General features: G+C 41.3%; 3 protein-coding genes across 5 annotated transcripts in view; all 3 read left to right on the plus strand.

Moving 5' to 3' along the window:
- LOC108231729 (terminal nucleotidyltransferase 5A) overlaps positions 1-4,009 on the plus strand; it is a 4,766-nt gene extending 757 nt beyond the window's left edge. The window contains exons 1-2 of the mRNA XM_017408991.3: positions 1-254; positions 1,129-4,009. The exon at positions 1-254 is cut by the window's left edge and continues 757 nt beyond it. Of these exons, the coding sequence (XP_017264480.1) occupies positions 1-254; positions 1,129-1,944 (1,070 nt within the window). The 3' untranslated portion in view covers positions 1,945-4,009. The remainder of the gene's footprint in view (positions 255-1,128) is intronic.
- Positions 4,010-33,671: 29,662 nt separating this feature from the next.
- LOC108231727 (elongation of very long chain fatty acids protein 4) lies at positions 33,672-41,126 on the plus strand. Its single transcript, XM_017408988.3, has 7 exons — positions 33,672-33,975; positions 36,419-36,510; positions 36,996-37,183; positions 37,625-37,705; positions 38,741-38,912; positions 39,033-39,160; positions 40,047-41,126. Exons 2-7 carry the CDS (start codon positions 36,444-36,446, stop codon positions 40,323-40,325), a joined length of 915 nt encoding a protein of 304 aa, XP_017264477.1. The 5' UTR covers positions 33,672-33,975; positions 36,419-36,443; the 3' UTR covers positions 40,326-41,126.
- Positions 41,127-44,157: 3,031 nt separating this feature from the next.
- On the plus strand, positions 44,158-58,598 carry LOC108231841 (protein SOGA3). Of its 3 annotated transcripts, XM_025004349.2 has the most exons (13): positions 44,181-44,629; positions 45,546-45,770; positions 46,413-46,571; positions 46,886-46,954; positions 47,525-47,794; positions 47,871-48,251; positions 49,355-50,017; positions 52,387-52,426; positions 54,578-54,804; positions 55,529-55,843; positions 56,197-56,276; positions 56,888-57,785; positions 57,872-58,598. In XM_025004349.2, exons 1-13 carry the CDS (start codon positions 44,492-44,494, stop codon positions 58,106-58,108), a joined length of 3,702 nt encoding a protein of 1,233 aa, XP_024860117.1. In that variant the 5' UTR covers positions 44,181-44,491; the 3' UTR covers positions 58,109-58,598. The 3 variants fall into 3 exon arrangements, 2 of the variants coding, with proteins under 2 accessions (XP_017264683.1, XP_024860117.1); XR_003038855.2 differs by lacking the exons at positions 55,529-55,843; positions 56,197-56,276; positions 56,888-57,785; positions 57,872-58,598 and adding exons at positions 50,142-50,463; positions 52,247-52,282 and having other exon boundaries at positions 44,158-44,629; positions 54,578-54,621; XM_017409194.3 differs by lacking the exons at positions 52,387-52,426; positions 54,578-54,804; positions 55,529-55,843; ... (1 more) ...; positions 56,888-57,785; positions 57,872-58,598 and adding an exon at positions 50,142-51,789 and having other exon boundaries at positions 44,158-44,629.
- The last annotated feature ends 5,572 nt before the right edge of the window (positions 58,599-64,170 follow it).

The raw sequence follows: 64,170 nt of genomic DNA on the forward strand, positions 1-64,170 counted from the left end.
TCGTCAAGGTGGTGCGGAGCCGCATGGCGGAGAAGCGGATCCACGTCCGGGAGGTGCGACTGAACGGCTCCGCGGCCAGCTACGTCCTGCACGAGGACAGTGGTCTGGGATGGAAAGATCTGGACTTGATTTTCTGCGCCGAGCTGAAGGGAGAGCAGGAGTTTCAGACTGTGAAGGAGCTGGTGCTGGACTCTCTTCTAGACTTCCTGCCCGAGGGAGTGAATAAAGAGAAGATCACACCACTGACCCTGAAGGTAACACTCACAGACTGTTCAGGCTTTTAAACCCAGTCAGGAATATGCTAAATATCAAATCAGAATATTTCTAAAGTGCATTGAGACGATCCTTAGAAAGTAGGAATGAGTTCTGCCCAGAACATGTGCAACCTGAACAGAGATACAAGCCTGCAAACAGTAAAAATAAATAAATAAATAAAATAAAATAAATGTTGGTTTGCAGCTCAAAGAGGATTCTGTTTAATCTAATTTGATTCAGATCCACATTAATCATTCAGACCCCAGTTACCTGGAAACCAAGGACTTCCCAGGCGACTAAAGGCCCACGGACAGATGCGACCTGCAAAACACTATGAATGACTAAGATTTTTATCTGCGCAAATAGAATTATTGTCAAGTCAATGATGTTTATTAAAACCAGGTCTGACTTTTTATGTCTTTATTCCAGTTTGTTCTATTTCTTATAGTTAAGCCATTGCTCAATTATAATCATGAACACTCAGACATTATGACTAAACAACAACTCAAGTATCTTCTGTTAGAGAAAGAAAATGTGTTTACTGTGGCGGATGAAAGGGGGAACAAGAGACAATATATTGAGCTGCAGCACCTTTGCTAGCACTAAAAATTAAAAACACATTAAGGTTTTGTCTGTATGTCTAAGTGGTAAAATTTTGGTGATTTTTATTTATATAGAGCAATGCAAATTTGTTGAGGAGGTAACCATTACTTTTGATTCTCTCTTTAGCTTGCCTTTCTTTCCTTTTCTTATTTTGTTAACCCGGAAGAACTCAATGACCTGCTTGAAATCCACAAAAAACCACACAGATCAATATTTTGAGTCTGTGTCAACAGCTAATTCCCAGCTCTTCCCATTCTCCTTTGTTTCTAGGAAGCCTATGTGCAGAAGATGGTGAAGGTGTGCAACGATTCGGATCGCTGGAGTCTCATCTCGCTCTCCAACAACTGCGGCAAGAACGTGGAGCTCAAGTTCGTGGACTCTCTTCGGCGGCAGTTCGAGTTCAGCGTGGACTCTTTCCAGATCCGTCTGGACTCCCTCCTCCTCTTCTACGAGTGCTCGGAGCACCCCATGGCTGCCACGTTCCACCCCACCATCCTCGGGGAGAGCGTCTACGGCGACTTCCCCACCGCCCTCGACCACCTGCGCAAGCGCCTCATCTGCACCCGGAGCCCCGAGGAGATCCGAGGTGGCGGCCTGCTGAAGTACTGCCACCTGCTGGTTAGGGGTTTCCGGGCGGCGTCAGACTCGGAGATGAAGCTGCTGCAGCGCTACATGTGCTCACGCTTCTTCATCGATTTCCCTGACGTGAGCGAGCAGCACAGGAAGCTGGAGTCCTATCTGCAGAACCACTTTGAGGACCTCGAAGACAGAAAGTACGACTATCTGGCCACACTGTACGACGTGGTTCAGGAAAGCACCGTCTGCCTGATGGGACATGAGAGGCGCCAGACGCTCAGCCTCATCTCGTCGCTGGCGCTTAGGGTCCTGGCCGAGCAGAACGCCATCCCCAACGCTGCCAACGTCACCTGCTTTTACCAGCCGGCCCCTTACGTCTCAGACGGCAACTTCAGCAACTATTACGTCGCGCAGGTTCAGCCCGTCTACTCTTGCCCACCCTCGCCTCCTCAGCAGTACCTTCCTCCTGTGCAACATCCCATGTATGCCACCTGGCTGCCCTGTAACTGAACTCAGCGTACGCCCATTTTATTTTGTGTCAACAGTGGAACTCATTCCCGGAAGAAAAGGATGAATGTTGATCTTTTCTTCTTATCTTTGAGAAGGAAAGGGGAGAATAAAAGCAAGGGTCAGAAATTAAACAGGAAGGAAACTGAGTGGAAGGTGCCTGGATGGAGGCGGTAGGCCTACGTTCTGGTTCTGGCTGCAGCAGCTGCAGGAGAAGTAGACTGCACAGGAAGAGGAGCGACTGAGAAAAGTTCTACTTAATAGTTTGTGGGTTTAGTAGCTCAAACCACAGTTGAGCCACAAAGTCATCGGTGTTGCAGATAAGGTTATTTCTTTCTGCTTTGTGAGTTTTGACTCATGGGAACGTACTTTTGACATAATGAACTTGTGTAAAAGGCACATCTTTTACGAATCAAAACAGACTCATTGTGCTATAAAGAGTAGCAGAGGACACTCAATGTACTGAAGATATGCATTCATTAAGGCTTGTGCTCTATGTGTGTGTGTGTGTGTGCGTGAGTGTGTGTGTGTGTGTGTGGGAGGCTTTTTACAGACAATGCAAAAAGAGGAACTGGGTACTGTTTACAACTCCAAAGATCTGCTTTTGTACTCAAGTTTTTTTGTTGTTGTTGTTTTGTTTTGGTTTCCTTTTTGAGTACAAATGAATCAACAGAACAATGCATGCTTTATTTCTGTACAGGAATAATTTTAAGTGCCTCGATAAAGTCAAAAGAGGAAAAAAAAAAAATCTATTTTTGAAATTCTTTATTATAGAAGAATATTGTTGTTCTTTTTTTTTGACATATTTTTGAATGTACGTAGGGTCTTTAACAAAACTTCCCAATGCCGAGTTAGGTCTTTTACACTGAGGGAAGTACTGGACCAGCTGGTGTTTAGTTGCAGATTCTGTTTTTATCAACAGTTCTGCTGCGCAAGGATACATCGTGATTACTAAAGAGGAAGTAAAATCATGATCTTGTCTTTAGAATGGGGGAGGGGGTTGTGAAAACAGTTTTATCAGTGCACTTCTTTGTGTTTCTGCAGACTCCAATTTGAATAATTATTTTTGAAATGTCCCACATGAACTGACTTCAAGAAAGCTCATGGGGTTTTCTCGTGAACTGAAAATAAAAATAATGGTAACAAAAACATAGTGTTTACAGCTAGAGTTAGTAAGATACATCATTACCTGTCAAATAAACTGCAAATGCAACCGCCAAAAGCTCAAAGTTAAATAAAAACGAACAAGGCCCATTAGTTTGGATTTAAAAAAAATAGACACTGGAAAGTTGTAAGAATAATGCAATCATTTTAGATCTTTTGAATACTTATACATCATGTTTAACATCTGGTGTTTGAAAAAGAAATTTACCAGTATTTATGCACTGTAAAGGTACATGGTTTCTGTGTGTGAGATAAAGACCTGGAGGAGGCCGGATTCAAGCTGAAAGAGGGACGTAGAGGAGTGAGTGTGTGTGAAGGGATGCTGCAGCAGGGTACAGCAGTTCTGCACTGAGGAATACTTCCTGTGTGAAACCACAGGAGATTCAGAAAGTCTTTCCCTGATGCTCTTCTTCGTCTAACAGTCACTCAGTAAAATGCCAGTAATGAATTCATGTCAAAATGCAGAGTGCACAATGATAAGCCCACTCACATGGACTCCTTCAGTTCTCAATAGTTTTTTTGTGTGAGAATATACTTTTAAACAAATACAGCACACCCTCTGAAACATGTCAAATCTCCCCTTTTTTGGAAATTTCTTTTCAATTTCTATTTTGTACAGCTTGTGTCGGACGGACGTAGTGGGCAGATTCAACGTTGTGTGGGTTGTTTTCTGTGTGAATCCATGTTTTATTTTGGCTGATGAAGAGCAGCACATGGATGGAGTAGCTTTAACATGTTCACTGTGAGTCTGTGTGAGGGTGGGTGTGCTCTGAGCTGTTTCGTGAGGATTTCTGTTGCTCCGAAGAGATTGAGTCTCGGTCATCTTAGCAACTCGTTTGAAAATAATGATCCGATGACTGTTGTGTCAAGTTGACTGACTTCATTAAAAGCAAAAAAGCAAAAATGTTTGTTTCACGCAAAGTGTTTTGTGTACTTTCAGCCATGTGGACAGTTTCCACAATGCTTCAAAATCATTTAATCCTGTTGAACTTTAGATTCGCTACCCTTGCTCTGACATCTAGCAGAAACGTCTACATTGGGTCAACGCTCTAAGGTGCTCCCGCAAAATCCCGCTGTGCACAACTTTCACTGCCAGCGAGTGGCAGCTGATCATGAAGGATTTTCCCTCCACAAGACGTCACGGACGAGCGTCATAGTTCTGTTTGCCAACCTCATTAGCGTTGAGTGAATCTAAAACAGCAGGTATCTGCGAAGACCGTACTACCATCAGAGCCTTGGGCTCCAGGAACACATGGCAACGTGCTGAGTGGATCGGCTCCAGGTCTGCACCATTTAATGCCTGCAAGCCTCGGCCTCCAGATGTCACTTACTTAGCCTTAGTCTCCCTTCTCTGGTCCTCATTCATCTTTTCTTCCCCCTCACATTTCTGTCTGTGTTAATGCACATTATTACTCCCTCTTTAGGTTTTACATTCAACCTAATCTTAGCACTTTTAATAAGCCTCTCCTATGTGTAAATCTGTAAGCTTTTTAGAGAGTTTAGTCAGTCATTTAGACGCTTTAGACCAAGTTGTTGCCTGTCTTCGTTTCCCTTCACTTCAGCCTTTGTGGACTTCTTGATGAATTCAAGCAGAGAAAGATGAGCTACAAAGTGATGAACACGACCAGAGTTATCCCCTGTTAAGAGGGAGAGAGTGACACTAAATATAGCCCCCTCCTTTCAGCCTCTGTAAGGACATTAGCCCATCTGCCAAAAGCTGATTAGCTTTCTTCCACAAGCATGTACTCAGAGCTCTAGTGTTGTTGCTGTTGGCAGATTTACTGGCTATTGTTCTGTAACACATACCTGTCCCACCTCCTGATGTTTTTGTGTGTGTGTGTGTGTGTGTGTGTGTGTGTGTGTGTGTGTGTGTGTTTGTCACTGTCAATGAGCCAAAACAAAACAGTGTCCACTTCCTTATCAGAGGCTTAAGAGGAACTGATAAAAATAAATAAATAAAAACTGAGGCCTTCATTGTGTTGCACAACAATGAAAACTCATTAACACGATTAACTTGGAACACAGGACCTTACAGTGTAACTGTGGTGATTAGGCCCAGTTTACATGTGAAAGATCCCCTGGATTTTCCTATGTTAATTGGGGAAAGGTTGCACGTTTACACTGCAATCCTGCACCCGTTGAATCCACTGTAGTTTCCATGCCAAGTCACAAACTGGCACTGTATTTCAACGACACGCGCATGTGCGTAGACACTTCGTCTCTCCAGCATGAAGACAGCTGCATCCAAAATGGTGAATCCAGGTACGTTGCTCTGCTATCCGCCACTGTTACTGTTCTTGATCTGATCGCGCAAGAGCAGACAAAATGGTGACTGCCGCCATTCGCAGTGCACATGTGCGATTTCACACCGCTGCCGGGCGTCTCCAAAGACCTCACCTCTTGAGACTTGGATTCAAAAACTTAATCCTGTTGCTGTTGTCGTGTAGATAAACGGCCGAATCACAACAGAAATGTTCCGGTTTCACTTAAAAACAGCATTGTGTAAACAGGACCTTAAGGTTGTATTTAACTTGGCAGCAACTGGACTTAAATAAGTGACTAGAAATTGCTACCTATAGTGACTTAGACATTATAGATTACATTATAAACAAGAAAAGCGCCTATACTTGCAAAGCCTACAAGTTACTAGAAGCAGTAAATCATATTGTGAATGGGAGAAAAGTGCTCGGATGTAGTAACGCTGTGCAGGAACCATGCAGTGTCTTTATGTGACGTTGTACAAGCAGGGGGTACTTGGATGCCCCAAGCTGTCTGCCAAATTAAGACAGTTAAACATCTATTGTGGGATGTTTTTTGAGGTGGATAAAAGTTTTCAAAGAAGTGATTGTCAGAATCCTTGTCAATAAAGAAAACAGTTGTGTCAGGATTTTAGTTTGTTGATTCACAGATTAACAAAGGGGTGAGATCTCTCTGATCTGACTGTTTATGGACCTGATTATACCTGTTGTGGTCATGTTGTGGCAAAATGCTCTATTTCTATAATCACAAGAGTTTGAGCTTTCCAGCATTAGGTTTGCATTTGCATCAACATGAACACAGCACTGGTGTTTGCAGGGAGGTTGTCCAGTGGATTTAAATGTTGACAGAGAATCTTGCACCATCCTCTGTCACCATTGGAGTGTGTGGCAAAGGACCCTATGAAATGACAACATTTCACACTGATAACAGACATATCACAGCCTTATTGACATGGTGTGAACTCTCCCTACCACAGAGAGCCACAAACAGTGCTTTGTTAACTGTTCAGCAGATTAAACTTGTCGCATTCTTTCCCATAAAGCTCTTTATAACTTTGTTAAGCAAACTGCCATACAAATAAATACTGTACTGTGAAACACTCTGAGCGTAATTTAGTTTAAAAACATGTTTCCACTAAACATTAATATATTGACTGAACCATAAATTAGCACCTAAACGATAACCTTGTCTGTCTCCTGCACAAAAGGGGGACACAAAAATATGTTGATGCTACAGCTGTCTGGCTGTTCTGTACAATACCTTTCGATTAAACTGCAAACTGCATTTTTCTAAAATCATCCCGTGTTTTTAGGGTCACACATCACTTGACATGTAAAGCCTCTGCTCACCTGTACAACCAGGGTGAGGTTTTCCATCTTACCACAGTTTTTGTACTCTAATAGTATGTTCCTCAGCCTCTTCCTATTGCCCAGGGCTATTCAAAGCAGTTAATCATGCATTTGCCTGTGTTCATTTGTCTGTTAGCAAAATATCTGGTGAACCACTGGATGGATTTTAAAACAAGAAAATCATTGGATGTATCTAGAACTGCTTAACGTCTGGAGTCAACTTGAATGTAGATGACTCCTGCAGCAAATTAACCTTATCAAACACAAAAATGGCTAAAATTTGGTCATTTTATGGAAACTGAGTTATAATTTGATGTGGAGTCAAGTAAAGTTGTCCTCAACATGTACCCAGAGCACTAACAGATCGCACAAGATCTTTGTTTAAAAGTTTGGCATGCGACGTAGCAGCAATATTCATTCCTTCCAGGAATACTAGTTTTATTGGATTAAGTTTCCAGTTATTTTGTCTTCTAGATATAAAATAGGAAATAATGAGTCTGACTTCTGAAATGTTTTGGGAATTTAAAAAAAGCAGCTTGAGTTGTCGAGATGGGCCAAAAGGGGCACTCGGTCAAATTTCATTCAAACTGAAAAGTAGTCATTCACTTCGCCATGTAAATTAGCCAGTTAAAACAATATAAATGCAGTGTTTATGTTGTATCTTTGGTAACAAAATGCATTATATTTAGATCTTTTTTATTTGTGCCACCATCTTGACGCAGGACACCCAGGAATAAAATATGTTGCATCTCAAAAGGAACTAACGGCTTCATTAAAGCCAAAACACACACACACATACGGGGAAAAAAACTATCCTGGGTTTGCAAAATCAGGAAACAGATAACATCATAAGGTCAACTAAAAGCCTGCAAATCAGGAGAATTGTGAGCGTAGTAAGAATTTTGCTGGAAGGAAGTACATGACAACACTCGTAACAAACGACCATGTGTGACTGGGTAACACATGTGCAGACTGGAGTCCAACAGAGTTATGCTGGAGATGGACCAGTTGGAGCAGCAGCAGGGCCAAGAGTCCATCCAGCTCAGCCAAGTCAGGGTCAGAGGTCACAGAGCAAGTCAAACAACAGCAAGACGAGACTGAGAAACAACGGTGTGTGGGCCTGTGAGGGAAAGAGTGCAAGAGAGATTAAAAGAAGAAAAAAAAAGTGGCATGCAAGTGTGTATTTGTGTTAGAAGAAAACTTCAGTTTTCAGTGTCAGGCATTTAGAGTAGCAGCCAAAAAAAAACAAAACTTAATCCTCTTGAATTTTAGACAACACAATAATAATATTATTTCACACTTTCGGAACAAAGCAACCACTGAGAGATTTTTCCCATGACACCAAATGCCAAATAACTGACTGGCTAAAGCAATAAAACTAATTCATCCCCAATCTTAAGTCTTTGTGCCTGGTTGTGTAAACCGTTTGGCCAGTTGAACCCTGAAACATCGACAGGCCTGTGCAGAAATCAGCCAAGAACAAAGAGCAAGACATCAGAAATTCCCAAACAGGAACAGAAGTCATGAACTCATAGATAGTTCAGAAAAGTCTATCATGTTTCAAGTTCAGTCCAGTTCAGTTCAGACCAGTTAAAAAAAAAAACAACTAATAAAGTAAAATACGCACACTGACTGAAAAAAGGTCGACAATGGTGAGGTCCATGGAAGAACCTTTTAAGAAGGGTTCTTAAAGAATTTTCCTTTAAGAATTTAGCAACATGCTAACATCTCATCACCAAGATGATGAAATTCCACCAAGGTGAAAAGTGAAGAATAAAACAAATAAGTCCACAGTGTAAAAGTTCAAAGGCTGACCAATAATATTCTCTACAGAAAATCTGTTCAGTCAAGAATAAAACATAGCTATTATCATTATCACTGAATGTGTGATTAGAAAAACATTTTTCTGCACTAATCGCAGTCTCTAATCTCTTTTCTCTTGGTCCAAAACTCTTGGCACTTTAAAACATCACTTTAGAGCAAAATGTTTTTCTTAGAGCAGTTCTTAAATCCATGTGTGTGTGTCAGTGTGTGCATGACAAATGTGCTTTAGTTATACAAAAAAAAGACTTTTGCTTAGCCACACTTTTTAAAGACTTTACAATTACGATTGAGCATTTCTGCAAAATAGGAAAAAGGGTCAATTGGTTATATTTAACACAGCCTGTGAAGTCATAACAAGAGCCACAAAGTTTGTTTTTGTGTGCACGTGCAAACACATCTGCTGTTCCCGTTTACAACACACCAGGAGACGACGGATTCACCCCAGATGGTAGTGCAGCAGAAAATAAAAGCAGGGCTATCTATTTGTTTTTTTGTTTTTTAAACTCCACTTACCTGGATCTGTGTGTGTGTGTGTGTGTGTGTACACCTGGCTTTGCTACCTTTTAAAGACCTTTTATGGTATATTTATCTACCTTGTCAGTACCTGCACTCTTTATGAGGACCAAAGCCTGGTTCTAATGTAATGAATGCAGTGGAACACCATTTTGTGAAAGGTGTTTGTTTAATTGCATCGTAAATAGGTGCAAAGCTTTAACGTTTTATTCATACTGTGTGCTGGAACAGTGGTAATCTGTAATCTGCATTTATTTTCAGCACAGATACCATCTAAAGGCTGTTTTTGGCACTAAATATAAATATGTGAGTTATTATTCTGTGTGGGGTTCTATTTATGTAACTATTATTTGTGCTTTGACCGTGTGCCTGCATAAATGTGCACTCTAATTTTATGTGTTTTTAAGGAGCAGAGTTGTTCTCGCACATCCTGCTAAGACTTATTGCCTCTTTGCTCTTGTCTCCACTCGGGCCTCCTGTACGCCCATTTTACCTGCCCTGTAATGACAGTCATTATCAACATTACACAGCAAACACACCTGCCAGCTTGGTACTCAGGAAAAGGACAAACCTGTATGCAGTTAAGTATGGCCCTGTCTCTATTTAGGGAAACAGAAAGTTAAAACTGGCCTCAGGAAATGACTACATAATATATGTGGACATATTTAGTACTCACTTTTAAAGTGTTATATATCATCTGCTGCATGACACTGGTTTATTCACTCTCACCTTCTGAGTGCTGTGTGATTTAACTGGTGTTATGACTAGATAATTTATAACTGAATATCATAATTATATATCAACATATACAGGATTTGTACGTTTTTGTTTCAGCTTTGGCGCAGCAGATGTCAGGTTTCTTAAATCAAGTGTTAGCATGCAGTTTAGCACACAACATCAAGGCTTAAATTTCTTGTTTTACTTAAATGCACAACTATAATAACACACATAAAACTGCTGAAACATAAACTCATTGCATCCAGATAACAGCTAGTGATATTATCACACCTTGACATGCATTTATGTTAAGTTAAAGACATTTTTGCATAATTTGTGCAGGTTTATCAGATCAGAGCTGTTGGCTTTGACTCAGCTTCCTTCACAGCTTGGATCAAGCTGTGGGAAATACTTTTCTTGGAGGGTTTGTGTTAAAACTATATCAACAAACTGGTGAGGGGAAGTATAATTCTCTGCATTTTAGCCTATAATGTCACCACTTCTGAAGTGCTGTTAAATGTTTGCATTCAGTAAAGAATGTCAAAAAACAAAAGTGACATCATTTTCGAGCCTCCCAGTGCTCATTGATCATCAGAAAAACATGCATTTTGTAACCTTCCACCCATATGGTGATGGTTTGGTTTAACAACCAACTCCTTTTGTTTTTTGTAATCTTCCACTCATATGGTTTTGGTTTGGTTTGGTTTGGCAATGCACCATTCTTGGCTTAATATTTGGTAAAGAACTGTGGTCCCTGTAATCATCCTTGAATGCTTTATTCACAGTGATGTCTGGAGATGTATTGAAGGGGAATCCTAGTGGCTGTGAGTGGAATTGCAGCTAAGGCACCACAGCGTCAGCTACATAGCCGATGGCAGACAAACCCATTCTTTCTAGTGTTTAAAGCAACATAAGATTGAGATGATTTATTTAACTAAATATATCAACTGCTTATTGGATTGCTAGCTAAATTAATGACAATAAGAACTATTTCTAAAAGACTGTATGCAGAATAAAATAAGACTTTGCTTTTAGTTTACAAAATCTGATTAATCTCAAAAGATGCACAAAGGCTAGAATATGAACTATGTTGCAACACTGACTAAAGCAACATGGTACAAATATCCTGTTGTTGTTGTTTTACATGATAAATTAGAAATTTGTTTTTTGCTGGCTTGATTTTGGACAGCAGTAAGCTTGGTTTTCCCACAACAAATCCTCCATCATTCTATAGACAGAAAGTGCTATGACTGCTGTCTATTACAAGTAGGATGCTGACTTTTTATAACTGTCTCAAAAAGAGAAGTTGAATAATTATTTCAATCAAACTGCACAGGTGAGAAAGAGAAGAGTGTTCCTTCACCAAACTGAGGTAAATGCATTTTCCATTTCCTGGTCTTTGGCCAACCTCAGCATTCACATGGAGCATGCAGCATGCATGAGCAATAGGTGTATGTGAACGTGTTCCTGCTGCATCAACACTGTGATGTTTGCCCAGCAAACAAAGTGAGGATTTTAAGTTGTGGCGCTCTTATTCATAAATCAAAAGAACCAGTTTAGTCCAGCTTCACTCCCAGGAGTGTAAATACAGAACCTGGATATTCAGTGTGGCTGTACTTAAAAGTAATGGTTACATATCTGTGCAACAGTCATGCATAAAATATAACAGTTAAGAACTAGTTTCATGATACAAAGCATTTTTTTTTCCATTTCAGAAAAAAATAACCCAGTATGTTTTTCTTTAAATGAGCTGTTAGCAAAAGAAGAAGTAATGCAATCTGTGTTTCAGTCAGAGCTATCAGATAAACTAGTGGTTCAAGTCCAACCATTACCAAATGCAAAATAGTTACTTTATTTTTCGATTTCCTGCTCAAATGTCATTGCTATTCCTGGCCTGATTTGGAAACCAGATGTAGCTTGTTTTCGAACCACTCACAAAAGCCAGGATTTCAACACAGAATGACTTCTTAATGTGTATTTTATTTGAAGGCAAGTAAACCATACCTTTGGTTTAACCGCACTGGTCAGGCAATATTCAGTCAACCTTGGCACTTTAACTGAGTTCACCAACTTGTTTGCATTTCAGTGATGGAAAGGAAAAGTTACACAGAGTGTAAAAACTCCTCCTAGTTCTTTTTTTCCTCACACATCTTCTCTAAATTATTTTCTTTCATCTTTTGTTTTATTGTTTCACCATCTTTTCTCACTTTGTCTTCAGCATTCCAAGATCAGCTATGGTTAATCAGTTGTGGTTTAAGGATTTAAAGAAGATATTTTTCCGTTCGGTTTTGGCATGTTTTTACACACATATAGCATGTAAATGCACCAAAAACAAAGATCTGTGTTGTGTTGTGTTCTTCAAGTGTTCCCTACTTAAAGCTGGCTTACTTCATGAGGAGAGGAAAATAGATCTTCTGGTTCATTTTTGTTTAAGGTAAAATGTTAGCAGCAGTTAAACTTTTAAAAGGACAAAGTTTACACAGAAACACAAGTAATATGTTAGTCTGTTCAAAATGCAATGATGCACAGGAAAGAAAACATTTAGGACAAGTTTGCCTATGTTCTCTTATGCCACAGCTAAAAGTGGTTCTTCTACATATCCTCTTCATATATGAATTATTGAAAATTTCTTTAACTTCACAGATCTGACAGTTTTCTTCAGATTTAAAAGAAATACTTGATATTATTTGAAGTGGGGTTCTGTAGTAAGGTTATGAACAATCAATATCTTAGCTAGGTCTGTAGCTAGGTCTTTGAACAGTCTCAGTTTGGAGAAATAGGCTTTATTTTTTGACAATGGATGAGCTAACAGCTAGACTGGGTGGGGCCAAGACCAAAGTGGGTTTCTGCCATTTTAATGCACTTCCAAAATCAAAAGTTTCATAGTGGTTCATGCTAACTTATAAACCTTTACATTGCTGCCAGTTTTGGATTACATAATATTGCAGCAGTAACAGCTAGCTGTAGCACCTCTGGAGCAGCTTGGGACGTGTGTGATGTGAAATTAAAGGGGCTGTAAAGGCAATGTCATAATTCAATCATACATGTCAAGCCCCTGTGACCCGTCCAGGGACTTGACTTGCTGCTGAACTGACGGTGGGCCTCAACAGTCGTCAAAACGACAGTTGACATCTTGAAATAAGATGTTGCTAATTTCCTCTTCCATCAGCTGAAAAACGTCCATCTCTGTGATTGTCATAATGTTGTAACAACACAAATCAAACTGATTTCCCCGCCATGCAGTCGCTGTGTTCCTATCAGTGTCTCACAATGGTGTGATGCAGGGGGAGTGGCTTCATGGAGCTCCGCAATGAGGTTTCTGTTGGACTGTAAACTGCCCTTGCGTAAAAAAAATGATTCTCTGCTACGTCAGAGAGAACAGAGTTCTTAAATGTAAAACCAGCCTAACAGAGGTTCATTGATTATGGCTACATTTCATTTCTGTAGCCATTGGTTGGAAAGAACTTCCCTTAAATAGATTGTAGTACTTGTTAATGGACATCTGCTTGTCCTATTTTTTTAAAGTCAAAAAGGCTGCTAACAAAAGTTTAAATCATTTACTTTAAGTTTTAAATTGCCTGTCAGCCTCTGTGGAGTTTTGAGACTTTAGGTTGGGTCTGGTAATTTTGTTTTTTGTGAAATTGTAAAGGCATTATGTGTGATAAGAAGCTAAATAATGATCGAACTTATCTGACTTGGCTCAAATCACACTCATAACGTAAAAATCTAAAAAAAAAGAAAAAAAAAATTGTTTTTCCAAATTTACAGTTTGCAGTTAAAACTGTAAATTGAACTGCAAATCATTTGCTCATAGCAAATAGGCATTATCTTCATTTTTTTATCAACCTTAGGGACATCAGCTCCACATCCATATCAACCACTAGACGTGGTGTTTTAGGCCCAGGAAACTTAGACTTTCCCCAGCATGAGTTTTAACTGACCCCAGCAGCCAATGTGGTCCAAGTTTAAGGGTGAGACCTGAATTTAGGAGAAAGTGACGAAAGAGGACTGTGTGAACGAGACAGCAAAGGGTCAGCCTAAAACTGGAGAGCTCACCAAACATGATTTATGTCCACATTGATAACTGAACTGAAAATTTATATCTTAGTCAACATAGCTGAAGCTGTTCTAGATTACTGTAAGAAAGTAATCCTGTTCATAAATGTGATTTCAAACACACACACACTCGCGCACATTTTCTCTCAAGTCACATTAGAGCTATGTTTACACATGAGGCCTTCAGTCTTTCACATCTTCTGAAATCTGTTCAGCATATCTGTCCCATGACCTTTCTTTCACTTTTTTCAACCTTTTTTATTCCCCCAACTCCAGTTCATCTCGTACACACACCTACAAACACCTGCACATCTTTTTTTTCTGTTGCAGGGTCAGCTGTTACATAACCATGAAAGGTTAATCAGAAGACAAAACAAACTGATCACAGGCTGGTCACAGTTCACCAAGGGTCAGAAGGTCAGGAGACCAGCCATCCTGTTGGTTATCATGGCAACCACCCAGTCTGGCTACACAAATTGCATCTTTAACTCTCCTGAAGCCCCCAAAAGAGAGAGAGATAAAGAGAAGCCCTTGAAATGTCAATGTGACCCGAAATTAAATGTGAGAAATGCCAGTTGGCTGAACCCCTACACTGAGCAGTAAGCATGCTTGGTTCATACAATCATTGCTTTTTTCTTCTTTTTTTTTCTTGAGCCAAATCAAACACCCAAGTTGTAACACTGACACTAGTTGAGTCATATGTCGTGTTGTAATGTGCCACATTTGCTTAAGTATCCTTTAAAAAAAAATTAAAAACAGTCATACCATGTATTGATAAACATTGCTAGCTAGCCAAGTAATATTAACATCTAACCTTAACAAAAAAAAGCTTTTGTGTCTAAATTTACCCCAACATCAAAATGATTCAAGTTCATTTACACGTACCTTGTTTTCCTTGCAGGCAGGAAATACTTTAAGAAGATTGTTTATTGTTGCTGGGGCTGAGATCCGAGAACCCTTCTGAGTTCTGCAGAGACACCAGCAGCTTTTGACAAGCTTTGAAGTATTTCATGCCCACAGAATGGCAATAGGTCAGTTTTCTCACATTTTTCTGTGGTGAGCATGTGGCTACACTAAGGCTGTTTGAAGCAATCAAGAATTATACTCCTGGTTGGTTGGTTGATCATTTGGTTGGTCAGTTTGTTGTTTGGGTGCACGAGGAATACATTATAAACTGCAGGAGCATTGCACACATGTAACAAATATTGCAAAAAAGTAATGCATGAAAATGTTATCATTGCACAGGTAAATACAAAGTATTGTGCAGAAATGTTGTTTTTATACAACATATGGTTGTTTTAAGGAGATGAGCAAGGTAGATACGGTAGATATTGTAAAGCAGTCTTGCGTACTAGAATAAATATTATCACAAAATGTAAACACGAACAGTCCATACTGTAGGCTGTACTATATGTAATGCACTGCAGCTTTACAAGACAGTACACATGTGCAGTTTTGCCTCATGGGTTTGTTGGGGTGTGGAGGAGTACGTGTTGTGTTTATTGTAGTAAAAGATGAGGAGTAAAATTTGTTTAAGCTGGATTGTGTTGGTATTTAGGGTTCCTTAAAGTCTTCCAGAAGGCAGAAGTGCAATGAGTTTGGGTTGGGCCCTTTATTTTGTTTTTCATCTTTGCTAGTGCACCTGGTGTAATGCATTTCTTTTAGTGATGGAAGCTGGGTGTCAGTGATCAGATGAGCTGTTTTATGATGTGCTGCAGGGTCTTCTTGTTCTCTGTGGTGCAGATTACAAGGCTGTGATGTGATGTAATGACTGACCTTATGATGCACCTGTAGATCTTCTCCAGCAGGTGTTATGAGTTGGGCTTCCTTCAGGCTCTGTGCAAAGTGGAGCTGTCACTGATGTGTTTATGGTCTGTGCTAAATCCTGACTAATGTCAATTATGAATAAGCAGTAATCAGGTCACCTATGTGCTTTCATCTCCTGAAAGCCAGGATCAGTTCTTCAGTCTTTTTGGTATTCAGGACAAAACTGTAATCTCATCTACAGCCCTTTAGGCTATAACCACTTCCCCTGAATGCTGATTTGTTATTGTTTGAAATCAGACCTGCCACAGTTGTATCATCTGCAAACTTACTGATGATGTCAGACTCGTGCACTGGTTTGCATTCGTATGTAAAGAAGACGTGAAGTAGGGACTGAGCACACAGCCCTAAGGTGCTTCAGTTTTAGGTGTGATGGAGGTGACGGTGAGGTTACCCATGTGCACTGCCTTTGGCCTGTTAATAAGAGTCTAAAACCCTGCAGCACGGGTGTGTGTTCAGTTTGCTGAATTTTATGGCCATCATGACTTGGGGAAATGGTATTAAAAGCAGATATATATAGTAAATAATCAGCATTTATAGATAGTGGCTTATTAGTTTATATCCAGCCAAGTGATGGTGTTTATTGCTTAGTTGCTCCTTGTCTATGTTGCTCAGCAACTTTGCTTTGACACATTCTAAAAGATTGCACAGCTTTCTGGCCCCTAGTTGTGCACCCATCTCTGTCATGACGTGCCAAGACTCATCTCTACCTCTTACACTGTCCAAGCTGCTCCTGAATGTAGAATAAGCTAAAGTTAGCAACTCTAGCTTACTTTCTTAGGAGGAGCAGTGGTGGTGAAAAGAAATTTCTCAGAGTAACCACAGAACCTCCCCCCTTCAACACATCTTTTATCATCACTTGGTTTTAAAGCATACTTGCAACAGAAATTACACGCCATGCATTTTTTGTGCACCACATTTTACAGCGCTATCAGTTCAAGTAGGGTACTTTACAATACAAGGTTTAGGACTTAATTAGATAGCTAGGTAGTTTAAACTTGCCAAATTAGCCATCATTAGGAATTCAAGCTACCCTGTTTTGAACCATAACCTCAATTCAGAGGGGAAAAACATCAAAAGAAAAATTCAAACTTGGGGACAAAAGTCCTACATCAGGTCACTCTGCAAGATCTACGCATGTTTGTGCGGGTGTTTGTGAGCATGCATGCCTCAAAAAAAAAAGGACGACCCGTCCCATCTGCTCCTCCTAGCCATCTGAGCACAGCTGGAGAGCAGATATCTGGGGAGACAGCGGGGTAAAAAAGAGAGCCTGAGAGGGAAATAGACCAGGATGGGGTTGGTTTGCAGGGACAAAGGTAATTCAGGGTGAGACAAAGTGACCTTATATGGACAAACAAGATTAATTAGTAACTTCATGTGTGGTCATCTCATCTGGAACTGGATACAGCTGTGTTTTAAAGTTTGGTTTCCTGTCTAGAGTTTATTTATGCTTTGGTTGTGATATGCTTATCACCTCAAGAATGTCTTATTTTGTTTCAATAGGAGGGAGTTAATACTCAAGTCTTTTTCATTTTAACGTCTTCCTATGCTGTTGTTTGTGCACATGTGCATCAGTTCTACAAGTGTGCAGCAGAAACCTTGGTCAACAATAAATCTCAAACACACTGAGGAGCCCAACATCTAGCAAATGCAATTATAAAGTTGTCTTTTTTTAGAAAAACAATGTTGTCTGTTAAAGACATTTAGGCCACCGAGAAGCTGCATTTCACAGTCACTGCTAGGGACTTTGCGACTGCAATGTGCAGTTTTAAAACTTGGATTCAAAATTATGAAAGGAAAAGGAAATGAGCTCCAGATTTATCTGACCGATGTTCCACAGCGGGAGGGAAGAAAGACAAGTTCAGCAGGGAGGGGAGAGGAGTGGAGCAATTCTCACATCCTTGAAGTGACGGCATGAAGGAAAAATAAAATTCTTTACCTTTTTCACATATTTCAGCTACAGAGGCAGTTAAAACACACGTTATCTAAAGAATAAAAGCACTAAGATCAAAACTAACTAACCTTCCAGCATCTCCACTTTACATACAAATTAAAAACCTCCCTTTCCATGAAGGAATGCATATCGCCCACCGTCTTTTATGCCCGAGTTTTAAACTAAAATCAAAAGGAACTATTTGGTCAAATCTTAAAATAACATTATGCACGATTTCATGCAACATTGCATCTTAAGGATGACTTTTAGTTACTATCATATCAAACTTTAGCTTAAAATCTATAAAATTGACAAAGTTATTGAAATTTTTAGCTTGGCTAATGTTGATTGGCTGTGGCAGCCATCTTGAACTGGGTTGACTCCAAATGTTAATCAGTTTTAGATGCACATCCAACGACTACTTTCCGAGAGTTTCATTAAAATCTGTCCTGTGTTTTGGGAGATATTTCTGCAAACATGGCAGACAAATGAACACGCACACACAAGGAGGGTAAAGACATTATTGACCTTTTGCCTTTGGCAGCGGACAACAACTAATATGATCCAAACCTCTGGGTGAAGTAAACGCCGTAGTTATTTATAACTTGTTATTTACACTGATGATATGTAGCATTTAAAAAAATGTAATAAAAATTAAGACAAAAACATGAATGCATGTTAGCGGTTGGGGGTTTTATTTCAATACAGCTGCTTATTGAAAATTCTGTGGCAGTTTTCAAGGTTTTCTGGGGAAAATTGTCCAAAAACTTTGTCACTTTTTAATGATTATTGAATAACCTTGAGGACTAGCCAAAAAAATTGGTTCTCTAGTTAATCAAGATAAAAATGTGCATAAAGGAGATTTAATTTGACTTTTAACATTGGCAATATCCTCATAAAACTATCAGAAAGCATAAGAGTCTGAGTTGAAGTCTTATAATAAATATCTGAGCCTGTGGAACAAGATTTACTTATTATTGTGTTGCAGAAACTTAGATCACTCCTTTTTAAAAGACTTTTATTCTGACAAGCTTCCAGTTTAGCTTTTATGACGTTATGCTTATTTAACACTTTTTGTCCAATTTTTTATCTGTTTATTATTTCTCTGATTTATGTTACCATGAGGAACTTTGTGAAAGACGCTAACTAAACAAACTTTACCTACTTAACGTTCTGACTGAAACAAACTGCTGCTCATCTCATTCCTGCTTCCATACTTCCTTTTACGTCTTTTACGAACCCCCCTAGCCCCTTCTGCGTACCTCTTGCTGACAGAATCGTAAATTACAAGGCGCAATAGCTAATGTGAGGAGTCATAAAAGGATCTCTTCGCCCCAAATTGCAGTCTTTCTCTTCTTTTTAGCACATGGTCACAATGTGTGCTGTCAGCTGTCAGAATAATATCCCTTATTTACAGCTTCAGAGAAGTTTGTTCTTTTACTGCTTACCTTCGCTGGTATGCTGAAAGCAAGACAGGTGTTCACACTACTTGACCTGGAGATAAAAGACAAAACATTAAGCAAGCAAGTGCAACACAGTCTAATAGAAGTTCAGGAAATTTGACATTTTTTTCATCCAAGATGTCTTCATTTAATTAAAACCACTCCACATTCTTATTCCATCTGTTATTTACAGATGAATTTTTATAGTCGTTATTCCTTTAAAGATTCAGCTGTAGTTCTCAAAATTTTTATTTTTGTTACAAAGAAGAAGAACGGTAACGCCTAATGAATAGCCAGTGTACCATATAATTCAGGGCTTTTTTAACATTAAATAAGATTAAAGAAAACTTGAGACTTAAAAAGAAGAGTTTACTTGGGAATACATTTAAATGCTTCTTAAGATATATTTATTTTCATGGGTTTGAAATAAACATTATCACCTGCCACTAAAAGCTAAAGGCGGGCAAAAATGTTTTTGCCCATGTTTGTCTGTGTGTGTGTGCTTGTGTCTGTCTGTTAGCAAAATATCTCATTAACCCCCTGATGAATTTTGAGAAAACTTTCAGAAAGTAATCATTGGATGTACATCTACATCTGGTTAGGTTTTGGAGTTAACATGATTTAAGATGGCTACCACAATTTACTGAACTTAAAAAACATGAAAATATCTATAACTCAGTCAATTTTACAGATACTGACCAAAGATTTGGTGTGATAGTAGCTGAGACTGATTCCCAACACATTATCTGAGCATTAACAGATTGCACAAGATCTTTGTTTAAAATTGTGTCATTAACCATTTAGAGTCAGTTTTGTCTGACTGTTAGCAATTTGCATCATGTACCACTGGATGGATTTTAATGAAGCTTTCAGGAAATAATCATTACATGTACATCTACAACTGATTGACTTTTGGAACCAACCCAGTTCAAGATGGCTGCCACAATCATCTGACCTTAGAAAACAAGAAAATGGCTAACACATTGGTCATCACTGGTTTTTCAAAATGTGCTTTCTAAGTTAAATGGATTTGATTAGATAGTAAAAGCAAACTTGTGTTACTTCTTAGAACAATCAGACTTCTTCTGTTCAGAATGTCTGCTTCATACTGACTAAAAGAAGAATGCAGGTTTGAGCACTTTTGCATTCGCTTCACTTGTTAGACCCAATGCAGTGATTATTTTACTAACTCAGCTCTTAACTGTTGTCAAGCTGCAATGTGTGCAAGGCATCAGACTTGGGTATCAAAGGGTATCAGCCAAAGAAACATGTTTCTGGTGTTGGTTAATCTGTGGTGAATCTAACAATGTTGAGAAAGATGACCTTTTTTGATTGAGCAAGACCAAAGGAAAAGTCGTGGGAATGAAGGAATTCTTCCTTTTTTTTTTATGAATCAGCTAAACACTGTTCCAAACCCTGTGAGGTCTCATGTGGCTGTGAGGGTGGTATCTGAACACACAAGGAAGCACTGGTCGTGGATGACCACATCAGACCCTTATGAATCACGGGTTTGGAGACTGAAGGGGGGGGGTGTGGATGGTGTACATGTGTATCCATATGTGCGATGGTGGGAGGAAGAGATTTTGGCATCCTGCTTTGACAAAGAAATCTCTGTGTCCTTGGTGTTTTGAGTGAAAATCTGACAGGAAATTGCACTGATGAGGAGGAGGAGATGCTCATTGGTGCTGGCAGCACAGTAGTTTTGCTTTATAAATCTGAGGAGACAACATGTTCTGAAAAATAAAAAAGATAGAAAATGCAAGCCAGTATTTGCTCCAACTCAGCTATTTCCTCATCCTTGAAGTGTGTTGTTTCTCAGCCACACCAATCACCCTAATGACCTGTGCTGACATCTGAGTCTCCCAGACATCCTGCATGATGCAGAGTGTGAGATGATGTTGTGACAAAATGATTAAGTGAAACAAAGACTGCTTGGAATATATCAAAACAACAAACACGGTCAAGTTTCTAACCCAGACCGTCTTGTTTACATGTTTTTTATGCCAAAAACATTTATGCATTAGAGGCTGAAATGGTCTTTTAAAAACTAAATTCACATGAAAAATTGCTTAAAAAAACAGTTTCATTACCATAAAATTTCAACCAATAAATAGAAAACAACCTTACCCATGTGGAAAGAAATTCTTGTTTCTGTTCCTTTAAATAACTGAGCCAGGATTTCAAATGGGATACTTTTGTTATTGTTGCTTCAGAGGGCAACCTCTGCCATGTAAATCTCTGTTTGTTTCTAAAACCCTAAAAAATTTAAGAGAATGGTAGTTGTGTTTTTCCAAAAGCAGCGCCAAAGGATTTTTGGATAACTGAATAGCTTAACATAGATATTGTAGTTGAAATGTGCAATTAGCAATATTTGGTCACTTATTAAATATCACAAAACAGATCTTTTTGGGACATAACTAAGAGTTATATCAAAGCTGTGTTAGTCAAACAACATACAACCGCTGACAATATGCATGTGAATAAAACATGAACAAGGGGCTACGGACACACAAACTTTTTGTCTGACTCAGCGGCTCTTTATTCATGAGCAGACATACTGAAGCACTGGTAAAATTTAACCACAAGTTAGTTGAGAGCAGCTTAACATGACTCATCACATTACCAGTGAAGTTGTGTTTCTGAAAATGCAACACACAAAAAATAAAGGAAACAACTTCTGAAATAAACATAACTCATTCTCATCCATAAGGACTTCTCCGTTGATGTCTGTTTGAATGCTGGACTTCTGAATTCCAACAAAGACCGCAGACAGCAAAGGTTTTTTTTCAAAATGCAGTACGTGCCAGAACAGCCCGTTTGAGTTGATCAGAAGTGAAATTTGTTGGTGCTGCATTCAAACTGTGCGTGTTTTAAAGGTTTATATGCTGTATCCATGCAGGGCGGCTTATAGATACAGGCTGATGTTAGGTAAAATAAACAGTTTCAGATGTACATATATCATATGAAGTATGTATGAGTTTTCCATATATGTAATAAATGAACATATATACCATAAAGATATATGTATGTATATGTTGATATATATGAAACCTGTTTTATATTGGAATAATTTTATATATGACCTAATCTGTATCTGTACAAATATGTATATTTGTATATGGAATATTCATACTTTACATCACTTATACATCACATATATAATTTTCCAAACATGTAATATATATGTGTGCATATATATGTGCTATACAAATTTACACATACGTGTCTGTGTAAATTATCTATTACATACATGATATGTAATATCAGACCTACCTATACATACGTGTATGTATATAGATTTACATATAAGAAACATAAACTTTGCACAAAAAGTCAGGAAATTTGTGTTTGGTTGATTATTTCTTTGTTGTAACAATGCTTCTTCTCAGTAGATCTTATGCTATTGGAAAAGCTGTTTATTTCTCCTTAAATGGGGGGAGTTTGTGAGGAAATTGCATTTGTGGGTTGAGCAGCAGAGTTGAGTATTCGGATTGCCCTGATGGAAAAACTTGCTCAATCTTTTCAAACAGCTTTTTCTGCTATTGCCTCTTGTTTGGTGTTGTTTATTGGACTGGATGATTGAAGTCTGAAGAAACAGGACATATCGGCAATGTAACAATTTGTTCATTTAACAAACAGGCGCCTCAGTAGCATGTGGAAGAACCATACACAGCCACAAAAGTCTGGCACCTCCTCCTCATGCTGCTCAACCGGTGTTAAATGGGGTTGAGCTCAGGACTTCATGTCATCTTGACAACAAATGTATTTTTTTCTAACAAATGTGGCCCTATTTAAGAGGAAATAAACAGGCTTAAAAAGACTTATTGCCAAGCATTGTTACAACAAATAAATAATCGACCAAACACAAATTTCCTTACTTTTGTACTGGTTATATGCTGTATTTATATGTGTCATATATTAGAAACCTGGAAATTTTTAATATAGTTTCTTACATAAATGTAGAATAATGTTCTTGATATAGGCCTCAAATATTCTTGAACTGGTATCATTACAAGTTGATTCAATATATAATCTCCACAAATTAAGCATGTGGTTTCTGTAGATTGAACATATAGTCACACTTCTACAATATAATAAATATTTCTTACAAAACATTTTGAATGTATGTTTGTATGTTGAATTTGAATTATCCAGATTGCAAAATAATTCAACATTTTTGGGATGTGCAGGATATGCTAGGTGTATGATAGTTAGTCTTCTAAGTCTCTGTGTTATTCCCATAATAGGTTGGTGTCTTGTCCAGGGTTTATCACCCCTCTCACCTGTTGTCTGCTGGAGACAGGCTCCGCATCTCATCAATCCTGAACAGAAAACGAGTAAGTGAGTAAATGTGTTTGTTTTATCCCTGGAGGCCCAGTTTAGAAACTTACAGGACTTAAAGGATCTGCCATGACAGCTTGGAGCCAGATTTCGCAGCAGACCTTCAGAGGTCCAGCAAAGTCTCAACCAGTCCGAGCTTTTTTGGGAGCGAAATGAGAGCTGATTCATTATTAGCTGGGTGGTTGTAATCCTAGCTGATTAGTTTTGAGCAAATGGTGGTAGCATGCTGGAAACGGTTACTCCTGCCTCTGTGAGGGACGTCAGACACTGACCTCTGCAACGTTGCAGGCAGTGGGTCAGTCCCTTGGCAGCGCTTCCATCCCAGATTGACGTTAACAGAATGTGACAGTGCTGAGAGACTTTGAGCTCAGTGGGACATAGGATTACCAAGAGACTGCTATACCTGCAGAGCCTCCAGCACCTAGAGCTAATGCTGTCCCAATTCCATACCACATACTAATATAAGCAGGGTTAGAGTTTATAATGCGGTCGTGGTAGATATGTTACTAACAGCAGAAGATCTGTTGGGTTGGATGTGAACCCCTGAATGAGATGCAAATTGAGATAAAAATAGCAAGTGTTTTTTAACAGTGGCAATTCAACGCCAGAAGGTTTTTCTTAAAGGTAATATATTGAAAGGACATAAAGGGACACTTAGTTCATTTATCAGGAGATAACATCTACATAAAGCCCTCTACATTCTCAGAGAACAGAACTTTTGAACTGCATTGCATCACTTTAGCAATCTTATCTGTGGTTTAAATTTACACTGCACTACAACCCTCAGGGAACCTCTGTAATCTTTTGGTCAAAACACACCTTACAGAAGACAAAACAACATTGGTGTTTATAATTTACCACAAAGACACTTTTTAGTTGGTATCACAGTGCTACCAAAGCTCACTGTTTTGGATTATTCTTTTCAAATTTGTGCCCAGTCTTTTATTCACTACCTGTATAAAGATATTTACCAATACAATTCAATTCATTTCAGTTCAGTTCAGCTTATTTATATTGGAACAATAACAACAAAAGTCATCCCCGAGAAAAGGAAACAAGTCCAAATCATAAACCCAATTCAATTCCAGATTCAAATCCAGATAGTGAATTCATTCCTACTGTAATACAATATATTTACACACAGTATATTATGAAATTCCAGTTTTCTATCTAGGGAAGCTGGCAGATTGCATCGAATCGTCACATTGTTGCATTCCCCCATCCTGAGCAGCAGGCCGGTGACAGTGGAAAGCATTGTTGTCCAATCCTGGTCCTGGAGGACCACTCTCTGCATGTTTGAGTTGTTTCTCTGTTTTGACACACCTGATTTGAATGACTGAGGGATTAACAGGCTTCTGCAGAACTTGAAAACCTGCTGAAGAGCAGGGAAACAACTAAAACATGCAGGATAGTGGTCCACCAGGACCAGGACTGAACACCACCGGTGGAAAGGAATAACTTTTTTTTAACAGGAAGAAACTTCCACCAGAACCAGGCTAAGGCTGGGCGACCATCTGCCTTGACTGGCTGGAGTTTGAGAGGACAGGAAAGAAACACAGACAAACAGAAAGATTGGTCTAAGTGTAGTTTCTATGGAGAGGAAAAAACATATGTTGAAGGCAGCAATAATTGCATGTACGAGCATAGAGAGTAGAGAGAGTAAAGACAGCTGCAGAGTGAGAAAATGTAGTCATTTTGTCCTCAGTTTGTCTAAGCCTATGGCACAAAAACTACGGGAAAGCTCAGGAAACTTAAACCAACCATAACTAAAAAAATTATCAAAAAGAAAAGGCTATTCATTACACAGGGTGTCAGCCTCACGGACAGAAACTGGACATTGGTCCCACAAAAGAGGAGCCTGATAACTGAAAGCTCTGCCTCCTGTTCTTTCTTTTAGAAACTCTAAGAACCACAAGTAAACCTGCAGTCTGAGTGGCCTGTTGAGAAACCAAGGAACAAGAAGATCTTTAACATTAGATGGAGCTTGATTCTTGAGAGCTTTATATGTTAGCAGTAAGCTTCTATTCAGAGTTTTACAGCAAGCCAATGGAGAGAAGCTAAATCTGGAGAAATATGATCGCTCCTTCTAACTCTCATCAGAACTCTGGCAGCAGGAATCTGCAAACACACAATCACCAAACATTACACAGGATCAACTGCTGGGCTGAAAGTTGTTTTGTCTTAGAATGGTTCCAGTGTCTGGTTTATAATCCTCTCCTTCTGCGTGCAGTTTAAAAGCTATGATGGTAATCAGCTTTTATAAAAACAAAGTGCTACAGCTTTCACAATGTAACAGCGAAGTAAACACTGAAATGCTGAGTGAAAATGACAGCATTTCTAAAAATACTGCGAAGCTAAATCAAAAATGAGCATAAAAGATAATACGCCTTTTGACCCTGAAAAGGGAAAGTTATTTGAGAAAGTGGGAAGTTGTGAAACCAATGCCTTTTCAGGTGAAATCTGTCGATCATTGCAACAGATTTGTAAGACTGTAACTGACACAATAACTCTTGCTTTCTTGTGGCAAAATTTGTTTCTCTGGCTTTTCATCACACCATCCACCAAGCAATCTGACACACTCTGCTCAGAGCAGTCAAAACATGGCTCCCCTTGGTGCCAGAGATGGAAAATCTTGTAAAATCAGATCTTTCCATTTATTTGCCAAGTCAGTGAACAGAGCGAAATGACTTCCAGCTAGCATTAGTCTTGNNNGGGGGGGGGGGGGATCAGTCAAAATAATATATTACATTTATCGCTAACAGCAGTGTACACAGTGTGAATACATTTTGATGAAATGTGACTTTGTAGAAGAAGATAAAATAAGTAAAAAAGTATTTTTAGCATTTTTGATGTAGCTCAGGGTTCTTCCTGCGAAAACATTCAATTAATGCAAAACTGACGGAGGTATAAAGTTTTATAAAATAACTATGTCATGAACCACTAAAGCATTTTTGAGAATAGAGTTTTTTTTGTTTGTTTGTTTGTTTGAGATGTCAGCAATCCATTTTTGGTCTTAGCCTCCCTCAGACTAGCTGTTAGCTCATCACTCTGGTCTGATTTAAACACTCCAATCTAAGGTAGTTCTTAAAGGAGAAAGGGTAGAGGATTACATGAAGTGCATGTTGTGACTGGTTTAAAGTGTCAATGCATTGGTTCTGGTACCTTAGAACCATTTGAACCATGACTCTTTAGGCAGAGAAAGGGAGCTATAGGCAAAGCAGCCAGACACAGTTCATCTCCATCATGGGACTTCCTCCTGTAATGGGCCTGTGGTTTCTCATTCAGAAGTGATCGACGATTGGTTTCCAGATGCTGAGAACATTAAAGCAGACCATACAGTCTGTTGTTACAGTGTAATCAGCTTTAACAATCTTTTAATGTGTTAAAGATTGTCTTGATTACAAAGTGTTTATCTGACTGACAAATGTGCTGTATTTTCTAAAGGACATCATACACATCATGATCTTGAAAACCAAATAAACCAACGTTGCTTTAAGATTTGCCCAATGTCTATATTTCGTGTTTAAATCTCGAAATGATCTTTGCTTTGTGCATGGTACAATATTTTTCTCAGCCTTCACCATTAGCAGAGACATATTTTCCAGAAACCCAGACATCCCTCTCCCCAAGACACTCTCCACTTCCTCCAGGGGGATCCCAAGATGTTCCCAGGCCAGAGAGGATACATAATCCCTCCAGTGAGTTCTGGGTCTGTCCCAGTCTTTCCTCCCAGTGGGTCACGCTCAGAAAACCTTCAGAGAGAGGCACCCAGAAGGCATCTCAATCAGATATCCAAACCACCACAGATGACTCCTTTTGATATAGAGGAGCAGAGGCTCTATTTCAAGTTCCACCTGTATGACAGCGCTTTCCACCTGGTCTGTAAGGCTGACCCAGCCACCCTATGAAGGAAGCCCATTTCAGATGTTTCTGTCTTGTTCCTTCGGTTGTGATTCATACCTCATGACTATAAGTGAGGGATGGAATGTAGATAGATCAATAAATCAAGAGATTTTCCTTTTGACTCTTTCTTCACCTCAACAGACTGAAGCAACACCCTCATTACTACAGACAAGGCCTCAATCTGTTGATCTATCTTCAGTTCCATCCTATCATCACTCGTGAACAAGACACCCAGAAACTTGAACTCCTCAGCTTGGGGGCAGAGACTCACCCCCAACCTGTAGGGAGCATTCCACTTTTTTCTGGTTGAGAGCCACAGCCTTGGATTCAGAGGAGCTAAATCTCACCCCAGGTGCTTCACACTCGGCTACAGACTGCCCTGGTGCACACTGAAAGGTCATAACCTGAAGAGACCGAGAGAACCACATTCTCTGCAAAAAGCAGAGACGAGACCCTGCGGTTCCCAAACTAGACACCCTCTTCTCCATGACGGTGCCTCGAGATCCTGTCCATGAACACCACAAACAGTATTAGAGACGATGAACAGCTCTGGTGGAGTCCAACCTGCACCAGGAACAAGCTCAACTTTGTGCCGAGGCTCTTGTTTTGGTTATACAGAGACTGGATAGCTCTTAGAAGTGACCCCAGTAAGTCATACAGTCGTTAGCCTTCTCCAGATCCACACAACACATGTAGACTGGACAATTAAACTCCCATTACCTCCTTAACAACTCTTTAAGGGTAAAGATCTGGTCCACTGTTCCAAGACTGGACAAAAGCTACACTGCTCTTCCTGAAGGTTCGATAACTGGTTCCAACACCCTGGAGTAAACATTTTCAGGGAGGCTACAGTAATTATTACAATTCTTACCATTGTAAATGATATGGTTGGTAAGCTTTGGAATGAGGAATGCATTGATTTACAGACGTTTTTACTGCTATTTTTAAAAAGCCTTTCATCTTTAATAATAAAGTTGCTTCTCTCGTACTGTGTATTATACTTAACTGACTTTAATAAGACTAATTTAATAAAGATTACTGGAATATTTTTATATTTAGAAATTCTACATTCCTTTTAACATCTAAATAATTCCTTGAAAAACATATTGCTCTAATTTTTTTTCAGTTTTGGTGGGTCATTTTTGTTTCTGTTCCCAATTTGTTGCCTTCTTCTTGCTAAGTCAACATTTTACGTTTGACTCAGTGTGTTTGTGTCTGTCTAAGTATGAAAGACTGAATAAGGGTGAATTCATGTGACGCGCAACAAAAAGAGAAGAAAAACAGGAGGGAAACTGCCTGAGTAATGGCGACTGAGAGGGTTTAGAGAAGGGAAACATAGTGTAACGCTGGGAATGAGCGAGACGCGTTGCAGGAAAACTGGAGCTCCATCACCAGTGCTGAGGTACTTTCTGTCTGTGGCCACAGACTGTGAAAGAAGTGGGAGGGTCCTTTTTTACACAGGGGCCAGTTGAGGACAAAGCTGTGTATGGGTGTGCTCATAGTTCGTCATAAGTGGCGGCTCAATTCCTGTTTTTATGGGAGGCAGTAAAAGAAAAAAAAAGCCCAGATATCCAGAAAATGGCACAAGTTTGTGACCTAATGTCACATTAAGTGAGCCACTGTAGGCAGAAAGGGATCAGCTACTGGGTGAAATCTCTGCCTTTCAAATTAAAACCACATGAAAAGGCTCCAGATTGATCCAGATTAGACAGAAACTGTAAAAGAAAGTGACTCGGGGCAAGTAGACACAAATTGCAGTAGGAGCAGGAGAACCAGAAAGCTTAAAATAAGTTGTTTATAAGGAATTGTTACGCCTTTGCATGCTGAAGAATAATGTAAACAACTGTGCTGAACCTGAAATTAAAAACAATAATAATGACTCAATTTTCAAATCTCAAATGTGACAGACTGTGTGGAGTTTGCATGCTCTCTCCATGCCTGTATGAGTTTTCTTTAACTTTGTTAAAGGGATTGCTCAGACTGTCTGAAGTGAGTTTCTGTGGAAAGGTTATGAACAGTTATTATCCTACCTGTTGTAGATAGCTCTTTGAACAACCTCAGTTTTGAGAAATAGAGATGAATTTTGGTTGGACTGACAAGCTAATGGCTGTTTAAGTGGACTGCTGCCATCTGAAAGCAGCTCCAGTCTCAAAAATTCAATGTGAACCTTATTGTATAAACCTGAACAGCAGTGTCAGTTTTGCATTAGACAGTATTGCAGCAGAATTGTTATACTACTCCAGCAGGAAATGCCCAGCCTGCAATGGAAGTGCTATAACTAGTTGCAGCTGTTTGCACTTACAAATAACAACAGAATTCTATGTAAATGACTGAGTATAGCAAACTGACGGCAATATAAAAGTTCATGAGATGCCGTTTGCATGAAGGGCTATGAAACCTTTGAGTCTGAAGTTGTTTCAAGCTGGCAGCAGTTCACTTTGGTCCTGGCCCCGCTCAAACTAGCTGTTAGCCTGTCAAAAATAAACATTTTCTTCTCAAAATTGAGACTATTCAAAAAGCTATCCCCAACTCATACAATTTTAATTGTTCATAACCTCTCCATAGAACCCCACTTCAGAGTATCTGAACAAGTGCTTCAAGGTAAGTGGAGATTTCAAATGGAGTTGAGTTGAGTTTCTCGCTCCCTAATAATAATCTGTTTAAACAGATCACACACGTTTATTCTGACCTCACATCTATTTCCATTACAGAAGTCCCATATAAACAGTCTCCTTTCAAGGAGGAGGGCTTCAAAAAAGCAGTGTTTCCCTGAAGCTGCTCTGGAGGTATGTAGAAAATGTTTTATCTCAGGTTGCTGGCTGTGACTGTGCCCTGCAGAAGGAAATTTCCCTTGCAGACTGCTTGGTGATTTGAGCACAGTGTGTTCCAGCATAAATCATGGAGTAATATATCTCCGATGGATGACTTGGGGGCAAAAAGAAAAAAAAACAAAAAAAACAGACATGACTGGGCTCTGGCATTTGTATTTGTTTGGTTGGAAACTGAAACGTTTGCTCTTTGTGGAAATGACACTTCCAGATGTTGAATGAAATATGAACATCGTAAGGGGTGATAAAACTGTGTGAAATTAACAGAGGGCAACTGTACGAGCCTGGTGATGGTGAAATAAAAGAGAAAACATGACAGGAATGAAAGAGAAAAAGAAAATGGGAATTTGAAAACAGGAAATTCCTCCTGCGTGAAGCCACTGTACAAAATATTGTGTCATAGAGTGGAAAAGATGTTCTCTGAATGATAAAATATATATATATATATATATATATATATATATATATATATATATATATATATATATATAAAGATCATTTTTATTACCATTTATTATAATCTCTATTTTATTAACATCATATCATTTTTATTTTGTTTGGGAGCTAAAAGCTGCTTGCATTGCTCAGAGCTGATCTAATATTGAGTGTTTTTAGCCAAACCACAGTCTGAAGACATGGCTAACCTCCCAGGTTGCACAGATGTGGTGGCAGTTTCATCATATCTATTTGCCACAATAAGGGTTTGCCAAAATCCAGGCTGCTTGCACGAGTGTGTGCATGTCGTTGCAAAAGAGAGCAAACCATGCAGGTGAATTTGGTAAAACCATGCTGATATGCCTTTTTAGCTCCTTATGAGAATGACTTGAAACAACTCCACAGTTTTAAAGCAAGCTTCCTGCTGTCTTCATTGAGGAACTGGTCAGTCATTTTAAGCCTGTCCTTTCTGCCTGGGAAAGTAACACCTGCACCGGTTTATGCAAGCTAGAGCTAAACATGTGGTTGCTAACACATGTGGTAAAACAAACTCATATGTGGTATTTAATCTTGTATGACCTGCAAGCAATTAATGTGACAAGTGCTGGAATGTATTTGTTCATACAACAAGTTGGATGAACTGAGTTTAATGCATAAGAGGAGTCATATAAATGTTCTGAAATTATTAAAGTTTGTGATCTTTTTTTTAAATTTAATTTAAAGGATCCACATTCCTTTTAGGTTGCAAAACTACATTAGCTTGCATGAAAACAGTAGCCCATATGAGGCAGCGCTGACAACACTTCCTCAACTTTCTCACTTAAAGTTTGTACATTTCAGAAACGAGAGGCTTCCTGTTGCCCAAACTAACAGCTGGAACGACCATAATTACAATCCAACTGCGGGCCCAAAATGAACCGTTCAGGCATAAGTGGAATAAATTGTGTCTGAGGACACAAATCGTTTCAAGCACTATTTAAAGACAGCACTATTTAAGTCTTGTAAGTTGGCATTATGAATGCCAAGTTTAGTGAAGAAAAAGAGTCAATCTCATGGTAGGTCATCGTACATCGTGTGCACACTGGGTATGGATTTCTGAGTGTGTGTTTCCAAAAGCATTTCAACCACAAAACAACGGAGCACAACAGATGCAGTTCTGTTTCATTCGAAACGTTAGTTGTTTCGTACGGGAACTGGGTTGTGCACTGGGCAAGTGCACAAACACAAGCAGCTACACACGTTCGGGAACACTCTCACCCTGTTCTGGAAAGAGCCTTTCTAAATGAAATCATGTTTAACATCACAGCACGTCAAGTACTTTTAAAATTAATATTTCCTTTTTAAGGCACAGTTTTTGTTTTTATGGCAGACTGATGAATAAATTGTGACCCTAACATTGCACCTTGGCCATATGTTTTTAGAAGATTCATACTTAAAAGTCTTTTTTTTTTTAAAAACTGACTGTAATAGTGACATACTCTCCATTAGATAAACCCATCATGATGTAGCTAATGTACAGAGGCAAAGAATGAAATGAGAGTTTTATACTTACCCGACAGCACCATCTAGTGGGATAACCCAGACAGGGATGTTTTTATCAGCCACTTGAAGAGCCCATGCACATGGAGGGGAGCTGGAAAAACAAACAGAGGGCAAGTCCAAGAAATGACGAGAGGATTAGATCTTAGCTGAAAACTGGAAATACATAAATCCCAGATTAAAACACAGGACAGCAACAATGTAACCCTAAATGGGTAAAAATGTAACAGTCAGTCAAAGCTGGGCCCCGAAACAAACAGAGAAAACAAAACAACTTGTTTAAAGATTTGATTTACGCACAAAGCAACTACAAAAAGATGCAAAATGATACCAAAAAAATACAGAACAAACACCATATATGCAAGTGACACATTTTTGGTGACGCTTGCTCTGATGGGACCTTTACAAGTTATATTTATAACGTCCTTATGTTAAAATGTTAAGAGGTTGTGTTCCACATCCAGCACAAATCCATAAGAATTTTGACTGTGATAGTCATTTACCACTGAAATATCAAAACTAAAACATTACAGTTTTACTTATACAAGCATAATCTGTTAACTAATACCTCTGTTTTATATCTCAAAACTGGGTTTGGAATAATAGGGCTTAGTAGACTACTTGAAGTTAACAAAATATTCATGTGTGGTGCCTTGTTCCACCAATGAATAGAATACCAAAATGAGTAGAACCACAGTAAAATTAAACCAGGACAGCAAAATAATCTGAGAAACTTCCTGAAAGGTCACACACAAAAAAAAATCTAAACACATTAACTTAAATCTATAAAGCAATTAACCAAAAACTATAACTTAAAGGCATAGCATTCTTTGAAGAAATGCATATCGCCCACCATCTTTCATACTAGAGTTTTAAATAAGATCTGCTTATGATGAAGTCAAACCTTGAAAATACGGTTGTGCACAGTTTCATGCAATATTGCAAAACTTCAGGCTAGGAGTGTGTGTTGCAAATAAACTCTCAACTGCTACTACATCAAATGTTGGCTCAATAACTGAGAGAGTAAACTCCAAAGGGTTAATGACAACATTTCAAACAAAACCTTGCCACACCAATCTTTAGGTAGATATCTGGAAAATTTACTGAATTATAAACAATTTTGTGCAATTTAAGCTCTAACGATTGTGGCAGCCATCTTGAAAAGTTACTCAATTATAGGTGTACATCTAATGATTATTTTCAAGCTTTATTAAAACTGATCCAGGAGTTATTTTGATAACAGACACGCACAGATGGGGGCAAAAACATTATCATTGTCTGCCTTTAGCCTTTTGAATGAGAAAAAGGCCCCCCTGAGGAACAAGTGGGGGCCTTTTCAAAAGTCTGTGCCCTGGAGTTCACCATTTCTGTGAGCGTCCATGTTTCTAATCATGAGGAACATGTGAGTTTACAAAATAATTTTTAAAATAAATTATTAGGTTGGTTTTGACGGGGTAATCGATTATCCAAACGGCCGCAGAAGCAGTCAATACCGAAGACGAACAGAGGAAACTAAGCTAATTGCCACAAAGAGCCAGGAGCTCTGCTCAGCGGCTGTCGCACGGGAGTCCGTCCGCGCATGCGCAGAGCTGTCCGTCCTCACCGGCGTACAGGAGATTGTTGGAGGAGGAGGATGATGATGATGATGCGGCTGAGCGGCCGGCGGGGACCTCATGTAGCTACAGCGGACTGGTCTTAGCTATAGGGTTTTTTTTCTTCCCCTCCTTGCCTTGTCTAGTTTCTTGCCAAAATTCACGGTTCAATGTGGAACTGTAAACCGGAAACTGATTAGCTGCAGCGCAAGAAAGAAACCAGAGAAGAAGAAGAAGGAAAAAGAAGAGTGAAGTGGACAGAGCTGGGCATCAAATTACACCGGATGTCATTATACGTTTTTAAATACCAAGGACGTAAGTAACTGCTAGTCTTTATAAAACTGCTGGGACCAGTTTTTTATTTTATTTTATTTAGTTTTGAGTAAATATTTAATGATATTTTTGTTCGTGAACCTGGTGAACTAACAGTTAAGAGGGGTTTTAATTGTATATAATTATTAGACGTTTTATTCCTATTTGATCCACTGGTTTTAATCACATTTTTTATTATTATTATTGCTTGTAAATTATTTTAATTCTCCTATTTATCTCTCAGCCACACACCTGTTAATCCTGAACAAAAACCCAACAGGTGTAAATGATATTATTAGCCGGGCCTCTAATAAACACATTAGTGACGGATTTCTCCCTGTTGATATTAATGCAAGATCCCATTAAATGTGATTCGCTGTGAACGTTTAAATCTCACACGTCTTCACAAATAAATAGATGTTTCTTTGTATGAGGCACATGCAGGCAGACATTCAAAGAAGAGGCTTGGCCATTTGTTCTTAGGCCTACATCTAAGCTCGTTGATCAATTGAATTTAAGCCTCTTGGGCGAAACCTGCTGACACATGCGCCCGGTCTTTTTGTCCACAGACAGACCCAGTTAACCCCCCTCTGATCTGTGGCTAAACTAAACCCTGACCCGGTGTGTGTTAGCAGATAAAATCGTGGAAGGACTGTCCACCCTAAAGTTCTTTTTTTTTTTTTTTTTTTCCCATGTGTGTGCAACATTAAAGGCTGAGAGCTCAGCTCTTTGTCACCACTGGTAGACAGTTGTTAGTGTATAGTGAGCACTTAATTATTTAAAGAACAGCTGATCCGACTCATCGGATGAATAATAGATTAATATGAAGACAAAAGCTCTCAGCTCTGGGGTGGATAGGAGCTGTTTGTTATGCAACACAGTCTAATTAGTGTCAGTGAGCTGGATGACGATATCTATATCTTTACTGCCAGCTTACAGTTTGAATTACACTGCTGTCTGTCTATGAACAGTGAAGCAGACGTACTTCATCCATTCCTTTATTGTGAACACAGACTGGAGCAGATCACTGCCATTGTGGGTCAGAAGCTCCAAAGTTTGAGAACCACTGGTCTAGACATCAGTTGCCCGTTTCACTCATAGACTGTGCATGTTATAGACCAAAGCCAACCTTCTTTTATTGTTGGGAACTGAAACCAGCAGGACTCCAGTTGTATTTTTGGAACCAGAGTCTGCTCACTAGGAATGGTGCTGGTGTTACAAGTCCTTTTTACAGTAATTACAGCTAAACGTATTAGAAATACTGAATATTTGAACAAACAGCAGCAAGGTAAAAACTGTGTGAATCAACAGCAGTCAACACCTGAAAACAATTATCTGAGGTTTGTTTTTATGATTATTTTTATAAGGTCAATGTCCCATTTGTTTTACATGAAGGGGGCGGGACTTAAAAGTTGTACTGGAACCAGGCGAGAGGGGAGGTTGGTCCCACTCCGGCTTCAAACTCCAGGTTCCTGTTGAAGGTCTAGATATGTATGTTCTGTGGTTCCCCTATAAAAATGGAAAACTTGCTTCCTGCAGCTGCTGTATATCAGTTGCTGTGTGTCAACTGACCGATATCATTAAATGTGACAATCTAAATTGCAGACGTGCACAACTTCTTTTTTTATTGTTTCATGTTTACAAATGTTCATCAAAAGAACATATTTGTTCTACCAAAAGACCAAGTTTGTTTTTGTACTTTTAGGAGGCGTCTAAACTACAATGATAATGCTCTTTGTATATTAGCACATGCAATGAAAGTATTATGCTTTCAGGCCTCATGCACACTAATCCAAATGTGTTTTAAAAAATTTGTGTTTCTGAGGTATTTGCCCCTCTCATCCACACGTAAACAGAGTTTCTGGTGAGAAAGAAAATAAATAAAAATGCTTTCCAACATTCCTTGAGTTGAAGTATTTAGCTTTTGAAACATAAACACTTTCAGTTTATACCCTAGAAACCAATAGTCAAACCAATTTGATCCATTTTTTGTGTGTATGTCTCAGTTTACCCTGATCCTGTCGCCATTAGACTTCAATCATGTGCTGAAATGGTGTATCACCTAGAGGAACTTGTAAAGGTAGTTGAACCATGTTAAAAATGTTGATATCTTAGTAATGTGGACGTTTTTGCCACCTAGTGGCAAGGTAGGGGTATTACAGCATTTCTGTTAAAATTGTATGCATGGAGTTTTATATATAAACAGAGAAAAAAAACATATCGGTTTAAAAACGTATTCCGAGTCGTGTAGACTGGGTCTAACTATTCTGATCCCTACAGACACAAAACAAACATAAACTGTAATTTCAGGTAAGACGAGCACACACTCCAACTAGTGAAGTACAGCTCTCTGAAGCTAATGGTCACTCTGACGGGGTGTGTATGGCCAGTAATTTGATTTGTCTGTCTCTTATTGACTTTAGTATTCTTTCTCTCTTTGCCACAGTATAATCAAGACCAAAGGGAGAGTCATGGAGGTTGTAACACATCTTGCGAATGACACTGTAGAGTTTTACAAATGGAGCCTTACTATAGCAGGTAAGCTGAGTTCACTTGTTTTTAAGCCACTCAAAGCAGCAGCCACTACACACACACATGCACATGTTAGCAAATGACATTTCTTTAATACTTCCAATGACTCAGAGTAATGGTTTTCATTATTTTTCAATGCTATAGAAACAGAAGTTAGACAGAAATTTAAGTCAGCATCATTTTACTGAATTCACTTTCAGAAATACCAATAAGAAACGTGAATATATGAATTTACAGGTTAAACCAAAAACCAAGCAGCAACATTTTCAACGTTCTGGTTGTTTTCGCCTCCTTCTTGAGGACAGTGAAGAAATCTTTACTTTGTCTGTGTTTCTAACTCACGCCAAGATTAAAGTCTTTGCATGATTATGCGCTCAAAACAGTTCTTAACACCAGGTGTTATTTATCACCACACGAGAAAAATGAATTGACATGGTTTGCTATCGATGAGATTAACGTTTCTGACAACAACCATCAATTGTTGCCTCCAGACAAAAGGGTGGAGAACTGGCCGATGATGCAGTCCCCCTTTCCCACCCTGGCCATCAGCTGCCTGTACTTGATCTTCCTGTGGGCGGGGCCTAAATATATGCAGGACCGCCAGCCCTACATACTCAGAAGGACCCTCATAGTCTACAACTTCAGCATGGTGGTCCTCAACTTCTACATCGCCAAAGAGGTCAGTGCGGTCGTGGACTCAAACAGGAATGGGTCGCTGATTGTAGACGCCACTTAACGTTTGATCAGGTTGAAGTAACGCCTGTCTCGGCGGCTTTTTACATTAAAGCCTCTCATAAATTCAGCTTGCTTGTCAAAACCAAAACACCATCTGTCCCACAAAAGTCACAAGTTGTTTTATGAAGAAGAAGGGTGAACTCTTCGGTTTGATGTCATTCAGCATTTGACTTGTTCCTGAACTTGCTGCTGCATTTAAGAGCTTAAACAGCTAAGTTTGAACAGATAAATGTTGAAATATCTCTCATTTATTGATGTTTTCACCCTGCTCCTTTAAGCATGGCTCACTAAGTTTTACTTTCCTTCAAGGCTTTTCCTGTTCATTTTTCTAAATCAGGACTTTTCAAATCTTGCTCCAACTTTGCCGTTTGCCCTCTTTTATCAGCTCCTGCTGGCATCGCGAGCTGCCGGGTACAGCTACCTCTGTCAGCCTGTCAACTACTCAAACGATGTCAACGAAGTCAGGGTAAGCTGCCCCTCACACACATCACCAAGCGAATACATGAGAACTGTCTAATAATTCGACAAATGGCCTACACAGAAGTGGGGCTTCCTCATGTCTGATGGGTGGAGCGATGCTATAATCTTGTTGCTGACTTCAAGAAGATTCTGTCGAGCATCGAAGTAGGAGAGAATCAAAGAGACGATGAGAGCCAACTTATTTTTGGGGGGTTGAAGAGGGCGTGGTGGTTGGCCTCGCCACACTAAAGCTCCAGCTCCACCTCTCTCTCTTCTGCTCTTTGCTCTGTCACAGCAGTCCTATTTAGGGATCAGAGGCGCCACAGTGCCACGGCTTAGAGAGCAGCTTTGCAGACAGTGTGTCTCTCTGTCAGACAAGGGAAGGACAACAGCAAAGCTAAAACAGGAACACTCCCGCTTGAAATCACACTAAATGAATGTAAAAACATGTGGTTTTATGCATTTCATGATTTGTTCGGGTAAAATTTAGCTTTTGGTGGTTCAGTGTGCAGTGATCTATATTTCATACAGTCTTCATCTTTCTGTAGGAGAATAATATTATTATCACTTATATTTCTGGAAAAAGCCACAGGATTGAATGAAATAAACAAGGGATGTAGATACTTGCAGATACTGAGTACCAATACAAGTACTAATAAATGCCTTTGCACTTCTTAAAATTAGAAGAACCTCTAATTACATATGTTATCCAACCCATTAGGTCATTTCTATGGTGAAAATTTGTGTTTTGAACACTTTTTTCCCCCTAATAATGGTGGAAATTTAAAAAAAAATGTATTGTACACATTCCTCCTCCTCTACCACCTGACTGCTCAACTGAGAGGTGAAAGTCACACTGCCTTAAAGTACGAGTAGGAGTACATGCATGTGGTATTGGATCCAATACCCGAAACTGGTATCTGTATTGGTGCAACCCTAAAATAAACAGCACTCCAGCTCCATTGTCTGCACCTTGTGTTTGTACAATTGTGCTGATATTTCTCAAAGATTAGCTTCCATTCTGCCTCTTTTGCATCTTCAGATAGCTTCTGCTCTCTGGTGGTACTACATCTCCAAAGGAGTGGAGTTCCTGGATACGGTCTTTTTCATACTGAGGAAGAAGTTCAACCAAGTCAGCTTCCTCCACGTCTACCATCACTGTACAATGTTCATCCTGTGGTGGATCGGCATCAAGTGGGTCCCCGGCGGACAGTGTGAGTTGTTTCATTTCACCTCCAGCTGCTGAAATCCGACTGAGCTCGACCTTTTGCACTTGTTAGACAGTCTTGAAATAGCGCGGCCAGAGTTACGTCTGACACAAAACCTCTCCACAGCATTTTTTGGCGCAACCATCAACTCGTCCATCCACGTCCTCATGTACGGTTACTATGGTCTGGCAGCTCTGGGACCTCATATGCAGAAGTACCTCTGGTGGAAAAAATACCTCACTATTATTCAGATGGTGAGTAATGCCTTTACAGAAAATATAATAACTGTTGTTTTAAATATCCTATGCGTAGAAATAAAAACTGATTTGTAGGGATAGAATTAAAACATCAATCTGAATGAGGTTTTTATAATTTTCTCACCTTTTTTGTGCACAGTTACAGGTGAATTTAGTGTAACTGTACTTCAGACACAAAGACATGCAGGATTTGTCATGCTAGTAGAAAATCGCAGCAAAGAAATGTGGATTTAGTGATTAGTTTTAATGGTTATTGCTGTTTGTTGATATTTAACAATGACAGGATAAGATCTAACTTTAGTTTAAAAAGCAAATAAAAAAGTCTTAATAAAAGACTCACTGTGAATAAAATGGTGTTGTGTAAAACACTTGATATAATCCTTACATGAAAAAAAGAATATTACTGATTCTCAGTTAAACATGCAGCACAATAATCTGCAATGCCACATTTCAGGGCAAGGCTTTGCATCTTTAATCACACTGTGGGTGTATAATTGTGTGCAGATGTTTCTTGCCCAAAGCAAGACACAGAGAGGCCAAAGAGGATCATTCTAGCTCAGTAAATTCAGTATTTTGTGCTCCTTTTGACTAATGTGAACGCAGTTACATATCTCACTATATCTAAGCTGGAAGTGTCAAAAAGCCAATCAGATATGTGGCAGTTTACTGTTTATTCATATCTCTACAGGTTTTTTATCTGAAATTTTTAAATGAAGTTTTTAATTTATTGTACATACAGAGAATCAAAAGCATGTGAAGGAACCTGTTTTAATGTATATGCACTCTGTCAGAGGACCACATTGTTTCATCTTTAATGTATTTTAGGTTGGGTTTTTTGGCAGAAATGTTTGAATTTTTGTGCTCATTGTAAATTGTCCGACAGATCCAGTTCCACGTAACCATCGGCCACGCTGGCTATTCCCTCTACACCGGCTGTCCGTTCCCCTGCTGGATGCAGTGGGCTCTGATCGGCTATGCGGTCACATTCATCATCCTCTTCGCCAACTTCTACTATCACGCTTACAGACGCAAGCCTTCCTCGCTGAAAGGAGGCAAGCCGGTGGCTAACGGCACTTCCGCCGTGGCGAACGGTCACAGCAACGCGGAGGAGGCGGAGGACAATGGAAGGAGGCAAAAGAAGGGCAGGGCGAAAAGAGAGTGAACAAGGAAGAGGAGCTTTTCTGGCAAAACAAAGCGGATAAACACCAGAGAGGGAGGGGAGGCATAAAGGGAGCGTTCTGACCAGAAAGTCATCCCTAAAAACGTAGACGGATGTGATTTGGGACCAACTTGAGAAGACGAAAACGGTAGCAGCGTGTGTTTGTGAGCGTGTCTGTAAGCGGAAGAGAGTTGTGTCGTCTCCTTTTTGTTATTTTAAATGAAGAAAAGCAAAACGCCGATCATGTAGACTCCACGCTCTTCTGTCCAGCCTTGTGTTGGACCCTGTTAGGACCAAAGATATTCAAAGGACCTGCAATTTGCTCAGCATCCACCACCAAAGTTCTCCTCCAACTTTTGCACTCTGGGACACAGCTTCACCTGAAAGCTTGAATAGTCTTTAATGCTATAGTTTATTTATCAGTGCTCGAAAATAAATGTAATTAATTTAATTCCCAAAGAGAAAGAGCAAAGAGAGAATTCTGGGGGCAGAGCTTAAGGAGGGGATATTTTGTTTACACATATTTAGTTAAGTTGATCATGGCTATTAAAGGAAACTACACAGAATTGTAACTTTTCATCTGCTGGATTTAACTTCTTTGCAGTCACTTGCAGCGTCTGACATTCAAATCTTATCACGGACTTCTTTGCTGCTTCAAGTTCCTACCAACGTGTTCGCTGTTGTCTTTGTGTTCACTGTGAGCTGAAAGGCTGATGTAAAACACTGTAGTTTTCTTTTAATTTTTTTTTTCTTTTTGCAAATGTGAATATCTTTGTGGAAAATACATATTTTTGTGAGTCCTCACCATGTATTTTTCTTTTTTGCTGTGCGATGTAGCTGAGGTGCAAGAATAAGAGGCTGAATTTCAAAAGTCGTCTCGCTGCCACGTAGGACCGGGAGGGAAACGCATCGTTGACAGAGAGCTTCTTTTTTTTTTTTTCAAAAAAAAAAAAAAAAAAAAAAAAAAACAAGCCATCATTATCTTGTCTAACTCAAATAAAAACGATACAGCTTCCCTGCTGCGCATGTAAGTCGAATAAAAACAATGTCAGCACAAGGTATGTTTGTGTGTCCTTGCATTCGCAAAAAGGCAGCCATGTGTTACTCGTTTAGCTGCTTCTTCCATGGCATCTTTCAAGCATTTGCTTGAATCTCTGTGAAACTTCTGAGATGTTTTAAGATGGCAGCAATCCACTTTGTTCTCGGCTTCCCGTGGACTAGCCGTTCGCTCGTCAATCCAGTCCAAATTAAAGTCTGCATCTCCAAACTGTGGTTGTTTAAAGAGCTATTTACAACAAAATGGACGTTAATTGTTCATGCACTTTTAAAAGAGCTGTAATATTACTTTTAACCTTAAAACTACATGCCTTCCCATTCCCCTCTCCACCCGTTTTCGGACTCTTCTCTTCGTTTCTGGACCTCCGGGATGGAAAGATCTCATCTAGGACTGCGTGTGCAAAGAGGCAGAGGAAAGGGCTGTGTCTTCAGCTGGTTCAGACAGATCTCCCCTAATCTTTGAAAGCAAATTGGCTTTAGCTTCAAAAGAGCTTATTCCCACGTCACTCCAGGAGTTACCCAGGAAACCAGGTCACTGTCAGAGAAGCCACCTCTAATCTGCGGGCAGTATGTACTTGCTCAACTGTGGGCTCTAACCAGACAGAGACAAGTGGCATAAATTCAGGAGTCTGCTAATTGATTGTCCGATGCTGACTCATTTTTTAAAAACATTTTGCATCCCACTGCTCCTTCAGCACACAGTGCAATCATTAACTGCTTTATTAACTTATTTATTCCCTATTAGACTCCAGTTTAGGTTTATTTCTCACCCCCATGTTCTCTTTAGTTGCTCAACAGCTGCACAACGCCACTTTTTACACCTCGTATCATGTTGCCCAACCCACCACCACCTGTCACTTTCCAACCACAACGTCAGGGTGGAGGTAAAAAGACTCCCAGGGGTGTAGGTGTGAGCAATACACTGGATGAGATGGGTGTGAGGAAGTGCATTTGTCCTCCTCGGGGACACAGAAGAATCTAAGCCAGCAACTAAGAGGATTGCAGAAGGGTCAGGGCTTTTAGCACAGGTCACAATAACCTGCTTCCCTCCCCTTGCTGCAAAAAAAAACCTTGAACTCGCATTCAGAAAACGGACTTCAAGTGCAAGTTTGTGCAGCAGACTGTATATAAAAAAAATACCTGCAGAAGACACACAACCTCTACGCCCTGCCACGCCATTCCATCTTCAGCGAGGTGGACAGGTTTACTGAGGCTTAAAGTGTGGAGTTTGCTGACAGTCTACAGACCCATTTCTGCAGGAGGGTGAAGGGTCAGTTTGCAGAGGATAAACCCCTACAGACCTGAGCCGTCACTCACTCATCTCATTAGCCAGTAAATGACTAACCGAGTGGAAACAGTCAGCGTTTTACTGAGCTCTTGGTTTGTGGAGCAGCTTAGCTTCGGGGGCTTCTGCTGAGGTTTTGTGCAAGAAGAGCACCATCTGCTGGACCAGAATTATGTTGGCAAGTCAGACAAGAGCCGATATCGATCCACTGCATATCATAAGATAAGTTTACACACTGGAAATGAATTTAATTTGGCCACTTTTAGTTTAAGTTTAGATGTAAATCACTGAGATTATACAACGCTGCACATTTCTTCTCAAAATCTTGAAATAAGCTGTGCTATTCATTTTATTTTACTAATGTTGGACCATATGGTCACTATATGATGCCTGCTTACATGATATCATAACTCATCTGCACGAAAGTTTAAATAAGCTCAACTTAATAGTCCCATCACAATGAAGCATTGATTGATTTTAACATGTAAGATAAAATGACAAAAGTATAAAATAATACAAGTTGGATGGAAGCCATTCACTACAATGACTGGAAGAGTTTTTCCTAATTTGGTGATCAGAATGAACATTTTTGAAATGTCTTGGAAAGGCTGTAAACTTTGTTCCTAAGAACCTCTTTCAGAAAACTGAATTACGCTTTCATGCTTGAACTCATTATTCATTCATTCTATAGCTATGAAGCACATACTTGTGGATATCTAGAGGTGAATGCTCAATACTTACTTTCTGGGTATCTGAGATGTTATATAATAAGAACTGATCTGGATATCTGTAATCCATGCTCAGTTTAAGCATACTTAGATAAAACTTTTTTTCCTGTAAAAATCATTTTTTGCTAGTAGGGATGTTTTTTTTCTAGAAAGTTTAATTGTCAGCTGTGAGTAGTCAGAGTGTGGTTTTGAAAAAAAAAACAAAAACAGGAAAGTTATAATTAATGCGTAAAACAGAGGAATGCGGTTCGATTATATGCTACAACGACCTGCCGTAAAAGTGAGGTTTTGTTAATTTCCTGCCGTCAGGTGGTGCCCTGTGGAGTCAGGGTTTCTTTACCATGTTCTGCGGCAAAACCAGCTTTAAATAAAGACTTTTGTCCTGTCCAGTCAGCTCCGTTAGTTTTGGGGAAACGCTTTTTGCAATTTTGCAACAAGGTGCGAGTGGAAACAGCGACACGTAGTGGCTGCTTCGGGGAAATGTCGGACATTATAACTTTTTTTTTTTATTTAATACATGCGAATATATAGCAAAATTGTTTTATGGTATATTTGTAGTTAATTATATATAATAGTTCCAAAGTAGCGCATGTTTGGAGTTTATTTTTATAAAAAGAGGGGAATGAAGTCGGCCGCCAGCGGCGCTGCAGGACAGGCTTCGGGTCATCAGCCTCCCTCTCCGGACACGAACCAGGAACCGGGCAGGCCGCCGGACACAAGGCGGAAACGGAAGGAAGAGGAGGTCCGCTGACGGCAGAGAGGGGGAGCCCGAGAGGCGTGGCGGAGCAGCTGTTCACCCGGATGGTGCTGAAGCTGATCCGATCACACCGAGCGGGGCGGATGCTGCGCGGGGAGATGCGGTGAATTCACCGGCTTCATGTTTTAAGGGTAACCCCGAGCGGAGCCTGAGCCCGGTCTCCGAGGAACGCTGCGGAGGAGGAGGAAGAAGAGGAGGAGGAGCTGCAGCAGGGGGAGAGCAGCGCCGCGCCCCTGAGTTGTGCGGCGGGCCTCGGCTTGGATCTCGTGGAGAGGAGGATGCTTCCAGCCTGAGCCGATCCGCTCCCAGCTGCAGAAGAGGCTCGAAAAGGAGCGGCGCGAGGATGCAGAGCGACGGCGCGGAGCCGACGGAGGCCGCGCGGGGCGACGCGGCCCCGGCGGAGGCGGCCGGCCTGACTCAGCAGGACCAGGCCCTGGAGGAGGAGATAGAGAGGCTGCTGGAGGAGAACGACGACCTCAAGGTTCGGGAAAAATAAATAAACAGATAGAGATGATTCTGATGAACAAACCTAAGAACTGCGGTGTGTTTGAGGATGACTGGGCTCTGAAAGGTGGAACCTGTTGCTCCGCTGATGTTTGCAGTCATGATTGATGGGTGAGCAGGTAAACAGGAGTCCATCAGTCTGCTCAGCATCCTCCATCAAGCTGTCCACACGGGGTTAGGATGGTTAACAGTGGCAGTATTACTGGAACTGAACTCACTTGTATTTAACTTTATTAACTAACAGTTCCCATGGAAACACTTTGTAGCTTCAGCAAACAGGAGCTGCTTTAATCTTCTTATGCTATTTTTAATTTTTAGAAAGATTTCCCCCCTACTTCTAGCTTCTAGCTAGTCTTTTGTTATTTGTAGTTTGTTGCTGCTTTTAGGTAGCATTTCGATTCCTTTAGCTAGTGTTTTGCTTCTTTCAGCTTTTTGCTAATGATTTCTTATTTTTTGCTACTTTGGGCTTTTAGCTATCATATTAATCATTTTAGCTAGTGTTTTGGTTCTTTTAGCTAGTCTTATGCTCTTTTTTTTTAGCTTTTGTTACTTTTAGCTAATGTTTTGCTGCTTTGGGCTTTAGCTATTTATGTTGATCCTTTTAGCTATCATTTTAGTGATAATATCCTTTTAGCTAATGTTTTGCTACCCTAGGCATTTAGCTATCATTTTGATTCTTTCAGCTAGTGTTTTACTCCTTTTAGCTTTCAGCTAGTGTTCTGCTATATAAAAACAGCTACAGCTCCATGATCTTAGTTGAAACTCTGGCAGGTGATGTGCGTCCCTTTAAGGAGAGCTGGGCCTTGACCTCGATGAATGCGTGGTGCTGAAACACAGAGCGGTTCTGTCTGTAGCTGTGAGCCATGCTTGCGTCTGTGCTGTGCCCCACCCAGTGTGAAATCGAGGAGATGAGGGCCGAGATGGACGAGATGCGGGACACCTTCTACGAGGAGGACACCTGTCAGCTGCAGGACATGAGGCGCGAGCTGGAGCGAGCCAACAAGAACTGCCGGATCCTGCAGTACCGACTGCGCAAGGCCGAGCGGAAGAGGCTGCGCTACGCCCAGACGGGGGAGATCGACGAGGAGCTGCTCAGGAGCCTCGAGCAGGACCTGAAGGTTAGAGAAGGCTGCAGGAGTGGCTCTGGGTCTGATCACGGTTGATGTGACCAAACAGACGGGAATCAGGTCGTTTTCATGTCCTCATCCTTACAGATGTGACAGATATCTCCATGTTTGTTTGTTTGTTTGTGCACAAGATTACTCAAAAAGTAAGGGTTTTGATGGAATTTTCGTGAAATGCTGAGGTTGTCACAAAGAACAAATAAGAACATTACATTGGGATCACGATTGGGCTCCTACATTTTTTTTTAATGACCCTATGGCCTAGGCGGAGGTTTGTGCTCCTCAACATACAGTGATGACATCACATGATGACATCATCAGTCCCAAAAACAACAATCATCAGTCCCATGATAATGAGTCTTGGCGAAGGTTTGCACTCTATTGCTTCAAGCTGTACATGCTATTTTTATTACTGAAATAACTATCAATCCATTTTTATTTATTATATTATCTTAGTTTAAAATTCTGGCATGATGGTGGGCGATATGGGTTCGTTCTAAGCTGCTTGGCCTTTAACTTTTATCTAAAGTCACTTGGTTTTCTAAATCTGAAAAGAGTGAAGCATGAAAACACCTCACAGTCTAATCAACAAATCAAATCCATTCCTAACCCCCCCCCTGTTAAATCTCCGCTCAGGTGGCAAAGGATGTGTCTGTGAGGCTGCACCACGAGCTGGAGAAGGTGGAGGAGAAGCGCACCAGGACGGAGGAGGAGAACGAGAAGCTGCGGCAGAAACTCATCGAGGTGGAAGTGACCAAGCAGGCTCTGCAGAACGAGCTGGACAAAACCAAAGAGGTGAGCACTAACAAACACAAACCACACACATATAAAAACCTGTTTCTGTTTGCTTTTTCTTTTCTATGTGAGCTAGGCCCTATGGTCGCCATAAACCTTGTGTAAACAAATAGTTACCCTAAAACTCCACGGTAGTAATCTGGACATATTTATTTGAGTCGTACACATTTAGCTTTGTTTCTTTTACACTGCGGTCCTAAAAAAAAAAAGGCGAGGACTGCTCATATACACACACACATTGTTCAAAACAACAACAGAACGAAAACAAAAAAAAAGGAAAGCAATGTTTTTTTCAATTCTCCGTTCTCTGTTAGTCTCAGAAAAGAAGAGGAAGCAAAGACGTCCAGAAGGCGGAGAAGAAAGCAGCGCAGACTCCGACCGAGGTGAGGAGAAAGGCTAATCAACATTAGCCGACACAAACAAGGCAGGAACTCAGTTTTTTACAGATTTTGAGCTGAAATTAGGTGTAGCAGAAACTGAGAGTCCTTCCCAACACATACTCTGCCATTTCTTAATATGAGGCAATTTTAGTCTAAAACTCTGACATGAAAGGCGGCGGGCGATGTGTTTCAAGGAATGCTAGGCCTTTCATTTGTTTTCTTGTCTGAACTGTTTACTCAGCTTGATGTTACTAATACCTCAATCGTATGTATTTTCTTTTGCATACGATTCAAACTATTCTACCCATTACATTTTTATGTAATGTGTCTTAAGTCAAACATTTGGCTTTTCCCTTCAGGCTGAGAGTCTGAGAGTTAACAGCTGGTGAAGATCAAACATCCTCTCAGTAAACTCTAAGCTAAGAGAAGCTGCAGCACAAGGTCTTTACTTTAATCTGAAGTCTTTGTGTCTTCGTAGCTTATCGCGAAGAGCAGCTTTTTCCAAAAAGACAGGGTTACCGTTTCCGTTTCCGCCTCGTAAACTCTGCAGCGTCCGTTCCCTTTACGTTTCAGGAGGAGAACGAAGACCTGAAGTGCCAGTTAGCTTTCGTCAAAGAGGAAGCCATGCTCATGAGGAAGAAGGCGGCCAAGATCGACAAGGAGAAAGACCGCCTGGAGCAGGAGCTGCAGAAGTACCGCTCCTTCTACGGAGAACTGGACAGCACCCATCCTAAAGGGGAGGCCAGCGGGCCGCCCACCACCCGCGAGTCAGAACTCAAACTGCGGCTTCGCCTGGTGGAGGAGGAGGCCAACATCCTGGGGAGGAAGATAGTTGAGCTGGAGGTGAGAGCCGGCGCTGCAGTGAAAAGTTGTTGTTTTGTTTAGGTTGGAGGTTATTCTGCTCCGTGCTTTTAAACAGGTGGAGAATCGAGGGCTGAGAGCCGAGCTGGACGACCTACGAGGTGAGGGCGAGGGCGCCGGGAACTCCGGGCGCGGCGCCGCGGGCGGGCCGGGCGTGGGCCGCAGCCTGGGAGACGACCTGACGGAGCTGCGGCAGCAGCTGCAGCTGGTGGAGGACGAGGCTGAGCTCCTGAGGAGGAACCTGGCGGACTCCGAGGAGCAGAACAAGAGGGTGACCGGTGAGCTGAACAAGCTGCGCTTCAAGGCCGGCACTCACGAGGGCGGGGCCAGGCACGGCGGGGGACTGACGGGAGGGGCAGCGACTGACGGAGCCAAAGCAGAAACCCTGCAGGAGGAGCTGAAAGCGGCCCGGCTGCAGATTAATGATCTGAGTGGAAAGGTATGGAAAACTAAGTACTTACAGGGATCATTTCCTTATTTATGTTGAACTGAAAAACATTAAGTGTCCTGAATTCTTTTGCTTTCCTCACAAAACACAAAGTCTGTCTGAGGCTGATGAGAATGTAAGAAATGGTGCAGTTTGAAAGAATATATTAAGGTACAACTTTGAAATGCAGGTACGCACCCAATGTAAACAAAGGACTTTTATCTGGATACTTTACTCAGAACTAAATATATACAGACAAATATAAATATAAATATAAATATATACATATATATGTAAATATATACCAGCACATAAAAACTGTTGGACTTCTCCACCGCAAGCAGCTCTTCCTTAGACATCAACATAGTTCACCTATTTTCAGTCACTTTGGTCATTTTTGCAGCTAAATAAATGCACGTGTTATTTTTGCTTACAAATGTTTAATTCAGGGACACAGGAACCACTAATTTGAGAAATTAACTGTGAATTTTGTTTCCTCATTTCTAATTTTTTTTAACCACTCCTCATGACACCGCAGTGAGTGCCTGTAACTAGGGCTGCGACTAACAGTTAGTTTAGTTATCGATAAATCCATCGATTATTCTGACAATTAATCGATTAATAGGTTAAAAAATTGTGCACATTCTGCAGATTTTTCATTAAAGCCTTTTTTATGCAATATTAGACATACATTCAAACAAATAATTAAATTTCTTTTTAAAATAACAATATAAACATTTCATTGTCTAAAATGCAACAGCATTTCATCTGCAGCAAAATAAATACTTCAGCTCAGCCCTTTCTGATTGACTCAACATCAGTATAGAGTAGAGCTAATCTGGTATTTCTGGATTCAGTTTTTTTTTGTCTTAAATGCAAAATGTATAGATTGTACAGTTTTAGCATAATTACTGCTCTGGGTCTGCTGTTCTTTCAGCTATTGGCCTTTTTCTGAGTTGGTGTTCTCCAGTTAACGATTAATCGATTAGTAAATTTGTTGACGATCATTTCAATAATCGATTCTTCACAATTAATACGATTAATCGTTTCAGCCCTACCTTTACCAGATTAAATATCTTTCTGCCGCTGACCCCACCTCTGTTGTTTCTGATCAGGTCATGCAGCTGCAGTACGAGAACCGCGTGCTCCTCTCCAACATGCAACGCTACGACCTGGCCTCCCACCTCTCCCTGCGGCCCAGCCCGCGGGACAGCGACGCGGAGAGCGACGCCGGAGGCACCGCGAGCGGCCGCCGCGAGAGCGACGAGGACTCCACCTCCTCGCGCCTGCTCCCGCCGCATCGCAAGCGCGAGGGCCCCGTGGGCGGGGAGAGCGACTCGGACGAGGTGCGGAACAACAACGGCAGCAGCCGGTGCATGACGCCCACGCGCGGCCTCTACACGCCCACGGGCCCGGAGGGCTCCGCCTCCTCCGCCTTGGCCCGCTTCCTGCCCGGCGGCCACTGCGGCCTGCGGGAGAGGCAGCAGATGATCGACATCCGCGTGGAAGCCGAGAGGCTCGTCCGCACCATCGACAGGCTCATCGCGGACACGGCCACCATCATCTCGGAGGCGAGGGTCTACGTTTCCAACGGGGACTTGATGTTCGTCAGGGGAGGAGAGGAGGGCGCGGAGGAGGACGGGAGCAGGATCAGGGAACATGAACTGCTGTATCGCATCAACGCTCAGATGAAGGCCTTCCGAAAAGAACTGCAGGCGTTCATTGACAGACTGGAGGTGCCAAGGCTCGACAACAGGGAGGCGGAGGAGCCACTTTCGGTGAGAACAAGTCTGCAAATCATAGCTTTCGTGGTGGCGGGCAACAAGATCACAGAGTTAATGCTGATATTTCTTCTCCTTTCTCTCACTTGTTTCTCCTCTGTTACACTTTACGGCTCTTCAGATGTTCCAGCCCATCATTTTGCTCATCCTCATACTCGTCCTGTTCTCATCCCTCTCTTACGCCACCATCTTCAAACTAGTCTTCCTCTTTACCCTCTTCTTCGTTCTGTGATGTCAGCCTCCCTTAGTATACAACATTCCTTGTTTGGTTGGTTTTTGTTGGCTTACTTTTTTTTTGCGCTGTTGATTTCATTTTTCTAACCCCTCATTATCTGTTGTCGTGGTAACCAAAAGCACAGACAAAGCTCAGCACCTGCCAATGGCGCTAACAAATTGGCTTAAACAACTGAAGTCTTCGTTATTAAAACACATCGCTGCAGAAGGTGAGTGACAGAATGGTACTGTGCTAAGGTGAAATAAATAAATCTAACTAATGAATAGAAAAGAAGGAGAAAATAATGCAGTTTCATATCTATCAAATATTGCTGCATGATTTCTGTCTATTTAAACCAACATAGATTGATTATGGGAGGTCATTCCTGGCTGGTGCAGTTGTCAGTTATTCGCTTTTTTTCTTGAGAGTTCAGACATCAGGACTGAAGAGTCTTAGGTCTGAATGCCTAAAATAAAGCTTGAGCCAGCAGCCTATTAGAAAGGTTGGAAGCAGCAGTCTTCATATTGAGTGCCGGCAAATTGCATAATCTTATTTAACTTCCAGCCTTATGTAAGGTTTTACATCGAGATAAGCCTGCATAAAATCAAAACGTGGCCCGTTCCCTAAGAAGACTATGAGACGCAGCCTTTAAAAGCTAGAAAAAACACACCGAACCGTTTGAAAAGAGATGTGGCTGTCACATGTTATATGAGACGTAACGTTCTTTCTTTGGCTTTCTTTCCTGATCTTGAAAACTTCTTTAAACCCATCTGTGCATATCATTCACCTATAGTGAAAGTTTGGCATGCCTTAAATAAAAAAGGAGCACCTGCTTCTCACTCGTTTTTGTTTGTTTTTTTTCCAATCTGTAGTTGCATCAGAACAGACTGGGTTCTTCTTCGTTTTTTTTAGCTCAAAATTCGTGATTTGTGAGTTCTAATTTGGAAAAGTCATCTGGAACGCACCCAAAAATGACAATTCAAACCTGGAAAGTTGGAGATTTATTGCAAGCCCAGACTTAAAAATCCAGTACTCAAAGGATACAAAAAAGGACTTAATGATGAAAAAGAGGAAAAGGCTATGGAGGCAGCAAACTAATACAAAAACAAAAACAAAGAGCTGACAGGGCAGCAAAAATAACAAAACACTATGAAACCAAAATCAAGGCAGGGTAAGAACCAGTAGGCCAGGACTGAGGGGGGAGCGAGGACTGGGAGAAGAAATGGGCTGATGAGGTAAGTGGCTCCAGCTGAGCCTAATGAGTAAAGGGAACAGGTGTGAGCGGAGGACTGAGAAGCAGGACTGCCCAAGGAAAAAATACTGATGGCGTAGAAAACACTGGAGAACAACTGAACACGAGGAAAACACAGAAAATAATCACAACAACACAAGAAATAAACCTAAACGCAGAAAACAACAAGTATTACTTTATTAGCTTGCTTTGCTAATAGGAGCTAGCCTACTTGTGAAGCATAATAATGAGAAAATCACACTGGTTTTGCAACTTGCAACCAAAACACGTCCAAGTTGAGCTGAATGGTCTGCGTTTGGAGAAATAGAGATCAGCTCAGGTCAAACAGACAAGCTAACAGCTACTTAGCTTTAAACAATTCCAATCTAAACACTTTTATAGTGATTCATGAATATTAATCAACCTTTACACCTGTCATGTCTTCATTGTACAGTTATTCTGACAGAATATCATGAAATCCAATCGAACATGTTACACGCTGAGCTGGAACTGCTACAGACGGCTAGCTTCTATGCTAATTTCCATCTCAAATAACCACTGAATTTTATGTAAATAGCCCTGTAATGTGAAATCTAGGGCTGTCTGAAGGTTTATAAAATTGTGAAACATGTATTGACATCTACTTTGGTCTTCGTGCTGCTCAGGCTAGCCATTAGCTTGTCTATCCGGTCAGAATTAAACTCTATTTCTCCAAACCGAGGTCATTCAAGGAGCTATCTACAACAGGTAAGATACTAATTATTCCGTACCTTTGTTACAGAAACCCACTCAAAAGACCTAAACTTTCCCTTTAAAGGTAAGTCGAACAGAAGAAACCGCAATGGTCTCTTTATGACCTTGTAGCTGTAGGTATTTCCTCCCGTAGCGTGTTGTGAACTCAACTTTCTCTTTGTTTTCCAGAGCAACCCTCGCCGCACCGCGCTGCTGCTTTTTCCTAAAGGTAAAGTGAGGACAGCGTTTGCTTGTGTCTCTTGCGTAAACTCATGAGGGGTTTGCCATTAGGGAGGGAACACAACAGGTGGAGGAATGATGATCCAAGGGGCTTCAAACTGGAAGGAATTCCAATCATCGTGTGCCAAATATCGGCTCTTGTTGTTGGGGGTGGCCCTAAAATTCCCCACAGAGCCCTAATTTGGGCTGATTGATGTATGTGTTTGTGAGACAGATAAACTGCCCTCAAGAGTCAGTACAGACCCCAGGTTCAGGTGGAGATTTTGCGTCTCTGCACAATTTATAAAGTGCATTTTGCTTTGACTGTAACAATTGCTTTTTATTTTCCAATATATGCAGCAAAATACCCAAGCCTTTGACTACACTGAAGGTTAAAAGAATTCAAAATATGTCTTAAAAATATACCAAGCACGCCAGGCGTCCACCTGACAGTCTCCTCTTCGTGACTGTCTTCAATAAAGATATTATTGACCGCGGCACATTATTACTCACTGTGTCACCTCCGCCCATTTGGCACCCTTTGGAAAAATGATTTGCGGCGCGGCATTGGTCACAAGGCAAAATCTGCCCGAGCATCCTAAAAGCAGAGTAGCAACAGAGAAGCCTATTGGCTGGGAGCAGTGCAGCAGCTGAAACAGCTATGTAAACACTTTCCCTCTCTCCGTGCGCCCCAGTAATTATAGCCGGGATGCTGGTGACGACAGTCGTCCCATCGAGACTTCAAATGCTGGAATAAATTTGACATTATGATATTCGATCCAAACTCAGTAGGCGCGCGCTTGCAGGAGGGGGTAGTATAAAGCCAGGGGAGCCCGGCTGGAACAGAAGATGTTTACCCTTTACAGCTCGCAGCTCATCTGGTCTTAACTCCCGGGAAGGAGGGAGGGATTTGAGGACCCTTTTTAAAATCGGGTCCGCTGCAATTTACGTAACAGAGCCAAGTGGGTGGGAAAAGGCGAAGGGAAGCAACGCGAAGAGAAGACTTGACACGTTTGCGGAGTGACAGCGTCAGAGAGAGCAGGACAAACTGCGCAGGGATCAGAGCGGGTACTGGATATTTACTGAAAGGCAGGGTTCAGGTGAGTACTGCTGTGTTAATTACCGGTTAGCAGTCGTTTTCCTGCCACAGGAGATGGTGCAATACAAAGTCTGTAGTCTCCTGTATGCGTAACGTGAAGTTATCGGACTCTGCTGTGATTTTAACTCATTTTTCATACAGCGCATGTGAGGATTTTCGTGTTTCTGACACGTACCCCTCCGCCCCCATCCAGTCACTTTGCTAAGCATAGTTACAAGTTTATTAATATCTTCACTCTTACATCACAGGAGGGAGGGAGGGAAGCGGCTGGTACATTCAGGCACTTTCCTCTAACAACAACAACATCAACGGAAAGCTTGGCTGTTTTTATTTACCTCCTTATCAGCAACAACACTGTTTTGGTTTTCAGCGGCTTCGTCAGCTGGTAAAGGATCTGGCGGGGCGGACCTGCAGATGTGACGCAGCAGAAATTTCAAGAGGACATTTGGTCCTGAGCATGTGGACAGATGAAGAGCAGGGACTGGCGATTCAACATTTCTGCAGCTACAGAAAGAAAAGACAATTAGAAAGAATGCTTTAACATTAGATTATAAATAAGTTGTTTAGATTTACCTGAGTAGGTGAGCAGTTGCAAACTTAAGGATCGTTCTGTTTTGTTTTGCTGTTGTTGGGGGTTTTTTCAGGTTAAAGCCAGGTGTAACAGGCAGGCTAGAGGACAATACGACCAGGAGTAGATGTTTGCAATACTGCATAGTTACTGGAGGTTGACTTGTTTGGTAATTTTTGGAGAAGAATGCCAAAGCAGAGAGCTGTAAATATCTGACCTATGTACGAGCGGAAAGCGTAACATAAAAGGGCTTCAAGCAGTTGAAAGAGGTGAAGAGACTCAGCTTTATTGGGATTTTCTTAAATTGCCTCCCTGTAATTAACACTTTGTTGCAAAGAGTGCAGCAGCTTCAGGGTCTAATATTTTGGGTCACCAAACCCAAATTTGGACAATTCTTTTCAACTTAGAAACTCACGGTAAATAAAAGAAAACTTTTTAACGTGCGTGTCATGTGTGCGCAATTAACAAGCCTTTCTTTTTTTTCGTGTTTCCAGGTCATCGATCCTTCTGTCCCTCACTGACAGCGACCTCTAACAGGAGAGCGAAAGGGGCCTCCGGGGATCGAACGGCCTGCGTCATGGCGGCGATTGATCTGGAGCTGGGGCTGGAGCGCAGCGGCCGGGGGTGGGGGCAGGAGCGGCCGGAAACGCTGGACAACTTTGACTCGGAGATGCAGGAGTGGGAGGATCAGCTGCAGGACATCCAGAGGAAAATCGAAGAGGTAAGCTTTGGTGTAGGAATGCTGGGACGAGTCAGGGCAACATTGATTTACAGATGACCTCGATAAAATCTCACACATATTGACCTGCCCCGTGTAATAACATTACATGAAGAGTGCACCATTATCAGAGCCATAATTCAAGCCCCATCCCTCCCACTGATACTAATCTGCTTTGCACCATATATCCAACGATTCTGAAAATAACTAAGTTCATTGCTCAATTTTTTAAATCAACATAAAAAAATGTTTGAACTGAATGTGGTTCAACAGTAGTCCTCGCCTCTCGCACACGTGCTAATTGTCTTGTCTCGAGTTGGGAGCTTTTGTGCTCCCTGGTGAGTGGTAATTGGTGTAAAGTGTGTGCGAGTGTGTGTGCGTGCCATAATAAACTGCTGGCAGCGCACAGACTGACTCAACCTCTTGGCCTTGTTGGAGCAACGGTACAGACAAATGTTAACAAGCTAATTAAACCGTGATGTGCTGACAGACACGCTGGACACACACAGTTTCTCTGTCGCTCACACACACATGCACGGCCTGAAAGTGGATACTACAGGAGGTATCAAAGGTTGCGATGGGAAAGGGATGCCTGTGCAAAGTGGAAGAACACGTGTCGATCATAAATATAGGTCTTTTTTGTGGTATTTCTAACACCAAACACGTGGTGGAAGCACAACATATTAGCTTTAAAGGTTTGTCAAGTTTTCTCCTTTTTGTTTTCAAGCTGTACAATGAAGTCCAGGCCCGCAGAGGAGCGAACGATATTCCTGGCGAGGACCAGAAACATTGTGTCCCGCTGGAGTCTGGACTAAGGCACCATGGCGACGGCCTTTTTGGGCTCGGCCACCACAGCGTGAATCACCCTGGAGACATCATCGTACATCACTACGGCCCCAACGAGTGCAGCTACCCTGTGGGCCGTCAGCGTGGCTACGGTTACTGCCGCTCCAGCGGGGTCTCGGAGATTGGAGACCTCCTGCAGGACTATTTGGTGAAGGGCAAAAAAATAAGCAGGAAGAACAACGGCGCTCGCCACGTGGTAAGCAGACGTGTATTTTTTCGCCCTTGTGCTTTATTCTGTTGGCATTTGCACGTATGAAGAAATGAGATAGGCTGCCGTGGCATGAGCGAAAGCTGTGGTTATGGCAGGAACATATTAATTACAGTTCCCTGAAGTGTGCTTACACAGGGAAGTTACCAGATAGGAGTTAGTTTCACTCTCTAACCCAACTCTTGCACTTTCTTGACACCTGACAGAGCAGTCGAGAAGAAAGTTAACACATTCTCAGTCAACATGGGAAAAGGCATCTTTGCTGTCATGAGTACATCCAGTTCTTTTTTTTTTAACAGCAGAACAGATTGTAAAATGTATTTTTTTTATATCTCTTTCAGCACTTCAGTGACGTAGTTAAGGTGAACCAAGACATTTCTGCATACCAGGGTGAGAGCAGAAGAAGATCTGGAAATAATCGGTAAGAAGTTTCTCAACCATTCATGGACATTTAACCGCCCTGATTTCAAAGCTACAAGTGGTAGTGGTTAGAATATTTCACTATGAAATGGAGCACCACTGCAAGAAGCCAATGCATCATCAGTTGTTGCCAACTTCTTTTACGTAAACAAGCGGCATGATGGTCATTTAGTGACATCAGTGACAACTGATGGCGTATCGGCTTCATGAAGGGGTGTCCCAGTTCACGGTGGAATATTTTAACCACTACGCTTTGTGACTTTGATTTAAGAGCCAAGCGATAGGTGTAGGGGTGACACTTGGAAATAGGATTGTGCCAAAGAATTTCATTTCCTTCTGTTATATTTTTTGTTACAAGTGACCACCTGTGATATCAGAGTCACTGCAACTATTTGAAGTGTGCCCCTGAAAAATTTCCACTTGAAAGTCCAGACAGCCATACTTCTTTTCTTTTGCTCTAAATCACAAAACAAACTGGGACACAAAATATCCCCTGGTGTGAATGTGCAAAATGAAGGGGGAGGACTAAGGTAGAGGGCGGGGTAAATAGGGATATGGAATTAATTCTAGCTTATTTGTGTGGTTTTTGATTCGTTCTCTGTGTTAAACCAGGCTTCGTCAAGAGCCGAATGTGGGCAGCTTTGAAGAAAACGAAAACAGGAAGAACCGAGTGTCCCACATGAAGAGCTTCCCCTGCAGAGAGAGTTCCCCCATCAAGGAAAACACAGTTGCCAAGCCCCCTGTTGGACAGAGGGATGCTTGCGCCGTACAAGCACGCTTACAGTTCCCAGCCACGACAGCTGAGTCTCAGTCTTCAGACAGAAAGTCCTTCAGTCAAGGGGTCCTGGGGGACAGGAAGTGCCACAGTCCTTCAGTTCTTAAGAAGTTTGGAGCCATGCTTCAGGAGAATGAGGGTAAAATGCTTACTGAATCAGGGGTGGTGACCCATCAGGGACCAGAAGCAAAGTGTTCCACTCCTGGCTGTCAGCGCCGGGCTTTGGGAGTCACTGGAGGAGCCAGTAAGGCGCCCGTGCGTGTGCCCAACCAGAAATGCCAAGTAGATTCTGATGTGCTGACAGCAGAGATTGAGCCCAGCCAAGAATGGGGCTCAGGATTAGACTGTAGGCACAGCTACAAGGAGCAGAGAGGAGGCTATAGCAGTTCCAAAGGGTCTCAGTCGACTCCTCAGCAGCTCCAGAGGAGACCGCAGGTTCCAGGGAGCCCAAGGATCAGACCCAGGGCTAACAGTGGGGCGGACAGAGATGGAGGGCTGGGCCAAGGGGAGAAAGCAAAGAGGCCCTCACTCCAACAGGTGGAGCTCAAAGTGGACTGTAAGGCCTCAGATGTTTCTCCCGGAGCTCAAAGGATTCAAAGACGACAGGAGTTGGCAGGTTGCAGCAATTTGAGGGATGAAGGACTTATTGAGCTGCTGGACATGCTGGAGATCCAACACGGGTACAGCTCCAGTCCCAGAACAGGATTCACCACTTATAAACAAGAGACACAGCAGGTAGATTGTGTTCTGCTTCTTTATTTAGCTTCAACTTCCTCGATCTCTGATCAGCATTTGACCTTTTGTATGTTTTTCCTATCTAGATAAACCCAGCTGAGTTGTCCCAAGCCAAACCAAAGAAGAGCTTCTCCCGTCCCGCACGCCCTGCCAACCAGCGGCCGCCTTCCAGATGGGCCAGCCGCACCCCTACTGCCAGAATCACGGCGCCGTCGGGCCCAATCTACCGCCCCCCGAGCCCCATGACTCGCTGCCCAAGCCCCGCTCTGAAGCGCCGGCCTCTCGTCTCCTATTCCCTTCAGACAGAGACTGTCATTATGTGATAACCTTTCCTCCAAACCGAGCCCGTTCCTCTCTTTTCGAACTGTAAACAGTAAGGACGTTTCCTCGCAATGATGTGTTTCTCCACAACATTCTCCAGTGTTGCTGCAGCTTTAAATCTCCTCTGTGCCAAACCTTTGCAGACACATCAGCATATTGCTTTGTTGCGCCCACCCTACTTACCCATATTACGCTCTATCTTTTGTAATGAACGTAGGTGTTTTTTTTCTGTGCGATGTCTTTTAGCATGCAGCTCTACTTTGACAGTTCATGTGTACAAGCTTCATGGCTGCCACATTGAACCTATGGGAGATCTGGTTGGTACCGCGCTTGCTGTGGCCACCTGCAGCCTGTCAACAAGTGTGCTTGACTGTATCATAATGTCAGAATAAGTTAAGGATGTTCAAATAATAACTGTGACGAAAGATTTTATTATGCCTTTAATGTATTTTCTTGGTAATAAACATGACTGTGCTCAACATGCAGACTCGACTTTGTGTTTTGCTGCATTTCATTCTCTTGTTCCATTTTTGAGGGCTCCGTTTTTCATCAAGGTTGATGATTTATTGCGTGTGCAGCCTGTCGGTATCTGATACCAGCAGATCCCTGGATGCCACAGCAGTGGAAGCTCTTGTTCTGTAGTTTTAGTTACTATTGGAGATCTGGCCACCAACCTCAACCCAATATGAGCCGGTTGTTAAATGTCCGCATTGTAAAACTCTGACTTACAAGGTATTCATCAAAATGATCATACTATGTAGAGTCTTTATTCAAAATTTGTTATGGCATCCATCAATAGGATATCCAGTGTGCTGCACAGACAGATATCACATTTCATGTTCTGTTTCACGCCTCATAAGACTACATCAACAACCTTTGGCCTCCTTGACACCTAGGCTCTGCAGGGTGACGGATCCCACATTCACAGACTCCTGTGCTCAACCCATATGCACACTTGAAGAACTTAATCTTTATTTGCTACAAATAAAAGCACCAACAATAAAATCTATACATATGCACACAGCCGTGCTTCGTATTCAGGACCTGGCAGAGGTGGTTAAAGTGTGAGAAGTCATGTAAAGACCGGTGGACGAGTGTGCGGAAGTTCCTTGGCCCCACGATGCCTCAGCCCTGTCATCCAACCTCTTGGTGCTATGCGGCACCTCAGCCCAAAATAGTAAGCGTGACGTGTGTTTTGGTGCCAGAAATCTTAGCCTGCTGTCTTTAGGGTATAAATAAAGAGTGGGAGGGGGAGTTTCTGGGTCCCCCTCTCTGTCTCCTTAGCCATTTTTCTTTTCTCTCACCTGTTGTAATTTCTGCCCATCGATAAAACACATCCCCAATGTTGGATTTCACGTACACACTTACAAGTTGGGGATTTTTCCCCTTACTGTCTAGCATTTTCGTTTTCATGTCAGTTTTTTGTATTCCTTCTGATAGAATTTAGATATCGTCTTCCCTTTACCAGCTTTGTATCTTGATTGCTCAGCTCTCCATTTCCAGTTTTAGCGGGTGTGTGTAAATGACAACCCTTTCTTACAGTTTGGCACCTCCACGAGGCGGGGTATTTTAACGAGGTGCCATCACTCCCCTCACCGGGCGCCCTGTGAGCTGAACCCCCACCCCGCCTGTACGAACCAGCTGTGAAACAGAAGCTCTAACTGTACAGAATCTGTACCAAGGTGCACGCTTGTTGTCTCCTTCTTCGTCCTGTCCCTTTCTCCCTGCTTCCTAGGCTCAGAACAGTCCGATCAGACTGACACAGCATGGCAGAGCTTGGCACGGCATGTCCTCTGCTGGACAGGCTATTCATAAGAGCAGAGAAAGGCTGGGGGGGGGAGCACAACAAGAACAGACAGCTGAACTGTAGCCATGGCTTCATTGACGTCAGCAGGACATGGCAACACACCCACTCTGACCCCCAGAGGAGGCGTGACACCCATAAAACAACATGTTTTCATCAGAACAATATAGGCCTCTTTAGCTTCTGGATTGAGTTATGAAACTTGTGTTATACGCTTTTGTGTTAAATATCTACACATACTGCTTTTATGTCTTTTTATGATTTCTGGTCAAATGGCTTTGATTGTAATAAACCTACTGATTTGTCCTTTTGAACGAGTTAGCGCACGAGTGTGTGTCAGTGCGCTGCTGTCTGAGGACACTCATGCGGGACGCATGTCCTAGGAAGACTTGAACCAATAGAAGGGATGCTCTGCCTTTAAATTTAAACTCACCTCTCCGAGGATAAAAATAGTTCTAAATCAAATTGGAACCTATTTGATTGGTAGGTAATATTAGCATTATGCAAGCACGGATGCTGTGCGATAGGAGACACTGAATAATGTTATAAATAGACCTCTTTCACTGGTGGTACTGACGTGTGTTATTAAACTAACTGGTGTTGGAACACTTGATGAAACTGGGCCATTGTTAAAGTAACCAGCAACACTTGAGCAAATTCTTTTAGACAATATATTGCATGGGTAACTGCTGAACAATGATTAGCTTTCATGTGTTCAAATGTAAAACAAAGAGCATCTAAAACATCATTTAAAGAGACAGTTTCACCTTTTTGGAGTAGCTTTCTTGGGACTCGTTTCAAGTAGCCATGTTTCCCGTAGGAGACAACAGAACAACCTTGGTTTGGAGAATCAGAGAGAAATTCTCAAAAACGATTAACAGGTTGTCAGACTGGGACCAACTCTGGAGTAGTTACATCCACCCAAAGCAGCTTGTGTTCTTCTGCCAATTACCTTGACCTTGGGGTTTGGCTTGAATGGTTGTGGATGGTTTCCTTGGCTCTTTTTCTACCATCCGCACTGATCAACCTGGGGTTGCATTTCTTCTTGCGTCCACATCCTCTGAGGTTGCCTACAGTCCTGTGAATGGTATACTTTTTAATAATACTGGTAGCTGCGGTGAAAGAAACATGGAGATGGTCTTGTAGCCTTTACCTTTAATATGGATGCGTCTAATCTTCTTTCTCCTCAGACAAGTCTCACCTTTGCTTTCTCTGCTCCATGTTCAGTGTGGAGCACACAACCACACAAAACTACCCAGTGGTAGTTTGTTCCCTTTAAAAAGCCTGATGGAAAGCTTGAAGGCACCTGCGATACTAATTAAGGTCACTTAGTTTAAAACATGACTATACTGCAAAGATTATTAGTCTCTGTAACGATACCAACAAAACTCTCTGTACTATTTTAGTATATCTTTGTAAAATAAACAATTTCTTTTTTTTTTTTAAACTCCACCAAAGGCATGCAGATATACATTAGACAATCACTTTTCATGAGAAATTAGGTTGTTTTGATGATCTTTAGGGATACCAACAAATTTACTTTGGAAGCATCCAAATGTCTCATGGCCCTGTTCTCAGCCATATCTAGCTTCATCAACCGTCAATCACCAGAGCTAGGCACTAAAATCCTCAGTTGCTACAGCAACAGACTTAGAATAGATAGTTAGGTGCCTCCTGTACATATGTGTAACTGTGCATGTCTCTAGAAAATGTGAATCAGGACTGACAGGACCACCCTGCTCGAGAGGGGTTAAACACGAAGGGGACCAGATGATCTGAAACTGAGCTCTTTTACAGTCTCTTTTTACAAGCCTCTCTCTCTTTCTGCACGACATAATGTTTTCTCTAGCTAATGTTTAAGAGAAGTGATGGTTGCATGACTTAAGCAAGTTGCATTTGGCTTCACGTTTATGTTGTAATGTGTAACTGGAATGTAGCCGTAACGTACGTGTGAAAGTATGGTTCCTTTTTTTTTAGGATATCTGAATTTGAATGTTTTTAGGATTTTAAAACACATTTAAGAAAATACGCATCCAGTCCAATGCACTTAAGTCTTGAACCTGCATCCCCTAGCATGTAGGATTTCTCCAGTGCTCATCTCCCGGGAGAGTTGTCAGCTTAAATAATGGAATGGGAGGTCAACCCTTTCAGCCTGAAGGTGTACATTTAAATCCCACCACTCTTCACTTCAGTGTTTCACCCACTTATTCCATAAGGTACAAAATGTCTCATGGCTCTCTCTATCTTCGTCCACCTGTCCAAACTGTCAGTGCGTTTGCATCCGTCCGCTGGACTGGCGGTCTCAAATGCCACATGATGACCCTTGTGCTGCGAGAGGTGGAATCATTAAGGACAGCACGGAGGAGCCTGGAGCTCTGAGGATTCCAGAGCTCCTTATTAAAATAGATTGGGGCGTTAAATATCCCCCACTTTGAAAGGCGAGCCTTGTGGGTCGCGTTTCAAAACAAGAGCGGCGTGCTATCGTGGGATTAGCTGGTGTTGCTCGGCAGACGTGACTATAGTGGTCTATTTATCTTGCGACAAATGACAAATTTTAATTTGGCTTCGGTTGAGTGGTCAGCTGGGAGCAACTACATGGTCCTTGGCTGGCCTCTGGCTTGTTCATGTGACCTTGTTTTCCTCAAATAACATAGACACACACACACACAGACATTTAAAAGAGTACGCCACCATGCTGCTAATGTCTGTTAATGTAATTTACCACTGCACATATCCAGATAATTTAAAAAGACTTCAAAATTATGAAACAGATTAATAGCAAGAAATCATTTTAGCTCAAATGCAGCACATTGCGCAAAGGTTTTACGCTGCCTTTACTTCCTTTATACCGTGCAGCGTCTGTGTTAAAAAAATGTGTCGAGTTAAAAATTGAGCAAAGCAGAAAAGTGGAGATTAAAAGAAGACGTGTCAGGCTTTAAAAACGTCATACAGCAGATGAACGGTATCTAAAAGTCACATCTTTAAGTTAAAAATGTCAAAAACCCAGCCCCACTTTAAGACAAAATTAGAAAAGATTTAGCGAAGTGGAACCTCATGCCATTTCTACGTTTTAGCTCAAGCACCAAATGCTTTTCAAACTCTCCCATTCCCACTTCCTGAAAGTTCTTTCTCAGAACTAAAAGAATATTACATATCTGCACAGATTAAACCATTACGGTCAACCCATCCTACACAGACTAATGAAAGGTCAAAGGTCATGGAAAATGACACTTGATGCCTATACAGGCTGTCCTTTCAGACAAAAATTTGCAGACATGTTGTAAGTGAGGAAGTGATAGCCCAACATCTGAACAACTTTAAAACATTCAACAAAATGTATGAAACAAGGCAGGAAAAGGAAGACGATGATATAATTATTCAAGTGACAAACGAGAAGCCATTTGTGCTTCTCAGTGGAAATGCTTCAACTCTCCTACGTGGAAGGAATTTAATTAGGAAACTATTGCCAGATTCTTTATCACCCCATGTATTATCACATTATCACAACGGCATTTCTCTGTGTTGGAGGAAAGCCATTACCAAGCATTCTGGGACTGTAAACAGATAAATAATCACCGGAGAGATATCCATAAAGCAGCACAGGCCGTCTTTAAAACCCACTGACTTTAAAGGGCCTGAGGGATGCATCATCCTGCAACTGATCCATTCTCTGGGACACATTTTCACCTGATAGCTCTTTAGAAATCATCTTGTTGGTGCTAAAACACTATTTTATGTATGCCAAATATTGCTTTTTTCATAGATTCAACCTAAGAAATGGGAACAATTTGTGTTTTTGTGACAGGTTGTGCACTGTTGTACACCAGGCAGCAGAGAAAAGTAACACTTCTTCATTTATATGGGTAAATAATTAGAATAAATGAGTTATCCTCACACCTTTTGGTTGCACTTGGTGCTTACATGCAGATCTGCGCCAATTACAAATGTGCGTTCTATGTTTCACTTCATTCAAGTAGTGAATGCCATCCATCCATCCATTCTCTTCCGCTTATCCGGGGTCGGGTCACGGGGGCAGCAGCCTAAGCAGGGAGACCCAGACTTCCCTCTCCCCAGTCACTTGGGCCAGCTCCTCCAGGGGAATCCCAAGGCGTTCCCAGGCCAGCCGAGAAACATAGTCCCTCCAGCGTGTCCTGGGTCTTCCCCAGGGCCTCCTCCCGGTGGGACGTGCCCAGAACACCTCACCAGGGAGGCGTCCAGGAGGCATCCTAACCAGATGCCCGAGCCACCTCAACTGGCTCC

The sequence above is a fragment of the Kryptolebias marmoratus genome, linkage group LG19 (assembly GCF_001649575.2).
Source record: "Kryptolebias marmoratus isolate JLee-2015 linkage group LG19, ASM164957v2, whole genome shotgun sequence".
Taxonomy (NCBI): Eukaryota; Metazoa; Chordata; class Actinopteri; order Cyprinodontiformes; family Rivulidae; genus Kryptolebias; species Kryptolebias marmoratus.

Bases quoted from the DNA above. Each gene is read 5' to 3' on its own strand.
- LOC108231727 (XM_017408988.3), top strand. From the start codon at position 36,444: ATGGAGGTTGTAACACATCTTGCGAATGACACTGTAGAGTTTTACAAA. The intron at 37,184-37,624 runs GTCAGTGCGGTC...CTCTTTTATCAG, and splicing joins ACTTCTACATCGCCAAAGAG to CTCCTGCTGGCATCGCGAGC. The intron at 39,161-40,046 runs GTGAGTAATGCC...ATTGTCCGACAG, and splicing joins ACCTCACTATTATTCAGATG to ATCCAGTTCCACGTAACCAT.
- LOC108231841 (XM_025004349.2), top strand. From the start codon at position 44,492: ATGCAGAGCGACGGCGCGGAGCCGACGGAGGCCGCGCGGGGCGACGCG. The intron at 46,572-46,885 runs GTGAGCACTAAC...GTTCTCTGTTAG, and splicing joins AGCTGGACAAAACCAAAGAG to TCTCAGAAAAGAAGAGGAAG. The intron at 56,277-56,887 runs GTAAGAAGTTTC...GTGTTAAACCAG, and splicing joins AGAAGATCTGGAAATAATCG to GCTTCGTCAAGAGCCGAATG.